We start from the raw sequence: 71763 nt of genomic DNA, 5'->3' as shown, positions 1-71763 counted from the left end.
ACGTCACCCAAAATTAAAACGTCCATAACTCACTCATTTTAAGTCGAAAAGTGGAGAAATTTCTATCAATTAGATGCCATCAAATTCTCTTTCAAGTAAAAAAATCTCATTTAAAAATTCGGTGGGATGAGAGAGTTTTGGTCCATTTTAAAAAGATTGTGTGAAACGTCACCCAAAATTAAAACTTCCCTAACTCTCTCATTTGAAGTCAAAAAGTGGTGAAATTTCTACCAATCGGAGGTCCTAAGATTCTTTTTCTTGGGAAAGAAATCTCATTTCAAATTTTGTTGGGATGAGAGAGTTGTAGTCCGTTTTATAAAGAGTGTGCGACATGTCATCCAAAATTAAAACCTGTGTAACTCTCTGACTTTAAGTTCAAAAGTGGTGAAATTTCTACCAATCTTCAAATTCTCTTTCCGGGGAAAAAATCTTGTTTTAAAAATCGTTGAGGTGAGAGAGTTGTTGTCCGTCTTAAAAAGAGTGTGCGAAACGTCACCCAAAATTAAAACCACCATAAGTCTCTCTTTTCAAGTCCAAATGTGGTGAAATTTCTAACGAATTAGTGGACTTCAAATTCTCTTTCAACGAAAAAAATCCCATTTAAAAATTCGGTAGGGCGAGAGAGTTTTGGACCATTTTATAATGAGTGTGTGAAACGTCACCCAAAATTAAAACGTCCATAACTCACTCATTTTAAGTCGAAAAGTGGAGAAATTTCTATCAATTAGATGCCTTCAAATTCTCTTTCAGGTAAAAAAATCTCATTTAAAAATTCGGTGGGATGAGAGAGTTTTGGTCCATTTTAAAAAGAGTGTGTGAAACGTCACCCAAAATTAAAACTTCCCTAACTCTCTCATTTGAAGTCAAAAAGTGGTGAAATTTCTACCAATCGGAGGTCCTAAGATTCTTTTTCTTGCGAAAGAAATCTCATTTCAAATTTTGTTGGGATGAGAGAGTTGTAGTCCGTTTTATAAAGAGTGTGCGACACGTCATCCAAAATTAAAACCTGTGTAACTCTCTGACTTTAAGTTCAAAAGTGGTGAAATTTCTACCAATCTTCAAATTCTCTTTCCGGGGAAAAAAATCTTGTTTTAAAAATCGTTGGGGTGAGAGAGTTGTTGTCCGTCTTAAAAAGAGTGTGCGAAACGTCACCCAAAATTAAAACCACCATAAGTCTCTCTTTTCAAGTCCAAATGTGGTGAAATTTCTAACAAATTAGTGGACTTCAAATTCTCTTTCAACGAAAAAAATCCCATTTAAAAATTCGGTAGGGCGAGAGAGTTTTGGACCATTTTATAATGAGTGTGTGAAACGTCACCCAAAATTAAAACGTCCATAACTCACTCATTTTAAGTCGAAAAGTGGAGAAATTTCTATCAATTAGATGCCTTCAAATTCTCTTTCACGTAAAAAAATCTCATTTAAAAATTCGGTGGGATGAGAGAGTTTTGGTCCATTTTAAAAAGAGTGTGTGAAACGTCAGCCAAAATTAAAACTTCCCTAACTCTCTCATTTGAAGTCAAAAAGTGGTGAAATTTCTACCAATCGGAGGTCCTAAGATTCTTATTCTTGGGAAAGAAATCTCATTTCAAATTTTGTTGGGATGAGAGAGTTGTAGTCCGTTTTATAAAGAGTGTGCGACACGTCATCCAAAATTAAAACCTGTGTAACTCTCTGACTTTAAGTTCAAAAGTGGTGAAATTTCTACCAATCTTCAAATTCTCTTTCCGGGGAAAAAATCTTGTTTTAAAAATCGTTGGGGTGAGAGAGTTGTTGTCCGTCCTAAAAAGAGTGTGCGAAACGTCACCCAAAATTAAAACCACCATAAGTCTCTCTTTTCAAGTCCAAATGTGGTGAAATTTCTAACAAATTAGTGGACTTCAAATTCTATTTCAACAAAAAAAATCCCATTTAAAAATTCGGTAGGGCGAGAGAGTTTTGGACCATTTTATAATGAGTGTGTGAAACGTCACCCAAAATTAAAACGTCCATAACTCACTCATTTTAAGTCGAAAAGTGGAGAAATTTCTATCAATTAGATGCCTTCAAATTCTCTTTCAAGTTAAAAAATCTCATTTAAAAATTCGGTGGGATGAGAGAGTTTTGGTCCATTTTAAAAAGAGTGTGTGAAACGTCACCCAAAATTAAAACTTCCCTAACTCTCTCATTTGAAGTCAAAAAGTGGTGAAATTTCTACCAATCGGAGGTCCTAAGATTCTTTTTCTTGGGAAAGAAATCTCATTTCAAATTTTGTTGGGATGAGAGAGTTGTAGTCCGTTTTATAAAGAGTGTGCGACACGTCATCCAAAATTAAAACCTGTGTAACTCTCTGACTTTAAGTTCAAAAGTGGTGAAATTTCTACCAATCTTCAAATTCTCTTTCCGGGGAAAAAATCTTGTTTTAAAAATCGTTGGGGTGAGAGAGTTGTTGTCCGTCTTAAAAAGAGTGTGCGAAACGTCACCCAAAATTAAAACCACCATAAGTCTCTCTTTTCAAGTCCAAATGTGGTGAAATTTCTAACAAATTAGTGGACTTCAAATTCTCTTTCAACGAAAAAAATCCCATTTAAAAATTCGGTAGGGCGAGAGAGTTTTGGACCATTTTATAATGAGTGTGTGAAACGTCACCCAAAATTAAAACGTCCATAACTCACTCATTTTAAGTCGAAAAGTGGAGAAATTTCTATCAATTAGATGCCTTCAAATTCTCTTTCAAGTTAAAAAATCTCATTTAAAAATTCGGTGGGATGAGAGAGTTTTGGTCCATTTTAAAAAGAGTGTGTGAAACGTCACCCAAAATTAAAACTTCCCTAACTCTCTCATTTGAAGTCAAAAAGTGGTGAAATTTCTACCAATCGGAGGTCCTAAGATTCTTTTTCTTGGGAAAGAAATCTCATTTCAAATTTTGTTGGGATGAGAGAGTTGTAGTCCGTTTTATAAAGAGTGTGCGACACGTCATCCAAAATTAAAACCTGTGTAACTCTCTGACTTTAAGTTCAAAAGTGGTGAAATTTCTACCAATCTTCAAATTCTCTTTCCGGGGAAAAAATCTTGTTTTAAAAATCGTTGGGGTGAGAGAGTTGTTGTCCGTCTTAAAAAGAGTGTGCGAAACGTCACCCAAAATTAAAACCACCATAAGTCTCTCTTTTCAAGTCCAAATGTGGTGAAATTTCTAACAAATTAGTGGACTTCAAATTCTCTTTCAACGAAAAAAATCCCATTTAAAAATTCGGTAGGGCGAGAGAGTTTTGGACCATTTTATAATGAGTGTGTGAAACGTCACCCAAAATTAAAACGTCCATAACTCACTCATTTTAAGTCGAAAAGTGGAGAAATTTCTATCAATTAGATGCCTTCAAATTCTCTTTCAAGTTAAAAAATCTCATTTAAAAATTCGGTGGGATGAGAGAGTTTTGGTCCATTTTAAAAAGAGTGTGTGAAACGTCACCCAAAATTAAAACTTCCCTAACTCTCTCATTTGAAGTCAAAAAGTGGTGAAATTTCTACCAATCGGAGGTCCTAAGATTCTTTTTCTTGGGAAAGAAATCTCATTTCAAATTTTGTTGGGATGAGAGAGTTGTAGTCCGTTTTATAAAGAGTGTGCGACACGTCATCCAAAATTAAAACCTGTGTAACTCTCTGACTTTAAGTTCAAAAGTGGTGAAATTTCTACCAATCTTCAAATTCTCTTTCCGGGGAAAAAATCTTGTTTTAAAAATCGTTGGGGTGAGAGAGTTGTTGTCCGTCCTAAAAAGAGTGTGCGAAACGTCACCCAAAATTAAAACCACCATAAGTCTCTCTTTTCAAGTCCAAATGTGGTGAAATTTCTAACAAATTAGTGGACTTCGAATTCTCTTTCAACGAAAAAAATCCCATTTAAAAATTCGGTAGGGCGAGAGAGTTTTGGACCATTTTATAATGAGTGTGTGAAACGTCACCCAAAATTAAAACGTCCATAACTCACTCATTTTAAGTCGAAAAGTGGAGAAATTTCTATCAATTAGATGCCATCAAATTCTCTTTCAAGTAAAAAAATCTCATTTAAAAATTCGGTGGGATGAGAGAGTTTTGGTCCATTTTAAAAAGATTGTGTGAAACGTCACCCAAAATTAAAACTTCCCTAACTCTCTCATTTGAAGTCAAAAAGTGGTGAAATTTCTACCAATCGGAGGTCCTAAGATTCTTTTTCTTGGGAAAGAAATCTCATTTCAAATTTTGTTGGGATGAGAGAGTTGTAGTCCGTTTTATAAAGAGTGTGCGACACGTCATCCAAAATTAAAACCTGTGTAACTCTCTGACTTTAAGTTCAAAAGTGGTGAAATTTCTACCAATCTTCAAATTCTCTTTCCGGGGAAAAAATCTTGTTTTAAAAATCGTTGAGGTGAGAGAGTTGTTGTCCGTCTTAAAAAGAGTGTGCGAAACGTCACCCAAAATTAAAACCACCATAAGTCTCTCTTTTCAAGTCCAAATGTGGTGAAATTTCTAACGAATTAGTGGACTTCAAATTCTCTTTCAACGAAAAAAATCCCATTTAAAAATTCGGTAGGGCGAGAGAGTTTTGGACCATTTTATAATGAGTGTGTGAAACGTCACCCAAAATTAAAACGTCCATAACTCACTCATTTTAAGTCGAAAAGTGGAGAAATTTCTATCAATTAGATGCCTTCAAATTCTCTTTCAGGTAAAAAAATCTCATTTAAAAATTCGGTGGGATGAGAGAGTTTTGGTCCATTTTAAAAAGAGTGTGTGAAACGTCACCCAAAATTAAAACTTCCCTAACTCTCTCATTTGAAGTCAAAAAGTGGTGAAATTTCTACCAATCGGAGGTCCTAAGATTCTTTTTCTTGCGAAAGAAATCTCATTTCAAATTTTGTTGGGATGAGAGAGTTGTAGTCCGTTTTATAAAGAGTGTGCGACACGTCATCCAAAATTAAAACCTGTGTAACTCTCTGACTTTAAGTTCAAAAGTGGTGAAATTTCTACCAATCTTCAAATTCTCTTTCCGGGGAAAAAAATCTTGTTTTAAAAATCGTTGGGGTGAGAGAGTTGTTGTCCGTCGTAAAAAGAGTGTGCGAAACGTCACCCAAAATTAAAACCACCATAAGTCTCTCTTTTCAAGTCCAAATGTGGTGAAATTTCTAACAAATTAGTGGACTTCAAATTCTCTTTCAACGAAAAAAATCCCATTTAAAAATTCGGTAGGGCGAGAGAGTTTTGGACCATTTTATAATGAGTGTGTGAAACGTCACCCAAAATTAAAACGTCCATAACTCACTCATTTTAAGTCGAAAAGTGGAGAAATTTCTATCAATTAGATGCCTTCAAATTCTCTTTCACGTAAAAAAATCTCATTTAAAAATTCGGTGGGATGAGAGAGTTTTGGTCCATTTTAAAAAGAGTGTGTGAAACGTCAGCCAAAATTAAAACTTCCCTAACTCTCTCATTTGAAGTCAAAAAGTGGTGAAATTTCTACCAATCGGAGGTCCTAAGATTCTTATTCTTGGGAAAGAAATCTCATTTCAAATTTTGTTGGGATGAGAGAGTTGTAGTCCGTTTTATAAAGAGTGTGCGACACGTCATCCAAAATTAAAACCTGTGTAACTCTCTGACTTTAAGTTCAAAAGTGGTGAAATTTCTACCAATCTTCAAATTCTCTTTCCGGGGAAAAAATCTTGTTTTAAAAATCGTTGGGGTGAGAGAGTTGTTGTCCGTCCTAAAAAGAGTGTGCGAAACGTCACCCAAAATTAAAACCACCATAAGTCTCTCTTTTCAAGTCCAAATGTGGTGAAATTTCTAACAAATTAGTGGACTTCAAATTCTATTTCAACAAAAAAAATCCCATTTAAAAATTCGGTAGGGCGAGAGAGTTTTGGACCATTTTATAATGAGTGTGTGAAACGTCACCCAAAATTAAAACGTCCATAACTCACTCATTTTAAGTCGAAAAGTGGAGAAATTTCTATCAATTAGATGCCTTCAAATTCTCTTTCAAGTTAAAAAATCTCATTTAAAAATTCGGTGGGATGAGAGAGTTTTGGTCCATTTTAAAAAGAGTGTGTGAAACGTCACCCAAAATTAAAACTTCCCTAACTCTCTCATTTGAAGTCAAAAAGTGGTGAAATTTCTACCAATCGGAGGTCCTAAGATTCTTTTTCTTGGGAAAGAAATCTCATTTCAAATTTTGTTGGGATGAGAGAGTTGTAGTCCGTTTTATAAAGAGTGTGCGACACGTCATCCAAAATTAAAACCTGTGTAACTCTCTGACTTTAAGTTCAAAAGTGGTGAAATTTCTACCAATCTTCAAATTCTCTTTCCGGGGAAAAAATCTTGTTTTAAAAATCGTTGGGGTGAGAGAGTTGTTGTCCGTCTTAAAAAGAGTGTGCGAAACGTCACCCAAAATTAAAACCACCATAAGTCTCTCTTTTCAAGTCCAAATGTGGTGAAATTTCTAACAAATTAGTGGACTTCAAATTCTCTTTCAACGAAAAAAATCCCATTTAAAAATTCGGTAGGGCGAGAGAGTTTTGGACCATTTTATAATGAGTGTGTGAAACGTCACCCAAAATTAAAACGTCCATAACTCACTCATTTTAAGTCGAAAAGTGGAGAAATTTCTATCAATTAGATGCCTTCAAATTCTCTTTCAAGTTAAAAAATCTCATTTAAAAATTCGGTGGGATGAGAGAGTTTTGGTCCATTTTAAAAAGAGTGTGTGAAACGTCACCCAAAATTAAAACTTCCCTAACTCTCTCATTTGAAGTCAAAAAGTGGTGAAATTTCTACCAATCGGAGGTCCTAAGATTCTTTTTCTTGGGAAAGAAATCTCATTTCAAATTTTGTTGGGATGAGAGAGTTGTAGTCCGTTTTATAAAGAGTGTGCGACACGTCATCCAAAATTAAAACCTGTGTAACTCTCTGACTTTAAGTTCAAAAGTGGTGAAATTTCTACCAATCTTCAAATTCTCTTTCCGGGGAAAAAATCTTGTTTTAAAAATCGTTGGGGTGAGAGAGTTGTTGTCCGTCCTAAAAAGAGTGTGCGAAACGTCACCCAAAATTAAAACCACCATAAGTCTCTCTTTTCAAGTCCAAATGTGGTGAAATTTCTAACAAATTAGTGGACTTCGAATTCTCTTTCAACGAAAAAAATCCCATTTAAAAATTCGGTAGGGCGAGAGAGTTTTGGACCATTTTATAATGAGTGTGTGAAACGTCACCCAAAATTAAAACGTCCATAACTCACTCATTTTAAGTCGAAAAGTGGAGAAATTTCTATCAATTAGATGCCATCAAATTCTCTTTCAAGTAAAAAAATCTCATTTAAAAATTCGGTGGGATGAGAGAGTTTTGGTCCATTTTAAAAAGAGTGTGTGAAACGTCACCCAAAATTAAAACTTCCCTAACTCTCTCATTTGAAGTCAAAAAGTGGTGAAATTTCTACCAATCGGAGGTCCTAAGATTCTTTTTCTTGGGAAAGAAATCTCATTTCAAATTTTGTTGGGATGAGAGAGTTGTAGTCCGTTTTATAAAGAGTGTGCGACATGTCATCCAAAATTAAAACCTGTGTAACTCTCTGACTTTAAGTTCAAAAGTGGTGAAATTTCTACCAATCTTCAAATTCTCTTTCCGGGGAAAAAATCTTGTTTTAAAAATCGTTGAGGTGAGAGAGTTGTTGTCCGTCTTAAAAAGAGTGTGCGAAACGTCACCCAAAATTAAAACCACCATAAGTCTCTCTTTTCAAGTCCAAATGTGGTGAAATTTCTAACGAATTAGTGGACTTCAAATTCTCTTTCAACGAAAAAAATCCCATTTAAAAATTCGGTAGGGCGAGAGAGTTTTGGACCATTTTATAATGAGTGTGTGAAACGTCACCCAAAATTAAAACGTCCATAACTCACTCATTTTAAGTCGAAAAGTGGAGAAATTTCTATCAATTAGATGCCTTCAAATTCTCTTTCAAGTAAAAAAATCTCATTTAAAAATTCGGTGGGATGAGAGAGTTTTGGTCCATTTTAAAAAGAGTGTGTGAAACGTCACCCAAAATTAAAACTTCCCTAACTCTCTCATTTGAAGTCAAAAAGTGGTGAAATTTCTACCAATCGGAGGTCCTAAGATTCTTTTTCTTGGGAAAGAAATCTCATTTCAAATTTTGTTGGGATGAGAGAGTTGTAGTCCGTTTTATAAAGAGTGTGCGACACGTCATCCAAAATTAAAACCTGTGTAACTCTCTGACTTTAAGTTCAAAAGTGGTGAAATTTCTACCAATCTTCAAATTCTCTTTCCGGGGAAAAAATCTTGTTTTAAAAATCGTTGAGGTGAGAGAGTTGTTGTCCGTCTTAAAAAGAGTGTGCGAAACGTCACCCAAAATTAAAACCACCATAAGTCTCTCTTTTCAAGTCCAAATGTGGTGAAATTTCTAACGAATTAGTGGACTTCAAATTCTCTTTCAACGAAAAAAATCCCATTTAAAAATTCGGTAGGGCGAGAGAGTTTTGGACCATTTTATAATGAGTGTGTGAAACGTCACCCAAAATTAAAACGTCCATAACTCACTCATTTTAAGTCGAAAAGTGGAGAAATTTCTATCAATTAGATGCCTTCAAATTCTCTTTCAGGTAAAAAAATCTCATTTAAAAATTCGGTGGGATGAGAGAGTTTTGGTCCATTTTAAAAAGAGTGTGTGAAACGTCACCCAAAATTAAAACTTCCCTAACTCTCTCATTTGAAGTCAAAAAGTGGTGAAATTTCTACCAATCGGAGGTCCTAAGATTCTTTTTCTTGCGAAAGAAATCTCATTTCAAATTTTGTTGGGATGAGAGAGTTGTAGTCCGTTTTATAAAGAGTGTGCGACACGTCATCCAAAATTAAAACCTGTGTAACTCTCTGACTTTAAGTTCAAAAGTGGTGAAATTTCTACCAATCTTCAAATTCTCTTTCCGGGGAAAAAAATCTTGTTTTAAAAATCGTTGGGGTGAGAGAGTTGTTGTCCGTCTTAAAAAGAGTGTGCGAAACGTCACCCAAAATTAAAACCACCATAAGTCTCTCTTTTCAAGTCCAAATGTGGTGAAATTTCTAACAAATTAGTGGACTTCAAATTCTCTTTCAACGAAAAAAATCCCATTTAAAAATTCGGTAGGGCGAGAGAGTTTTGGACCATTTTATAATGAGTGTGTGAAACGTCACCCAAAATTAAAACGTCCATAACTCACTCATTTTAAGTCGAAAAGTGGAGAAATTTCTATCAATTAGATGCCTTCAAATTCTCTTTCACGTAAAAAAATCTCATTTAAAAATTCGGTGGGATGAGAGAGTTTTGGTCCATTTTAAAAAGAGTGTGTGAAACGTCAGCCAAAATTAAAACTTCCCTAACTCTCTCATTTGAAGTCAAAAAGTGGTGAAATTTCTACCAATCGGAGGTCCTAAGATTCTTATTCTTGGGAAAGAAATCTCATTTCAAATTTTGTTGGGATGAGAGAGTTGTAGTCCGTTTTATAAAGAGTGTGCGACACGTCATCCAAAATTAAAACCTGTGTAACTCTCTGACTTTAAGTTCAAAAGTGGTGAAATTTCTACCAATCTTCAAATTCTCTTTCCGGGGAAAAAATCTTGTTTTAAAAATCGTTGGGGTGAGAGAGTTGTTGTCCGTCCTAAAAAGAGTGTGCGAAACGTCACCCAAAATTAAAACCACCATAAGTCTCTCTTTTCAAGTCCAAATGTGGTGAAATTTCTAACAAATTAGTGGACTTCAAATTCTATTTCAACAAAAAAAATCCCATTTAAAAATTCGGTAGGGCGAGAGAGTTTTGGACCATTTTATAATGAGTGTGTGAAACGTCACCCAAAATTAAAACGTCCATAACTCACTCATTTTAAGTCGAAAAGTGGAGAAATTTCTATCAATTAGATGCCTTCAAATTCTCTTTCAAGTTAAAAAATCTCATTTAAAAATTCGGTGGGATGAGAGAGTTTTGGTCCATTTTAAAAAGAGTGTGTGAAACGTCACCCAAAATTAAAACTTCCCTAACTCTCTCATTTGAAGTCAAAAAGTGGTGAAATTTCTACCAATCGGAGGTCCTAAGATTCTTTTTCTTGGGAAAGAAATCTCATTTCAAATTTTGTTGGGATGAGAGAGTTGTAGTCCGTTTTATAAAGAGTGTGCGACACGTCATCCAAAATTAAAACCTGTGTAACTCTCTGACTTTAAGTTCAAAAGTGGTGAAATTTCTACCAATCTTCAAATTCTCTTTCCGGGGAAAAAATCTTGTTTTAAAAATCGTTGGGGTGAGAGAGTTGTTGTCCGTCCTAAAAAGAGTGTGCGAAACGTCACCCAAAATTAAAACCACCATAAGTCTCTCTTTTCAAGTCCAAATGTGGTGAAATTTCTAACAAATTAGTGGACTTCAAATTCTCTTTCAACGAAAAAAATCCCATTTAAAAATTCGGTAGGGCGAGAGAGTTTTGGACCATTTTATAATGAGTGTGTGAAACGTCACCCAAAATTAAAACGTCCATAACTCACTCATTTTAAGTCGAAAAGTGGAGAAATTTTTATCAATTAGATGCCTTCAAATTCTCTATCAAGTAAAAAAATCTCATTTAAAAATTCGGTGGGATGAGAGAGTTTTGGTCCATTTTAAAAAGATTGTGTGAAACGTCACCCAAAATTAAAACTTCCCTAACTCTCTCATTTGAAGTCAAAAAGTGGTGAAATTTCTACCAATCGGAGGTCCTAAGATTCTTTTTCTTGGGAAAGAAATCTCATTTCAAATTTTGTTGGGATGAGAGAGTTGTAGTCCGTTTTATAAAGAGTGTGCGACACGTCATCCAAAATTAAAACCTGTGTAACTCTCTGACTTTAAGTTCAAAAGTGGTGAAATTTCTACCAATCTTCAAATTCTCTGTCCGGGGAAAAAATCTTGTTTTAAAAATCGTTGGGGTGAGAGAGTTGTTGTCCGTCCTAAAAAGAGTGTGCGAAACGTCACACAAAATTAAAACCACCATAAGTCTCTCTTTTCAAGTCCAAATGTGGTGAAATTTATAACAAATTAGTGGACTTCAAATTCTCTTTCAACGAAAAAAATCCCATTTAAAAATTCGGTAGGGCGAGAGAGTTTTGGACCATTTTATAATGAGTGTGTGGAACGTCACCCAAAATTAAAACATCCATAACTCACTCATTTTAAGTCGAAAAGTGGAGAAATTTCTATCAATTAGATGCCTTCAAATTCTCTTTCAAGTAAAAAAATCTCATTTAAAAATTCGGTGGGATGAGAGAGTTTTGGTCCATTTTAAAAAGATTGTGTGAAACGTCACCCAAAATTAAAACTTCCCTAACTCTCTCATTTGAAGTCAAAAAGTGGTGAAATTTCTACCAATCGGAGGTCCTAAGATTCTTTTTCTTGGGAAAGAAATCTCATTTCAAATTTTGTTGGGATGAGAGAGTTGTAGTCCGTTTTCTAAAGAGTGTGCGACACGTCATCCAAAATTAAAACCTGTGTAACTCTCTGACTTTAAGTTCAAAAGTGGTGAAATTTCTACCAATCTTCAAATTCTCTTTCCGGGGAAAAAATCTTGTTTTAAAAATCGTTGGGGTGAGAGAGTTGTTGTCCGTCCTAAAAAGAGTGTGCGAAACGTCACACAAAATTAAAACCACCATAAGTCTCTCTTTTCAAGTCCAAATGTGGTGAAATTTCTAACAAATTAGTGGACTTCAAATTCTCTTTCAACGAAAAAAATCCCATTTAAAAATTCGGTAGGGCGAGAGAGTTTTGGACCATTTTATAATGAGTGTGTGAAACGTCACCCAAAATTAAAACGTCCATAACTCACTCATTTTAAGTCGAAAAGTGGAGAAATTTTTATCAATTAGATGCCTTCAAATTCTCTATCAAGTAAAAAAATCTCATTTAAAAATTCGGTGGGATGAGAGAGTTTTGGTCCATTTTAAAAAGATTGTGTGAAACGTCACCCAAAATTAAAACTTCCCTAACTCTCTCATTTGAAGTCAAAAAGTGGTGAAATTTCTACCAATCGGAGGTCCTAAGATTCTTTTTCTTGAGAAAGAAATCTCATTTCAAATTTTGTTGGGATGAGAGAGTTGTAGTCCGTTTTATAAAGAGTGTGCGACACGTCATCCAAAATTAAAACCTGTGTAACTCTCTGACTTTAAGTTCAAAAGTGGTGAAATTTCTACCAATCTTCAAATTCTCTGTCCGGGGAAAAAATCTTGTTTTAAAAATCGTTGGGGTGAGAGAGTTGTTGTCCGTCCTAAAAAGAGTGTGCGAAACGTCACACAAAATTAAAACCACCATAAGTCTCTCTTTTCAAGTCCAAATGTGGTGAAATTTATAACAAATTAGTGGACTTCAAATTCTCTTTCAACGAAAAAAATCCCATTTAAAAATTCGGTAGGGCGAGAGAGTTTTGGACCATTTTATAATGAGTGTGTGGAACGTCACCCAAAATTAAAACATCCATAACTCACTCATTTTAAGTCGAAAAGTGGAGAAATTTCTATCAATTAGATGCCTTCAAATTCTCTTTCAAGTAAAAAAATCTCATTTAAAAATTCGGTGGGATGAGAGAGTTTTGGTCCATTTTAAAAAGATTGTGTGAAACGTCACCCAAAATTAAAACTTCCCTAACTCTCTCATTTGAAGTCAAAAAGTGGTGAAATTTCTACCAATCGGAGGTCCTAAGATTCTTTTTCTTGGGAAAGAAATCTCATTTCAAATTTTGTTGGGATGAGAGAGTTGTAGTCCGTTTTCTAAAGAGTGTGCGACACGTCATCCAAAATTAAAACCTGTGTAACTCTCTGACTTTAAGTTCAAAAGTGGTGAAATTTCTACCAATCTTCAAATTCTCTTTCCGGGGAAAAAATCTTGTTTTAAAAATCGTTGGGGTGAGAGAGTTGTTGTCCGTCCTAAAAAGAGTGTGCGAAACGTCACACAAAATTAAAACCACCATAAGTCTCTCTTTTCAAGTCCAAATGTGGTGAAATTTCTAACAAATTAGTGGACTTCAAATTCTCTTTCAACGAAAAAAATCCCATTTAAAAATTCGGTAGGGCGAGAGAGTTTTGGACCATTCTATAATGAGTGTGTGAAACGTCACCCAAAATTAAAACGTCCATAACTCACTCATTTTAAGTCGAAAAGTGGAGAAATTTCTATCAATTAGATGCCTTCAAATTCTCTTTCAAGTAAAAAAATCTCATTTAAAAATTCGGTGGGATGAGAGAGTTTTGGTCCATTTTAAAAAGATTGTGTGAAACGTCACCCAAAATTAAAACTTCCCTAACTCTCTCATTTGAAGTCAAAAAGTGGTGAAATTTCTACCAATCGGAGGTCCTAAGATTCTTTTTTTTTGGGAAAGAAATCTCATTTCAAATTTTGTTGGGATGAGAGAGTTGTAGTCCGTTTTATAAAGAGTGTTCGACACGTCATCCAAAATTAAAACCTGTGTAACTCTCTGACTTTAAGTTCAAAAGTGGTGAAATTTCTACCAATCTTCAAATTCTCTTTCCGGGGAAAAAATCTTGTTTTAAAAATCGTTGGGGTGAGAGAGTTGTTGTCCGTCTTAAAAAGAGTGTGCGAAACGTCACCCAAAATTAAAACCACCATAAGTCTCTCTTTTCAAGTCCAAATGTGGTGAAATTTCTAACAAATTAGTGGACTTCGAATTCTCTTTCAACGAAAAAAATCCCATTTAAAAATTCGGTAGGGCGAGAGAGTTTTGGACCATTTTATAATGAGTGTGTGAAACGTCACCCAAATTTAAAACGTCCATAACTCACTCATTTTAAGTCGAAAAGTGGAGAAATTTCTATCAATTAGATGCCTTCAAATTCTCTTTCAAGTAAAAAAATCTCATTTAAAAATTCGGTGGGATGAGAGAGTTTTGGTCCATTTTAAAAAGAGTGTGTGAAACGTCACCCAAAATTAAAACTTCCCTAACTCTCTCATTTGAAGTCAAAAAGTGGTGAAATTTCTACCAATCGGAGGTCCTAAGATTCTTTTTCTTGGGAAAGAAATCTCATTTCAAATTTTGTTGGGATGAGAGAGTTGTAGTCCGTTTTATAAAGAGTGTGCGACACGTCATCCAAAATTAAAACCTGTGTAACTCTCTGACTTTAAGTTCAAAAGTGGTGAAATTTCTACCAATCTTCAAATTCTCTTTCCGGGGAAAAAATCTTGTTTTAAAAATCGTTGGGGTGAGAGAGTTGTTGTCCGTCCTAAAAAGAGTGTGCGAAACGTCACACAAAATTAAAACCACCATAAGTCTCTCTTTTCAAGTCCAAATGTGGTGAAATTTCTAACAAATTAGTGGACTTCAAATTCTCTTTCAACGAAAAAAATCCCATTTAAAAATTCGGTAGGGCGAGAGAGTTTTGGACCATTCTATAATGAGTGTGTGAAACGTCACCCAAAATTAAAACGTCCATAACTCACTCATTTTAAGTCGAAAAGTGGAGAAATTTCTATCAATTAGATGCCTTCAAATTCTCTTTCAAGTAAAAAAATCTCATTTAAAAATTCGGTGGGATGAGAGAGTTTTGGTCCATTTTAAAAAGATTGTGTGAAACGTCACCCAAAATTAAAACTTCCCTAACTCTCTCATTTGAAGTCAAAAAGTGGTGAAACTTCTACCAATCGGAGGTCCTAAGATTCTTTTTTTTTGGGAAAGAAATCTCATTTCAAATTTTGTTGGGATGAGAGAGTTGTAGTCCGTTTTATAAAGAGTGTTCGACACGTCATCCAAAATTAAAACCTGTGTAACTCTCTGACTTTAAGTTCAAAAGTGGTGAAATTTCTACCAATCTTCAAATTCTCTTTCCGGGGAAAAAATCTTGTTTTAAAAATCGTTGGGGTGAGAGAGTTGTTGTCCGTCTTAAAAAGAGTGTGCGAAACGTCACCCAAAATTAAAACCACCACAAGTCTCTCTTTTCAAGTCCAAATGTGGTGAAATTTCTAACAAATTAGTGGACTTCGAATTCTCTTTCAACGAAAAAAATCCCATTTAAAAATTCGGTAGGGCGAGAGAGTTTTGGACCATTTTATAATGAGTGTGTGAAACGTCACCCAAAATTAAAACGTCCATAACTCACTCATTTTAAGTCGAAAAGTGGAGAAATTTCTATCAATTAGATGCCTTCAAATTCTCTTTCAAGTTAAAAAATCTCATTTAAAAATTCGGTGGGATGAGAGAGTTTTGGTCCATTTTAAAAAGAGTGTGTGAAACGTCACCCAAAATTAAAACTTCCCTAACTCTCTCATTTGAAGTCAAAAAGTGGTGAAATTTCTACCAATCGGAGGTCCTAAGATTCTTTTTCTTGGGAAAGAAATCTCATTTCAAATTTTGTTGGGATGAGAGAGTTGTAGTCCGTTTTATAAAGAGTGTGCGACACGTCATCCAAAATTAAAACCTGTGTAACTCTCTGACTTTAAGTTCAAAAGTGGTGAAATTTCTACCAATCTTCAAATTCTCTTTCCGGGGAAAAAATCTTGTTTTAAAAATCGTTGGGGTGAGAGAGTTGTTGTCCGTCTTAAAAAGAGTGTGCGAAACGTCACCCAAAATTAAAACCACCATAAGTCTCTCTTTTCAAGTCCAAATGTGGTGAAATTTCTAACAAATTAGTGGACTTCAAATTCTCTTTCAACGAAAAAAATCCCATTTAAAAATTCGGTAGGGCGAGAGAGTTTTGGACCATTTTATAATGAGTGTGTGAAACGTCACCCAAAATTAAAACGTCCATAACTCACTCATTTTAAGTCGAAAAGTGGAGAAATTTCTATCAATTAGATGCCTTCAAATTCTCTTTCAAGTTAAAAAATCTCATTTAAAAATTCGGTGGGATGAGAGAGTTTTGGTCCATTTTAAAAAGAGTGTGTGAAACGTCACCCAAAATTAAAACTTCCCTAACTCTCTCATTTGAAGTCAAAAAGTGGTGAAATTTCTACCAATCGGAGGTCCTAAGATTCTTTTTCTTGGGAAAGAAATCTCATTTCAAATTTTGTTGGGATGAGAGAGTTGTAGTCCGTTTTATAAAGAGTGTGCGACACGTCATCCAAAATTAAAACCTGTGTAACTCTCTGACTTTAAGTTCAAAAGTGGTGAAATTTCTACCAATCTTCAAATTCTCTTTCCGGGGAAAAAATCTTGTTTTAAAAATCGTTGGGGTGAGAGAGTTGTTGTCCGTCCTAAAAAGAGTGTGCGAAACGTCACCCAAAATTAAAACCACCATAAGTCTCTCTTTTCAAGTCCAAATGTGGTGAAATTTCTAACAAATTAGTGGACTTCAAATTCTCTTTCAACGAAAAAAATCCCATTTAAAAATTCGGTAGGGCGAGAGAGTTTTGGACCATTTTATAATGAGTGTGTGAAACGTCACCCAAAATTAAAACGTCCATAACTCACTCATTTTAAGTCGAAAAGTGGAGAAATTTCTATCAATTAGATGCCTTCAAATTCTCTTTCAAGTAAAAAAATCTCATTTAAAAATTCGGTGGGATGAGAGAGTTTTGGTCCATTTTAAAAAGATTGTGTGAAACGTCACCCAAAATTAAAACTTCCCTAACTCTCTCATTTGAAGTCAAAAAGTGGTGAAATTTCTACCAATCGGAGGTCCTAAGATTCTTTTTCTTGGGAAAGAAATCTCATTTCAAATTTTGTTGGGATGAGAGAGTTGTAGTCCGTTTTATAAAGAGTGTGCGACATGTCATCCAAAATTAAAACCTGTGTAACTCTCTGACTTTAAGTTCAAAAGTGGTGAAATTTCTACCAATCTTCAAATTCTCTTTCCGGGGAAAAAATCTTGTTTTAAAAATCGTTGAGGTGAGAGAGTTGTTGTCCGTCTTAAAAAGAGTGTGCGAAACGTCACCCAAAATTAAAACCACCATAAGTCTCTCTTTTCAAGTCCAAATGTGGTGAAATTTCTAACGAATTAGTGGACTTCAAATTCTCTTTCAACGAAAAAAATCCCATTTAAAAATTCGGTAGGGCGAGAGAGTTTTGGACCATTTTATAATGAGTGTGTGAAACGTCACCCAAAATTAAAACGTCCATAACTCACTCATTTTAAGTCGAAAAGTGGAGAAATTTCTATCAATTAGATGCCTTCAAATTCTCTTTCAGGTAAAAAAATCTCATTTAAAAATTCGGTGGGATGAGAGAGTTTTGGTCCATTTTAAAAAGAGTGTGTGAAACGTCACCCAAAATTAAAACTTCCCTAACTCTCTCATTTGAAGTCAAAAAGTGGTGAAATTTCTACCAATCGGAGGTCCTAAGATTCTTTTTCTTGCGAAAGAAATCTCATTTCAAATTTTGTTGGGATGAGAGAGTTGTAGTCCGTTTTATAAAGAGTGTGCGACACGTCATCCAAAATTAAAACCTGTGTAACTCTCTGACTTTAAGTTCAAAAGTGGTGAAATTTCTACCAATCTTCAAATTCTCTTTCCGGGGAAAAAAATCTTGTTTTAAAAATCGTTGGGGTGAGAGAGTTGTTGTCCGTCTTAAAAAGAGTGTGCGAAACGTCACCCAAAATTAAAACCACCATAAGTCTCTCTTTTCAAGTCCAAATGTGGTGAAATTTCTAACAAATTAGTGGACTTCAAATTCTCTTTCAACGAAAAAAATCCCATTTAAAAATTCGGTAGGGCGAGAGAGTTTTGGACCATTTTATAATGAGTGTGTGAAACGTCACCCAAAATTAAAACGTCCATAACTCACTCATTTTAAGTCGAAAAGTGGAGAAATTTCTATCAATTAGATGCCTTCAAATTCTCTTTCACGTAAAAAAATCTCATTTAAAAATTCGGTGGGATGAGAGAGTTTTGGTCCATTTTAAAAAGAGTGTGTGAAACGTCAGCCAAAATTAAAACTTCCCTAACTCTCTCATTTGAAGTCAAAAAGTGGTGAAATTTCTACCAATCGGAGGTCCTAAGATTCTTATTCTTGGGAAAGAAATCTCATTTCAAATTTTGTTGGGATGAGAGAGTTGTAGTCCGTTTTATAAAGAGTGTGCGACACGTCATCCAAAATTAAAACCTGTGTAACTCTCTGACTTTAAGTTCAAAAGTGGTGAAATTTCTACCAATCTTCAAATTCTCTTTCCGGGGAAAAAATCTTGTTTTAAAAATCGTTGGGGTGAGAGAGTTGTTGTCCGTCCTAAAAAGAGTGTGCGAAACGTCACCCAAAATTAAAACCACCATAAGTCTCTCTTTTCAAGTCCAAATGTGGTGAAATTTCTAACAAATTAGTGGACTTCAAATTCTATTTCAACAAAAAAAATCCCATTTAAAAATTCGGTAGGGCGAGAGAGTTTTGGACCATTTTATAATGAGTGTGTGAAACGTCACCCAAAATTAAAACGTCCATAACTCACTCATTTTAAGTCGAAAAGTGGAGAAATTTCTATCAATTAGATGCCTTCAAATTCTCTTTCAAGTTAAAAAATCTCATTTAAAAATTCGGTGGGATGAGAGAGTTTTGGTCCATTTTAAAAAGAGTGTGTGAAACGTCACCCAAAATTAAAACTTCCCTAACTCTCTCATTTGAAGTCAAAAAGTGGTGAAATTTCTACCAATCGGAGGTCCTAAGATTCTTTTTCTTGGGAAAGAAATCTCATTTCAAATTTTGTTGGGATGAGAGAGTTGTAGTCCGTTTTATAAAGAGTGTGCGACACGTCATCCAAAATTAAAACCTGTGTAACTCTCTGACTTTAAGTTCAAAAGTGGTGAAATTTCTACCAATCTTCAAATTCTCTTTCCGGGGAAAAAATCTTGTTTTAAAAATCGTTGGGGTGAGAGAGTTGTTGTCCGTCCTAAAAAGAGTGTGCGAAACGTCACCCAAAATTAAAACCACCATAAGTCTCTCTTTTCAAGTCCAAATGTGGTGAAATTTCTAACAAATTAGTGGACTTCAAATTCTCTTTCAACGAAAAAAATCCCATTTAAAAATTCGGTAGGGCGAGAGAGTTTTGGACCATTTTATAATGAGTGTGTGAAACGTCACCCAAAATTAAAACGTCCATAACTCACTCATTTTAAGTCGAAAAGTGGAGAAATTTTTATCAATTAGATGCCTTCAAATTCTCTATCAAGTAAAAAAATCTCATTTAAAAATTCGGTGGGATGAGAGAGTTTTGGTCCATTTTAAAAAGATTGTGTGAAACGTCACCCAAAATTAAAACTTCCCTAACTCTCTCATTTGAAGTCAAAAAGTGGTGAAATTTCTACCAATCGGAGGTCCTAAGATTCTTTTTCTTGGGAAAGAAATCTCATTTCAAATTTTGTTGGGATGAGAGAGTTGTAGTCCGTTTTATAAAGAGTGTGCGACACGTCATCCAAAATTAAAACCTGTGTAACTCTCTGACTTTAAGTTCAAAAGTGGTGAAATTTCTACCAATCTTCAAATTCTCTGTCCGGGGAAAAAATCTTGTTTTAAAAATCGTTGGGGTGAGAGAGTTGTTGTCCGTCCTAAAAAGAGTGTGCGAAACGTCACACAAAATTAAAACCACCATAAGTCTCTCTTTTCAAGTCCAAATGTGGTGAAATTTATAACAAATTAGTGGACTTCAAATTCTCTTTCAACGAAAAAAATCCCATTTAAAAATTCGGTAGGGCGAGAGAGTTTTGGACCATTTTATAATGAGTGTGTGGAACGTCACCCAAAATTAAAACATCCATAACTCACTCATTTTAAGTCGAAAAGTGGAGAAATTTCTATCAATTAGATGCCTTCAAATTCTCTTTCAAGTAAAAAAATCTCATTTAAAAATTCGGTGGGATGAGAGAGTTTTGGTCCATTTTAAAAAGATTGTGTGAAACGTCACCCAAAATTAAAACTTCCCTAACTCTCTCATTTGAAGTCAAAAAGTGGTGAAATTTCTACCAATCGGAGGTCCTAAGATTCTTTTTCTTGGGAAAGAAATCTCATTTCAAATTTTGTTGGGATGAGAGAGTTGTAGTCCGTTTTCTAAAGAGTGTGCGACACGTCATCCAAAATTAAAACCTGTGTAACTCTCTGACTTTAAGTTCAAAAGTGGTGAAATTTCTACCAATCTTCAAATTCTCTTTCCGGGGAAAAAATCTTGTTTTAAAAATCGTTGGGGTGAGAGAGTTGTTGTCCGTCCTAAAAAGAGTGTGCGAAACGTCACACAAAATTAAAACCACCATAAGTCTCTCTTTTCAAGTCCAAATGTGGTGAAATTTCTAACAAATTAGTGGACTTCAAATTCTCTTTCAACGAAAAAAATCCCATTTAAAAATTCGGTAGGGCGAGAGAGTTTTGGACCATTCTATAATGAGTGTGTGAAACGTCACCCAAAATTAAAACGTCCATAACTCACTCATTTTAAGTCGAAAAGTGGAGAAATTTCTATCAATTAGATGCCTTCAAATTCTCTTTCAAGTAAAAAAATCTCATTTAAAAATTCGGTGGGATGAGAGAGTTTTGGTCCATTTTAAAAAGATTGTGTGAAACGTCACCCAAAATTAAAACTTCCCTAACTCTCTCATTTGAAGTCAAAAAGTGGTGAAATTTCTACCAATCGGAGGTCCTAAGATTCTTTTTTCTTGGGAAAGAAATCTCATTTCAAATTTTGTTGGGATGAGAGAGTTGTAGTCCGTTTTATAAAGAGTGTTCGACACGTCATCCAAAATTAAAACCTGTGTAACTCTCTGACTTTAAGTTCAAAAGTGGTGAAATTTCTACCAATCTTCAAATTCTCTTTCCGGGGAAAAAATCTTGTTTTAAAAATCGTTGGGGTGAGAGAGTTGTTGTCCGTCTTAAAAAGAGTGTGCGAAACGTCACCCAAAATTAAAACCACCATAAGTCTCTCTTTTCAAGTCCAAATGTGGTGAAATTTCTAACAAATTAGTGGACTTCGAATTCTCTTTCAACGAAAAAAATCCCATTTAAAAATTCGGTAGGGCGAGAGAGTTTTGGACCATTTTATAATGAGTGTGTGAAACGTCACCCAAATTTAAAACGTCCATAACTCACTCATTTTAAGTCGAAAAGTGGAGAAATTTCTATCAATTAGATGCCTTCAAATTCTCTTTCAAGTAAAAAAATCTCATTTAAAAATTCGGTGGGATGAGAGAGTTTTGGTCCATTTTAAAAAGAGTGTGTGAAACGTCACCCAAAATTAAAACTTCCCTAACTCTCTCATTTGAAGTCAAAAAGTGGTGAAATTTCTACCAATCGGAGGTCCTAAGATTCTTTTTCTTGGGAAAGAAATCTCATTTCAAATTTTGTTGGGATGAGAGAGTTGTAGTCCGTTTTATAAAGAGTGTGCGACACGTCATCCAAAATTAAAACCTGTGTAACTCTCTGACTTTAAGTTCAAAAGTGGTGAAATTTCTACCAATCTTCAAATTCTCTTTCCGGGGAAAAAATCTTGTTTTAAAAATCGTTGGGGTGAGAGAGTTGTTGTCCGTCCTAAAAAGAGTGTGCGAAACGTCACACAAAATTAAAACCACCATAAGTCTCTCTTTTCAAGTCCAAATGTGGTGAAATTTCTAACAAATTAGTGGACTTCAAATTCTCTTTCAACGAAAAAAATCCCATTTAAAAATTCGGTAGGGCGAGAGAGTTTTGGACCATTCTATAATGAGTGTGTGAAACGTCACCCAAAATTAAAACGTCCATAACTCACTCATTTTAAGTCGAAAAGTGGAGAAATTTCTATCAATTAGATGCCTTCAAATTCTCTTTCAAGTAAAAAAATCTCATTTAAAAATTCGGTGGGATGAGAGAGTTTTGGTCCATTTTAAAAAGATTGTGTGAAACGTCACCCAAAATTAAAACTTCCCTAACTCTCTCATTTGAAGTCAAAAAGTGGTGAAATTTCTACCAATCGGAGGTCCTAAGATTCTTTTTCTTGGGAAAGAAATCTCATTTCAAATTTTGTTGGGATGAGAGAGTTGTAGTCCGTTTTATAAAGAGTGTGCGACACGTCATCCAAAATTAAAACCTGTGTAACTCTCTGACTTTAAGTTCAAAAGTGGTGAAATTTCTACCAATCTTCAAATTCTCTTTCCGGGGAAAAAATCTTGTTTTAAAAATCGTTGGGGTGAGAGAGTTGTTGTCCGTCCTAAAAAGAGTGTGCGAAACGTCACACAAAATTAAAACCACCATAAGTCTCTCTTTTCAAGTCCAAATGTGGTGAAATTTCTAACAAATTAGTGGACTTCAAATTCTCTTTCAACGAAAAAAATCCCATTTAAAAATTCGGTAGGGCGAGAGAGTTTTGGACCATTCTATAATGAGTGTGTGAAACGTCACCCAAAATTAAAACGTCCATAACTCACTCATTTTAAGTCGAAAAGTGGAGAAATTTCTATCAATTAGATGCCTTCAAATTCTCTTTCAAGTAAAAAAATCTCATTTAAAAATTCGGTGGGATGAGAGAGTTTTGGTCCATTTTAAAAAGATTGTGTGAAACGTCACCCAAAATTAAAACTTCCCTAACTCTCTCATTTGAAGTCAAAAAGTGGTGAAACTTCTACCAATCGGAGGTCCTAAGATTCTTTTTTTTTGGGAAAGAAATCTCATTTCAAATTTTGTTGGGATGAGAGAGTTGTAGTCCGTTTTATAAAGAGTGTTCGACACGTCATCCAAAATTAAAACCTGTGTAACTCTCTGACTTTAAGTTCAAAAGTGGTGAAATTTCTACCAATCTTCAAATTCTCTTTCCGGGGAAAAAATCTTGTTTTAAAAATCGTTGGGGTGAGAGAGTTGTTGTCCGTCTTAAAAAGAGTGTGCGAAACGTCACCCAAAATTAAAACCACCACAAGTCTCTCTTTTCAAGTCCAAATGTGGTGAAATTTCTAACAAATTAGTGGACTTCGAATTCTCTTTCAACGAAAAAAATCCCATTTAAAAATTCGGTAGGGCGAGAGAGTTTTGGACCATTTTATAATGAGTGTGTGAAACGTCACCCAAAATTAAAACGTCCATAACTCACTCATTTTAAGTCGAAAAGTGGAGAAATTTCTATCAATTAGATGCCTTCAAATTCTCTTTCAAGTTAAAAAATCTCATTTAAAAATTCGGTGGGATGAGAGAGTTTTGGTCCATTTTAAAAAGAGTGTGTGAAACGTCACCCAAAATTAAAACTTCCCTAACTCTCTCATTTGAAGTCAAAAAGTGGTGAAATTTCTACCAATCGGAGGTCCTAAGATTCTTTTTCTTGGGAAAGAAATCTCATTTCAAATTTTGTTGGGATGAGAGAGTTGTAGTCCGTTTTATAAAGAGTGTGCGACACGTCATCCAAAATTAAAACCTGTGTAACTCTCTGACTTTAAGTTCAAAAGTGGTGAAATTTCTACCAATCTTCAAATTCTCTTTCCGGGGAAAAAATCTTGTTTTAAAAATCGTTGGGGTGAGAGAGTTGTTGTCCGTCTTAAAAAGAGTGTGCGAAACGTCACCCAAAATTAAAACCACCATAAGTCTCTCTTTTCAAGTCCAAATGTGGTGAAATTTCTAACAAATTAGTGGACTTCAAATTCTCTTTCAACGAAAAAAATCCCATTTAAAAATTCGGTAGGGCGAGAGAGTTTTGGACCATTTTATAATGAGTGTGTGAAACGTCACCCAAAATTAAAACGTCCATAACTCACTCATTTTAAGTCGAAAAGTGGAGAAATTTCTATCAATTAGATGCCTTCAAATTCTCTTTCAAGTTAAAAAATCTCATTTAAAAATTCGGTGGGATGAGAGAGTTTTGGTCCATTTTAAAAAGAGTGTGTGAAACGTCACCCAAAATTAAAACTTCCCTAACTCTCTCATTTGAAGTCAAAAAGTGGTGAAATTTCTACCAATCGGAGGTCCTAAGATTCTTTTTCTTGGGAAAGAAATCTCATTTCAAATTTTGTTGGGATGAGAGAGTTGTAGTCCGTTTTATAAAGAGTGTGCGACACGTCATCCAAAATTAAAACCTGTGTAACTCTCTGACTTTAAGTTCAAAAGTGGTGAAATTTCTACCAATCTTCAAATTCTCTTTCCGGGGAAAAAATCTTGTTTTAAAAATCGTTGGGGTGAGAGAGTTGTTGTCCGTCCTAAAAAGAGTGTGCGAAACGTCACCCAAAATTAAAACCACCATAAGTCTCTCTTTTCAAGTCCAAATGTGGTGAAATTTCTAACAAATTAGTGGACTTCAAATTCTCTTTCAACGAAAAAAATCCCATTTAAAAATTCGGTAGGGCGAGAGAGTTTTGGACCATTTTATAATGAGTGTGTGAAACGTCACCCAAAATTAAAACGTCCATAACTCACTCATTTTAAGTCGAAAAGTGGAGAAATTTCTATCAATTAGATGCCTTCAAATTCTCTTTCAAGTAAAAAAATCTCATTTAAAAATTCGGTGGGATGAGAGAGTTTTGGTCCATTTTAAAAAGATTGTGTGAAACGTCACCCAAAATTAAAACTTCCCTAACTCTCTCATTTGAAGTCAAAAAGTGGTGAAATTTCTACCAATCGGAGGTCCTAAGATTCTTTTTCTTGGGAAAGAAATCTCATTTCAAATTTTGTTGGGATGAGAGAGTTGTAGTCCGTTTTATAAAGAGTGTGCGACATGTCATCCAAAATTAAAACCTGTGTAACTCTCTGACTTTAAGTTCAAAAGTGGTGAAATTTCTACCAATCTTCAAATTCTCTTTCCGGGGAAAAAATCTTGTTTTAAAAATCGTTGAGGTGAGAGAGTTGTTGTCCGTCTTAAAAAGAGTGTGCGAAACGTCACCCAAAATTAAAACCACCATAAGTCTCTCTTTTCAAGTCCAAATGTGGTGAAATTTCTAACGAATTAGTGGACTTCAAATTCTCTTTCAACGAAAAAAATCCCATTTAAAAATTCGGTAGGGCGAGAGAGTTTTGGACCATTTTATAATGAGTGTGTGAAACGTCACCCAAAATTAAAACGTCCATAACTCACTCATTTTAAGTCGAAAAGTGGAGAAATTTCTATCAATTAGATGCCTTCAAATTCTCTTTCAGGTAAAAAAATCTCATTTAAAAATTCGGTGGGATGAGAGAGTTTTGGTCCATTTTAAAAAGAGTGTGTGAAACGTCACCCAAAATTAAAACTTCCCTAACTCTCTCATTTGAAGTCAAAAAGTGGTGAAATTTCTACCAATCGGAGGTCCTAAGATTCTTTTTCTTGCGAAAGAAATCTCATTTCAAATTTTGTTGGGATGAGAGAGTTGTAGTCCGTTTTATAAAGAGTGTGCGACACGTCATCCAAAATTAAAACCTGTGTAACTCTCTGACTTTAAGTTCAAAAGTGGTGAAATTTCTACCAATCTTCAAATTCTCTTTCCGGGGAAAAAAATCTTGTTTTAAAAATCGTTGGGGTGAGAGAGTTGTTGTCCGTCTTAAAAAGAGTGTGCGAAACGTCACCCAAAATTAAAACCACCATAAGTCTCTCTTTTCAAGTCCAAATGTGGTGAAATTTCTAACAAATTAGTGGACTTCAAATTCTCTTTCAACGAAAAAAATCCCATTTAAAAATTCGGTAGGGCGAGAGAGTTTTGGACCATTTTATAATGAGTGTGTGAAACGTCACCCAAAATTAAAACGTCCATAACTCACTCATTTTAAGTCGAAAAGTGGAGAAATTTCTATCAATTAGATGCCTTCAAATTCTCTTTCACGTAAAAAAATCTCATTTAAAAATTCGGTGGGATGAGAGAGTTTTGGTCCATTTTAAAAAGAGTGTGTGAAACGTCAGCCAAAATTAAAACTTCCCTAACTCTCTCATTTGAAGTCAAAAAGTGGTGAAATTTCTACCAATCGGAGGTCCTAAGATTCTTATTCTTGGGAAAGAAATCTCATTTCAAATTTTGTTGGGATGAGAGAGTTGTAGTCCGTTTTATAAAGAGTGTGCGACACGTCATCCAAAATTAAAACCTGTGTAACTCTCTGACTTTAAGTTCAAAAGTGGTGAAATTTCTACCAATCTTCAAATTCTCTTTCCGGGGAAAAAATCTTGTTTTAAAAATCGTTGGGGTGAGAGAGTTGTTGTCCGTCCTAAAAAGAGTGTGCGAAACGTCACCCAAAATTAAAACCACCATAAGTCTCTCTTTTCAAGTCCAAATGTGGTGAAATTTCTAACAAATTAGTGGACTTCAAATTCTATTTCAACAAAAAAAATCCCATTTAAAAATTCGGTAGGGCGAGAGAGTTTTGGACCATTTTATAATGAGTGTGTGAAACGTCACCCAAAATTAAAACGTCCATAACTCACTCATTTTAAGTCGAAAAGTGGAGAAATTTCTATCAATTAGATGCCTTCAAATTCTCTTTCAAGTTAAAAAATCTCATTTAAAAATTCGGTGGGATGAGAGAGTTTTGGTCCATTTTAAAAAGAGTGTGTGAAACGTCACCCAAAATTAAAACTTCCCTAACTCTCTCATTTGAAGTCAAAAAGTGGTGAAATTTCTACCAATCGGAGGTCCTAAGATTCTTTTTCTTGGGAAAGAAATCTCATTTCAAATTTTGTTGGGATGAGAGAGTTGTAGTCCGTTTTATAAAGAGTGTGCGACACGTCATCCAAAATTAAAACCTGTGTAACTCTCTGACTTTAAGTTCAAAAGTGGTGAAATTTCTACCAATCTTCAAATTCTCTTTCCGGGGAAAAAATCTTGTTTTAAAAATCGTTGGGGTGAGAGAGTTGTTGTCCGTCCTAAAAAGAGTGTGCGAAACGTCACCCAAAATTAAAACCACCATAAGTCTCTCTTTTCAAGTCCAAATGTGGTGAAATTTCTAACAAATTAGTGGACTTCAAATTCTCTTTCAACGAAAAAAATCCCATTTAAAAATTCGGTAGGGCGAGAGAGTTTTGGACCATTTTATAATGAGTGTGTGAAACGTCACCCAAAATTAAAACGTCCATAACTCACTCATTTTAAGTCGAAAAGTGGAGAAATTTTTATCAATTAGATGCCTTCAAATTCTCTATCAAGTAAAAAAATCTCATTTAAAAATTCGGTGGGATGAGAGAGTTTTGGTCCATTTTAAAAAGATTGTGTGAAACGTCACCCAAAATTAAAACTTCCCTAACTCTCTCATTTGAAGTCAAAAAGTGGTGAAATTTCTACCAATCGGAGGTCCTAAGATTCTTTTTCTTGGGAAAGAAATCTCATTTCAAATTTTGTTGGGATGAGAGAGTTGTAGTCCGTTTTATAAAGAGTGTGCGACACGTCATCCAAAATTAAAACCTGTGTAACTCTCTGACTTTAAGTTCAAAAGTGGTGAAATTTCTACCAATCTTCAAATTCTCTGTCCGGGGAAAAAATCTTGTTTTAAAAATCGTTGGGGTGAGAGAGTTGTTGTCCGTCCTAAAAAGAGTGTGCGAAACGTCACACAAAATTAAAACCACCATAAGTCTCTCTTTTCAAGTCCAAATGTGGTGAAATTTATAACAAATTAGTGGACTTCAAATTCTCTTTCAACGAAAAAAATCCCATTTAAAAATTCGGTAGGGCGAGAGAGTTTTGGACCATTTTATAATGAGTGTGTGGAACGTCACCCAAAATTAAAACATCCATAACTCACTCATTTTAAGTCGAAAAGTGGAGAAATTTCTATCAATTAGATGCCTTCAAATTCTCTTTCAAGTAAAAAAATCTCATTTAAAAATTCGGTGGGATGAGAGAGTTTTGGTCCATTTTAAAAAGATTGTGTGAAACGTCACCCAAAATTAAAACTTCCCTAACTCTCTCATTTGAAGTCAAAAAGTGGTGAAATTTCTACCAATCGGAGGTCCTAAGATTCTTTTTCTTGGGAAAGAAATCTCATTTCAAATTTTGTTGGGATGAGAGAGTTGTAGTCCGTTTTCTAAAGAGTGTGCGACACGTCATCCAAAATTAAAACCTGTGTAACTCTCTGACTTTAAGTTCAAAAGTGGTGAAATTTCTACCAATCTTCAAATTCTCTTTCCGGGGAAAAAATCTTGTTTTAAAAATCGTTGGGGTGAGAGAGTTGTTGTCCGTCCTAAAAAGAGTGTGCGAAACGTCACACAAAATTAAAACCACCATAAGTCTCTCTTTTCAAGTCCAAATGTGGTGAAATTTCTAACAAATTAGTGGACTTCAAATTCTCTTTCAACGAAAAAAATCCCATTTAAAAATTCGGTAGGGCGAGAGAGTTTTGGACCATTCTATAATGAGTGTGTGAAACGTCACCCAAAATTAAAACGTCCATAACTCACTCATTTTAAGTCGAAAAGTGGAGAAATTTCTATCAATTAGATGCCTTCAAATTCTCTTTCAAGTAAAAAAATCTCATTTAAAAATTCGGTGGGATGAGAGAGTTTTGGTCCATTTTAAAAAGATTGTGTGAAACGTCACCCAAAATTAAAACTTCCCTAACTCTCTCATTTGAAGTCAAAAAGTGGTGAAATTTCTACCAATCGGAGGTCCTAAGATTCTTTTTTCTTGGGAAAGAAATCTCATTTCAAATTTTGTTGGGATGAGAGAGTTGTAGTCCGTTTTATAAAGAGTGTTCGACACGTCATCCAAAATTAAAACCTGTGTAACTCTCTGACTTTAAGTTCAAAAGTGGTGAAATTTCTACCAATCTTCAAATTCTCTTTCCGGGGAAAAAATCTTGTTTTAAAAATCGTTGGGGTGAGAGAGTTGTTGTCCGTCTTAAAAAGAGTGTGCGAAACGTCACCCAAAATTAAAACCACCATAAGTCTCTCTTTTCAAGTCCAAATGTGGTGAAATTTCTAACAAATTAGTGGACTTCGAATTCTCTTTCAACGAAAAAAATCCCATTTAAAAATTCGGTAGGGCGAGAGAGTTTTGGACCATTTTATAATGAGTGTGTGAAACGTCACCCAAATTTAAAACGTCCATAACTCACTCATTTTAAGTCGAAAAGTGGAGAAATTTCTATCAATTAGATGCCTTCAAATTCTCTTTCAAGTAAAAAAATCTCATTTAAAAATTCGGTGGGATGAGAGAGTTTTGGTCCATTTTAAAAAGAGTGTGTGAAACGTCACCCAAAATTAAAACTTCCCTAACTCTCTCATTTGAAGTCAAAAAGTGGTGAAATTTCTACCAATCGGAGGTCCTAAGATTCTTTTTCTTGGGAAAGAAATCTCATTTCAAATTTTGTTGGGATGAGAGAGTTGTACTCCGTTTTATAAAGAGTGTGCGACACGTCATCCAAAATTAAAACCTGTGTAACTCTCTGACTTTAAGTTCAAAAGTGGTGAAATTTCTACCAATCTTCAAATTCTCTTTCCGGGGAAAAAATCTTGTTTTAAAAATCGTTGGGGTGAGAGAGTTGTTGTCCGTCCTAAAAAGAGTGTGCGAAACGTCACACAAAATTAAAACCACCATAAGTCTCTCTTTTCAAGTCCAAATGTGGTGAAATTTCTAACAAATTAGTGGACTTCAAATTCTCTTTCAACGAAAAAAATCCCATTTAAAAATTCGGTAGGGCGAGAGAGTTTTGGACCATTCTATAATGAGTGTGTGAAACGTCACCCAAAATTAAAACGTCCATAACTCACTCATTTTAAGTCGAAAAGTGGAGAAATTTCTATCAATTAGATGCCTTCAAATTCTCTTTCAAGTAAAAAAATCTCATTTAAAAATTCGGTGGGATGAGAGAGTTTTGGTCCATTTTAAAAAGAGTGTGTGAAACGTCACCCAAAATTAAAACTTCCCTAACTCTCTCATTTGAAGTCAAAAAGTGGTGAAACTTCTACCAATCGGAGGTCCTAAGATTCTTTTTTTTTGGGAAAGAAATCTCATTTCAAATTTTGTTGGGATGAGAGAGTTGTAGTCCGTTTTATAAAGAGTGTTCGACACGTCATCCAAAATTAAAACCTGTGTAACTCTCTGACTTTAAGTTCAAAAGTGGTGAAATTTCTACCAATCTTCAAATTCTCTTTCCGGGGAAAAAATCTTGTTTTAAAAATCGTTGGGGTGAGAGAGTTGTTGTCCGTCTTAAAAAGAGTGTGCGAAACGTCACCCAAAATTAAAACCACCACAAGTCTCTCTTTTCAAGTCCAAATGTGGTGAAATTTCTAACAAATTAGTGGACTTCGAATTCTCTTTCAACGAAAAAAATCCCATTTAAAAATTCGGTAGGGCGAGAGAGTTTTGGACCATTTTATAATGAGTGTGTGAAACGTCACCCAAAATTAAAACGTCCATAACTCACTCATTTTAAGTCGAAAAGTGGAGAAATTTCTATCAATTAGATGCCTTCAAATTCTCTTTCAAGTAAAAAAATCTCATTTAAAAATTCGGTGGGATGAGAGAGTTTTGGTCCATTTTAAAAAGAGTGTGTGAAACGTCACCCAAAATTAAAACTTCCCTAACTCTCTCATTTGAAGTCAAAAAGTGGTGAAATTTCTACCAATCGGAGGTCCTAAGATTCTTTTTCTTGGGAAAGAAATCTCATTTCAAATTTTGTTGGGATGAGAGAGTTGTAGTCCGTTTTATAAAGAGTGTGCGACACGTCATCCAAAATTAAAACCTGTGTAACTCTCTGACTTTAAGTTCAAAAGTGGTGAAATTTCTACCAATCTTCAAATTCTCTTTCCGGGGAAAAAATCTTGTTTTAAAAATCGTTGGGGTGAGAGAGTTGTTGTCCGTCCTAAAAAGAGTGTGCGAAACGTCACCCAAAATTAAAACCAGCATAAGTCTCTCTTTTCAAGTCCAAATGTGGTGAAATTTCTAACAAATTAGTGGACTTCAAATTCTTTTTCAACGAAAAAAATCCCATTTAAAAATTCGGTAGGGCGAGAGAGTTTTGGACCATTTTATAATGAGTGTGTGAAACGTCACCCAAAATTAAAACGTCCATAACTCACTCATTTTAAGTCGAAAAGTGGAGAAATTTCTATCAATTAGATGCCTTCAAATTCTCTTTCACGTAAAAAAATCTCATTTAAAAATTCGGTGGGATGAGAGAGTTTTGGTCCATTTTAAAAAGAGTGTGTGAAACGTCAGCCAAAATTAAAACTTCCCTAACTCTCTCATTTGAAGTCAAAAAGTGGTGAAATTTCTACCAATCGGAGGTCCTAAGATTCTTTTTCTTGGGAAAGAAATCTCATTTCAAATTTTGTTGGGATGAGAGAGTTGTAGTCCGTTTTATAAAGAGTGTGCGACACGTCATCCAAAATTAAAACCTGTGTAACTCTCTGACTTTAAGTTCAAAAGTGGTGAAATTTCTACCAATCTTCAAATTCTCTTTCCGGGGAAAAAATCTTGTTTTAAAAATCGTTGGGGTGAGAGAGTTGTTGTCCGTCCTAAAAAGAGTGTGCGAAACGTCACCCAAAATTAAAACCACCATAAGTCTCTCTTTTCAAGTCCAAATGTGGTGAAATTTCTAACAAATTAGTGGACTTCAAATTCTTTTTCAACGAAAAAAATCCCATTTAAAAATTCGGTAGGGCGAGAGAGTTTTGGACCATTTTATAATGAGTGTGTGAAACGTCACCCAAAATTAAAACGTCCATAACTCACTCATTTTAAGTCGAAAAGTGGAGAAATTTCTATCAATTAGATGCCTTCAAATTCTCTTTCACGTAAAAAAATCTCATTTAAAAATTCGGTGGGATGAGAGAGTTTTGGTCCATTTTAAAAAGAGTGTGTGAAACGTCAGCCAAAATTAAAACTTCCCTAACTCTCTCATTTGAAGTCAAAAAGTGGTGAAATTTCTACCAATCGGAGGTCCTAAGATTCTTTTTCTTGGGAAAGAAATCTCATTTCAAATTTTGTTGGGATGAGAGAGTTGTAGTCCGTTTTATAAAGAGTGTGCGACACGTCATCCAAAATTAAAACCTGTGTAACTCTCTGACTTTAAGTTCAAAAGTGCTGAAATTTCTACCAATCTTCAAATTCTCTTTCCGGGGAAAAAATCTTGTTTTAAAAATCGTTGGGGTGAGAGAGTTGTTGTCCGTCCTAAAAAGAGTGTGCGAAACGTCACACAAAATTAAAACCACCATAAGTCTCTCTTTTCAAGTCCAAATGTGGTGAAATTTCTAACAAATTAGTGGACTTCAAATTCTCTTTCAACGAAAAAAATCCCATTTAAAAATTCGGTAGGGCGAGAGAGTTTTGGACCATTCTATAATGAGTGTGTGAAACGTCACCCAAAATTAAAACGTCCATAACTCACTCATTTTAAGTCGAAAAGTGGAGAAATTTCTATCAATTAGATGCCTTCAAATTCTCTTTCAAGTAAAAAAATCTCATTTAAAAATTCGGTGGGATGAGAGAGTTTTGGTCCATTTTAAAAAGATTGTGTGAAACGTCACCCAAAATTAAAACTTCCCTAACTCTCTCATTTGAAGTCAAAAAGTGGTGAAATTTCTACCAATCGGAGGTCCTAAGATTCTTTTTTTTTGGGAAAGAAATCTCATTTCAAATTTTGTTGGGATGAGAGAGTTGTAGTCCGTTTTATAAAGAGTGTTCGACACGTCATCCAAAATTAAAACCTGTGTAACTCTCTGACTTTAAGTTCAAAAGTGGTGAAATTTCTACCAATCTTCAAATTCTCTTTCCGGGGAAAAAATCTTGTTTTAAAAATCGTTGGGGTGAGAGAGTTGTTGTCCGTCTTAAAAAGAGTGTGCGAAACGTCACCCAAAATTAAAACCACCATAAGTCTCTCTTTTCAAGTCCAAATGTGGTGAAATTTCTAACAAATTAGTGGACTTCGAATTCTCTTTCAACGAAAAAAATCCCATTTAAAAATTCGGTAGGGCGAGAGAGTTTTGGACCATTTTATAATGAGTGTGTGAAACGTCACCCAAAATTAAAACGTCCATAACTCACTCATTTTAAGTCGAAAAGTGGAGAAATTTCTATCAATTAGATGCCTTCAAATTCTCTTTCAGGTAAAAAAATCTCATTTAAAAATTCGGTGGGATGAGAGAGTTTTGGTCCATTTTAAAAAGAGTGTGTTAAACGTCACCCAAAATTAAAACTTCCCTAACTCTCTCATTTGAAGTCAAAAAGTGGTGAAATTTCTACCAATCGGAGGTCCTAAGATTCTTTTTCTTGGGAAAGAAATCTCATTTCAAATTTTGTTGGGATGAGAGAGTTGTAGTCCGTTTTATAAAGAGTGTGCGACACGTCATCCAAAATTAAAACCTGTGTAACTCTCTGACTTTAAGTTCAAAAGTGGTGAAATTTCTACCAATCTTCAAATTCTCTTTCCGGGGAAAAAATCTTGTTTTAAAAATCGTTGGGGTGAGAGAGTTGTTGTCCGTCCTAAAAAGAGTGTGCGAAACGTCACCCAAAATTAAAACCACCATAAGTCTCTCTTTTCAAGTCCAAATGTGGTGAAATTTCTAACAAATTAGTGGACTTCAAATTCTCTTTCAACGAAAAAAATCCCATTTAAAAATTCGGTAGGGCGAGAGAGTTTTGGACCATTTTATAATGAGTGTGTGAAACGTCACCCAAAATTAAAACGTCCATAACTCACTCATTTTAAGTCGAAAAGTGGAGAAATTTTTATCAATTAGATGCCTTCAAATTCTCTATCAAGTAAAAAAATCTCATTTAAAAATTCGGTGGGATGAGAGAGTTTTGGTCCATTTTAAAAAGATTGTGTGAAACGTCACCCAAAATTAAAACTTCCCTAACTCTCTCATTTGAAGTCAAAAAGTGGTGAAATTTCTACCAATCGGAGGTCCTAAGATTCTTTTTCTTGGGAAAGAAATCTCATTTCAAATTTTGTTGGGATGAGAGAGTTGTAGTCCGTTTTATAAAGAGTGTGCGACACGTCATCCAAAATTAAAACCTGTGTAACTCTCTGACTTTAAGTTCAAAAGTGGTAAAATTTCTACCAATCTTCAAATTCTCTTTCCGGGGAAAAAATCTTGTTTTAAAAATCGTTGGGGTGAGAGAGTTGTTGTCCGTCCTAAAAAGAGTGTGCGAAACGTCACACAAAATTAAAACCACCATAAGTCTCTCTTTTCAAGTCCAAATGTGGTGAAATTTATAACAAATTAGTGGACTTCAAATTCTCTTTCAACGAAAAAAATCCCATTTAAAAATTCGGTAGGGCGAGAGAGTTTTGGACCATTTTATAATGAGTGTGTGGAACGTCACCCAAAATTAAAACGTCCATAACTCACTCATTTTAAGTCGAAAAGTGGAGAAATTTCTATCAATTAGATGCCTTCAAATTCTCTTTCAAGTAAAAAAATCTCATTTAAAAATTCGGTGGGATGAGAGAGTTTTGGTCCATTTTAAAAAGATTGTGTGAAACGTCACCCAAAATTAAAACTTCCCTAACTCTCTCATTTGAAGTCAAAAAGTGGTGAAATTTCTACCAATCGGAGGTCCTAAGATTCTTTTTCTTGGGAAAGAAATCTCATTTCAAATTTTGTTGGGATGAGAGAGTTGTAGTCCGTTTTATAAAGAGTGTGCGACACGTCATCCAAAATTAAAACCTGTGTAACTCTCTGACTTTAAGTTCAAAAGTGGTGAAATTTCTACCAATCTTCAAATTCTCTTTCCGGGGAAAAAATCTTGTTTTAAAAATCGTTGGGGTGAGAGAGTTGTTGTCCGTCCTAAAAAGAGTGTGCGAAACGTCACACAAAATTAAAACCACCATAAGTCTCTCTTTTCAAGTCCAAATGTGGTGAAATTTCTAACAAATTAGTGGACTTCAAATTCTCTTTCAACGAAAAAAATCCCATTTAAAAATTCGGTAGGGCGAGAGAGTTTTGGATCATTCTATAATGAGTGTGTGAAACGTCACCCAAAATTAAAACGTCCATAACTCACTCATTTTAAGTCGAAAAGTGGAGAAATTTCTATCAATTAGATGCCTTCAAATTCTCTTTCAAGTAAAAAAATCTCATTTAAAAATTCGGTAGGATGAGAGAGTTTTGGTCCATTTTAAAAAGATTGTGTGAAACGTCACTCAAAATTAAAACTTCCCTAACTCTCTCATTTGAAGTCAAAAAGTGGTGAAATTTCTACCAATCGGAGGTCCTAAGATTCTTTTTTTTTGGGAAAGAAATCTCATTTCAAATTTTGTTGGGATGAGAGAGTTGTAGTCCGTTTTATAAAGAGTGTTCGACACGTCATCCAAAATTAAAACCTGTGTAACTCTCTGACTTTAAGTTCAAAAGTGGTGAAATTTCTACCAATCTTCAAATTCTCTTTCCGGGGAAAAAATCTTGTTTTAAAAATCGTTGGGGTGAGAGAGTTGTTGTCCGTCCTAAAAAGAGTGTGCGAAACGTCACCCAAAATTAAAACCACCATAAGTCTCTCTTTTCAAGTCCAAATGTGGTGAAATTTCTAACAAATTAGTGGACTTCAAATTCTCTTTCAACGAAAAAAATCCCATTTAAAAATTCGGTAGGGCGAGGAGTTTTGGACCATTTTATAATGAGTGTGTGAAACGTCACCCAAAATTAAAACGTCCATAACTCACTCATTTTAAGTCGAAAAGTGGAGAAATTTCTATCAATTAGATGCCTTCAAATTCTCTTTCAGGTAAAAAAATCTCATTTAAAAATTCGGTGGGATGAGAGAGTTTTGGTCCATTTTAAAAAGAGTGTGTGAAACGTCACCCAAAATTAAAAATTCCCTAACTCTCTCATTTGAAGTCAAAAAGTGGTGAAATTTCTACCAATCGGAGGTCCTAAGATTCTTTTTCTTGGGAAAGAAAGCTCATTTCAAATTTTGTTGGGATGAGAGAGTTGTAGTCCGTTTTATAAAGAGTGTGCGACACGTCATCCAAAATTAAAACCTGTGTAACTCTCTGACTTTAAGTTCAAAAGTGGTGAAATTTCTACCAATCTTCAAATTCTCTTTCCGGGGAAAAAATCTTGTTTTAAAAATCGTTGGGGTGAGAGAGTTGTTGTCCGTCCTAAAAAGAGTGTGCGAAACGTCACCCAAAATTAAAACCACCATAAGTCTCTCTTTTCAAGTCCAAATGTGGTGAAATTTCTAACAAATTAGTGGACTTCAAATTCTCTTTCAACGAAAAAAATCCCATTTAAAAATTCGGTAGGGCGAGAGAGTTTTGGACCATTTTATAATGAGTGTGTGAAACGTCACCCAAAATTAAAACGCCCATAACTCACTCATTTTAAGTCGAAAAGTGGAGAAATTTCTATCAATTAGATGCCTTCAAATTCTCTTTCAAGTAAAAAAATCTCATTTAAAAATTCGGTGGGATGAGAGAGTTTTGGTCCATTTTAAAAAGAGTGTGTGAAACGTCACCCAAAATTAAAACTTCCCTAACTCTCTCATTTGAAGTCAAAAAGTGGTGAAATTTCTACCAATCGGAGGTCCTAAGATTCTTTTTCTTGGGAAAGAAATCTCATTTCAAATTTTGTTGGGATGAGAGAGTTGTAGTCCGTTTTATAAAGAGTGTGCGACACGTCATCCAAAATTAAAACCTGTGTAACTCTCTGACTTTAAGTTCAAAAGTGGTGAAATTTCTACCAATCTTCAAATTCTCTTTCCGGGGAAAAAATCTTGTTTTAAAAATCGTTGGGGTGAGAGAGTTGTTGTCCGTCCTAAAAAGAGTGTGCGAAACGTCACCCAAAATTAAAACCACCATAAGTCTCTCTTTTCAAGTCCAAATGTGGTGAAATTTCTAACAAATTAGTGGACTTCAAATTCTCTTTCAACGAAAAAAATCCCATTTAAAAATTCGGTAGGGCGAGAGAGTTTTGGACCATTTTATAATGAGTGTGTGAAACGTCACCCAAAATTAAAACGTCCATAACTCACTCATTTTAAGTCGAAAAGTGGAGAAATTTTTATCAATTAGATGCCTTCAAATTCTCTATCAAGTAAAAAAATCTCATTTAAAAATTCGGTGGGATGAGAGAGTTTTGGTCCATTTTAAAAAGATTGTGTGAAACGTCACCCAAAATTAAAACTTCCCTAACTCTCTCATTTGAAGTCAAAAAGTGGTGAAATTTCTACCAATCGGAGGTCCTAAGATTCTTTTTCTTGGGAAAGAAATCTCATTTCAAATTTTGTTGGGATGAGAGAGTTGTAGTCCGTTTTATAAAGAGTGTGCGACACGTCATCCAAAATTAAAACCTGTGTAACTCTCTGACTTTAAGTTCAAAAGTGGTGAAATTTCTACCAATCTTCAAATTCTCTTTCCGGGGAAAAAATCTTGTTTTAAAAATCGTTGGGGTGAGAGAGTTGTTGTCCGTCCTAAAAAGAGTGTGCGAAACGTCACACAAAATTAAAACCACCATAAGTCTCTCTTTTCAAGTCCAAATGTGGTGAAATTTATAACAAATTAGTAGACTTCAAATTCTCTTTCAACGAAAAAAATCCCATTTAAAAATTCGGTAGGGCGAGAGAGTTTTGGACCATTTTATAATGAGTGTGTGGAACGTCACCCAAAATTAAAACGTCCATAACTCACTCATTTTAAGTCGAAAAGTGGAGAAATTTCTATCAATTAGATGCCTTCAAATTCTCTTTCAAGTAAAAAAATCTCATTTAAAAATTCGGTGGGATGAGAGAGTTTTGGTCCATTTTAAAAAGATTGTGTGAAACGTCACCCAAAATTAAAACTTCCCTAACTCTCTCATTTGAAGTCAAAAAGTGGTGAAATTTCTACCAATCGGAGGTCCTAAGATTCTTTTTCTTGGGAAAGAAATCTCATTTCAAATTTTGTTGGGATGAGAGAGTTGTAGTCCGTTTTATAAAGAGTGTGCGACACGTCATCCAAAATTAAAACCTGTGTAACTCTCTGACTTTAAGTTCAAAAGTGGTGAAATTTCTACCAATCTTCAAATTCTCTTTCCGGGGAAAAAATCTTGTTTTAAAAATCGTTGGGGTGAGAGAGTTGTTGTCCGTCCTAAAAAGAGTGTGCGAAACGTCACACAAAATTAAAACCACCATAAGTCTCTCTTTTCAAGTCCAAATGTGGTGAAATTTCTAACAAATTAGTGGACTTCAAATTCTCTTTCAACGAAAAAAATCCCATTTAAAAATTCGGTAGGGCGAGAGAGTTTTGGATCATTCTATAATGAGTGTGTGAAACGTCACCCAAAATTAAAACGTCCATAACTCACTCATTTTAAGTCGAAAAGTGGAGAAATTTCTATCAATTAGATGCCTTCAAATTCTCTTTCAAGTAAAAAAATCTCATTTAAAAATTCGGTGGGATGAGAGAGTTTTGGTCCATTTTAAAAAGATTGTGTGAAACGTCACTCAAAATTAAAACTTCCCTAACTCTCTCATTTGAAGTCAAAAAGTGGTGAAATTTCTACCAATCGGAGGTCCTAAGATTCTTTTTTTTTGGGAAAGAAATCTCATTTCAAATTTTGTTGGGATGAGAGAGTTGTAGTCCGTTTTATAAAGAGTGTTCGACACGTCATCCAAAATTAAAACCTGTGTAACTCTCTGACTTTAAGTTCAAAAGTGGTGAAATTTCTACCAATCTTCAAATTCTCTTTCCGGGGAAAAAATCTTGTTTTAAAAATCGTTGGGGTGAGAGAGTTGTTGTCCGTCCTAAAAAGAGTGTGCGAAACGTCACCCAAAATTAAAACCACCATAAGTCTCTCTTTTCAAGTCCAAATGTGGTGAAATTTCTAACAAATTAGTGGACTTCGAATTCTCTTTCAACGAAAAAAATCCCATTTAAAAATTCGGTAGGGCGAGAGAGTTTTGGACCATTTTATAATGAGTGTGTGAAACGTCACCCAAAATTAAAACGTCCATAACTCACTCATTTTAAGTCGAAAAGTGGAGAAATTTCTATCAATTAGATGCCTTCAAATTCTCTTTCAGGTAAAAAAATCTCATTTAAAAATTCGGTGGGATGAGAGAGTTTTGGTCCATTTTAAAAAGAGTGTGTGAAACGTCACCCAAAATTAAAAATTCCCTAACTCTCTCATTTGAAGTCAAAAAGTGGTGAAATTTCTACCAATCGGAGGTCCTAAGATTCTTTTTCTTGGGAAAGAAAGCTCATTTCAAATTTTGTTGGGATGAGAGAGTTGTAGTCCGTTTTATAAAGAGTGTGCGACACGTCATCCAAAATTAAAACCTGTGTAACTCTCTGACTTTAAGTTCAAAAGTGGTGAAATTTCTACCAATCTTCAAATTCTCTTTCCGGGGAAAAAATCTTGTTTTAAAAATCGTTGGGGTGAGAGAGTTGTTGTCCGTCCTAAAAAGAGTGTGCGAAACGTCACCCAAAATTAAAACCACCATAAGTCTCTCTTTTCAAGTCCAAATGTGGTGAAATTTCTAACAAATTAGTGGACTTCAAATTCTCTTTCAACGAAAAAAATCCCATTTAAAAATTCGGTAGGGCGAGAGAGTTTTGGACCATTTTATAATGAGTGTGTGAAACGTCACCCAAAATTAAAACGCCCATAACTCACTCATTTTAAGTCGAAAAGTGGAGAAATTTCTATCAATTAGATGCCTTCAAATTCTCTTTCAAGTAAAAAAATCTCATTTAAAAATTCGGTGGGATGAGAGAGTTTTGGTCCATTTTAAAAAGAGTGTGTGAAACGTCACCCAAAATTAAAACTTCCCTAACTCTCTCATTTGAAGTCAAAAAGTGGTGAAATTTCTACCAATCGGAGGTCCTAAGATTCTTTTTCTTGGGAAAGAAATCTCATTTCAAATTTTGTTGGGATGAGAGAGTTGTAGTCCGTTTTATAAAGAGTGTGCGACACGTCATCCAAAATTAAAACCTGTGTAACTCTCTGACTTTAAGTTCAAAAGTGGTGAAATTTCTACCAATCTTCAAATTCTCTTTCCGGGGAAAAAATCTTGTTTTAAAAATCGTTGGGGTGAGAGAGTTGTTGTCCGTCCTAAAAAGAGTGTGCGAAACGTCACCCAAAATTAAAACCACCATAAGTCTCTCTTTTCAAGTCCAAATGTGGTGAAATTTCTAACAAATTAGTGGACTTCAAATTCTCTTTCAACGAAAAAAATCCCATTTAAAAATTCGGTAGGGCGAGAGAGTTTTGGACCATTTTATAATGAGTGTGTGAAACGTCACCCAAAATTAAAACGTCCATAACTCACTCATTTTAAGTCGAAAAGTGGAGAAATTTCTATCAATTAGATGCCTTCAAATTCTCTTTCAAGTAAAAAAATCTCATTTAAAAATTCGGTGGGATGAGAGAGTTTTGGTCCATTTTAAAAAGAGTGTGTGAAACGTCACCCAAAATTAAAACTTCCCTAACTCTCTCATTTGAAGTCAAAAAGTGGTGAAATTTCTACCAATCGGAGGTCCTAAGACTCTTTTTCTTGGGAAAGAAATCTCATTTCAAATTTTGTTGGGATGAGAGAGTTGTAGTCCGTTTTATAAAGAGTGTGCGACACGTCATCCAAAATTAAAACCTGTGTAACTCTCTGACTTTAAGTTCAAAAGTGGTGAAATTTCTACCAATCTTCAAATTCTCTTTCCGGGGAAAAAATCTTGTTTTAAAAATCGTTGGGGTGAGAGAGTTGTTGTCCGTCCTAAAAAGAGTGTGCGAAACGTCACCCAAAATTAAAACCACCATAAGTCTCTCTTTTCAAGTCCAAATGTGGTGAAATTTCTAACAAATTAGTGGACTTCAAATTCTCTTTCAACGAAAAAAATCCCATTTAAAAATTCGGTAGGGCGAGAGAGTTTTGGACCATTTTATAATGAGTGTGTGAAACGTCACCCAAAATTAAAACGTCCATAACTCACTCATTTTAAGTCGAAAAGTGGAGAAATTTCTATCAATTAGATGCCTTCAAATTCTCTTTCAAGTAAAAAAATCTCATTTAAAAATTCGGTGGGATGAGAGAGTTTTGGTCCATTTTAAAAAGAGTGTGTGAAACGTCACCCAAAATTAAAACTTCCCTAACTCTCTCATTTGAAGTCAAAAAGTGGTGAAATTTCTACCAATCGGAGGTCCTAAGACTCTTTTTCTTGGGAAAGAAATCTCATTTCAAATTTTGTTGGGATGAGAGAGTTGTAGTCCGTTTTATAAAGAGTGTGCGACACGTCATCCAAAATTAAAACCTGTGTAACTCTCTGACTTTAAGTTCAAAAGTGGTGAAATTTCTACCAATCTTCAAATTCTCTTTCCGGGGAAAAAATCTTGTTTTAAAAATCGTTGGGGTGAGAGAGTTGTTGTCCGTCCTAAAAAGAGTGTGCGAAACGTCACCCAAAATTAAAACCACCATAAGTCTCTCTTTTCAAGTCCAAATGTGGTGAAATTTCTAACAAATTAGTGGACTTCAAATTCTTTTTCAACGAAAAAAATCCCATTTAAAAATTCGGTAGGGCGAGAGAGTTTTGGACCATTTTATAATGAGTGTGTGAAACGTCACCCAAAATTAAAACGTCCATAACTCACTCATTTTAAGTCGAAAAGTGGAGAAATTTCTATCAATTAGATGCCTTCAAATTCTCTTTCAGGTAAAAAAATCTCATTTAAAAATTCGGTGGGATGAGAGAGTTTTGGTCCATTTTAAAAAGAGTGTGTGAAACGTCACCCAAAATTAAAACTTCCCTAACTCTCTCATTTGAAGTCAAAAAGTGGTGAAATTTCTACCAATCGGAGGTCCTAAGATTCTTTTTCTTGGGAAAGAAATCTCATTTCAAATTTTGTTGGGATGAGAGAGTTGTAGTCCGTTTTATAAAGAGTGTGCGACACGTCATCCAAAATTAAAACCTGTGTAACTCTCTGACTTTAAGTTCAAAAGTGGTGAAATTTCTACCAATCTTCAAATTCTCTTTCCGGGGAAAAAATCTTGTTTTAAAAATCGTTGAGGTGAGAGAGTTGTTGTCCGTCTTAAAAAGAGTGTGCGAAACGTCACCCAAAATTAAAACCACCATAAGTTTCTCTTCTCAAGTCCAAATGTGGTGAAATTTCTAACAAATTAGTGGACTTCAAATTCTCTTTCAACGAAAAAAATCCCATTTAAAAATTCGGTAGGGCGAGAGAGTTTTGGACCATTTTATAATGAGTGTGTGAAACGTCACCCAAAATTAAAACGTCCATAACTCACTCATTTTAAGTCGAAAAGTGGAGAAATTTTTATCAATTAGATGCCTTCAAATTCTCTATCAAGTAAAAAAATCTCATTTAAAAATTCGGTGGGATGAGAGAGTTTTGGTCCATTTTAAAAAGATTGTGTGAAACGTCACCCAAAATTAAAACTTCCCTAACTCTCTCATTTGAAGTCAAAAAGTGGTGAAATTTCTACCAATCGGAGGTCCTAAGATTCTTTTTCTTGGGAAAGAAATCTCATTTCAAATTTTGTTGGGATGAGAGAGTTGTAGTCCGTTTTATAAAGAGTGTGCGACACGTCATCCAAAATTAAAACCTGTGTAACTCTCTGACTTTAAGTTCAAAAGTGGTGAAATTTCTACCAATCTTCAAATTCTCTTTCCGGGGAAAAAATCTTGTTTTAAAAATCGTTGGGGTGAGAGAGTTGTTGTCCGTCCTAAAAAGAGTGTGCGAAACGTCACACAAAATTAAAACCACCATAAGTCTCTCTTTTCAAGTCCAAATGTGGTGAAATTTATAACAAATTAGTGGACTTCAAATTCTCTTTCAACGAAAAAAATCCCATTTAAAAATTCGGTAGGGCGAGAGAGTTTTGGACCATTTTATAATGAGTGTGTGGAACGTCACCCAAAATTAAAACGTCCATAACTCACTCATTTTAAGTCGAAAAGTGGAGAAATTTCTATCAATTAGATGCCTTCAAATTCTCTTTCAAGTAAAAAAATCTCATTTAAAAATTCGGTGGGATGAGAGAGTTTTGGTCCATTTTAAAAAGATTGTGTGAAACGTCACCCAAAATTAAAACTTCCCTAACTCTCTCATTTGAAGTCAAAAAGTGGTGAAATTTCTACCAATCGGAGGTCCTAAGATTCTTTTTCTTGGGAAAGAAATCTCATTTCAAATTTTGTTGGGATGAGAGAGTTGTAGTCCGTTTTATAAAGAGTGTGCGACACGTCATCCAAAATTAAAACCTGTGTAACTCTCTGACTTTAAGTTCAAAAGTGGTGAAATTTCTACCAATCTTCAAATTCTCTTTCCGGGGAAAAAATCTTGTTTTAAAAATCGTTGGGGTGAGAGAGTTGTTGTCCGTCCTAAAAAGAGTGTGCGAAACGTCACACAAAATTAAAACCACCATAAGTCTCTCTTTTCAAGTCCAAATGTGGTGAAATTTCTAACAAATTAGTGGACTTCAAATTCTCTTTCAACGAAAAAAATCCCATTTAAAAATTCGGTAGGGCGAGAGAGTTTTGGATCATTCTATAATGAGTGTGTGAAACGTCACCCAAAATTAAAACGTCCATAACTCACTCATTTTAAGTCGAAAAGTGGAGAAATTTCTATCAATTAGATGCCTTCAAATTCTCTTTCAAGTAAAAAAATCTCATTTAAAAATTCGGTGGGATGAGAGAGTTTTGGTCCATTTTAAAAAGATTGTGTGAAACGTCACCCAAAATTAAAACTTCCCTAACTCTCTCATTTGAAGTCAAAAAGTGGTGAAATTTCTACCAATCGGAGGTCCTAAGATTCTTTTTTTTTGGGAAAGAAATCTCATTTCAAATTTTGTTGGGATGAGAGAGTTGTAGTCCGTTTTATAAAGAGTGTTCGACACGTCATCCAAAATTAAAACCTGTGTAACTCTCTGACTTTAAGTTCAAAAGTGGTGAAATTTCTACCAATCTTCAAATTCTCTTTCCGGGGAAAAAATCTTGTTTTAAAAATTGTTGGGGTGAGAGAGTTGTTGTCCGTCTTAAAAAGAGTGTGCGAAACGTCACCCAAAATTAAAACCACCATAAGTCTCTCTTTTCAAGTCCAAATGTGGTGAAATTTCTAACAAATTAGTGGACTTCGAATTCTCTTTCAACGAAAAAAATCCCATTTAAAAATTCGGTAGGGCGAGAGAGTTTTGGACCATTTTATAATGAGTGTGTGAAACGTCACCCAAAATTAAAACGTCCATAACTCACTCATTTTAAGTCGAAAAGTGGAGAAATTTCTATCAATTAGATGCCTTCAAATTCTCTTTCAAGTAAAAAAATCTCATTTAAAAATTCGGTGGGATGAGAGAGTTTTGGTCCATTTTAAAAAGAGTGTGTGAAACGTCACCCAAAATTAAAACTTCCCTAACTCTCTCATTTGAAGTCAAAAAGTGGTGAAATTTCTACCAATCGGAGGTCCTAAGACTCTTTTTCTTGGGAAAGAAATCTCATTTCAAATTTTGTTGGGATGAGAGAGTTGTAGTCCGTTTTATAAAGAGTGTGCGACACGTCATCCAAAATTAAAACCTGTGTAACTCTCTGACTTTAAGTTCAAAAGTGGTGAAATTTCTACCAATCTTCAAATTCTCTTTCCGGGGAAAAAATCTTGTTTTAAAAATCGTTGGGGTGAGAGAGTTGTTGTCCGTCCTAAAAAGAGTGTGCGAAACGTCACCCAAAATTAAAACCACCATAAGTCTCTCTTTTCAAGTCCAAATGTGGTGAAATTTCTAACAAATTAGTGGACTTCAAATTCTTTTTCAACGAAAAAAATCCCATTTAAAAATTCGGTAGGGCGAGAGAGTTTTGGACCATTTTATAATGAGTGTGTGAAACGTCACCCAAAATTAAAACGTCCATAACTCACTCATTTTAAGTCGAAAAGTGGAGAAATTTCTATCAATTAGATGCCTTCAAATTCTCTTTCAGGTAAAAAAATCTCATTTAAAAATTCGGTGGGATGAGAGAGTTTTGGTCCATTTTAAAAAGAGTGTGTGAAACGTCGCCAAAATTAAAACTTCCCTAACTCTCTCATTTGAAGTCAAAAAGTGGTGAAATTTCTACCAATCGGAGGTCCTAAGATTCTTTTTCTTGGGAAAGAAATCTCATTTCAAATTTTGTTGGGATGAGAGAGTTGTAGTCCGTTTTATAAAGAGTGTGCGACACGTCATCCAAAATTAAAACCTGTGTAACTCTATGACTTTAAGTTCAAAAGTGGTGAAATTTCTACCAATCTTCAAATTCTCTTTCCGGGGAAAAAATCTTGTTTTAAAAATCGTTGAGGTGAGAGAGTTGTTGTCCGTCTTAAAAAGAGTGTGCGAAACGTCACCCAAAATTAAAACCACCATAAGTTTCTCTTTTCAAGTCCAAATGTGGTGAAATTTCTAACAAATTAGTGGACTTCAAATTCTCTTTCAACAAAAAAAATCCCATTTGAAAATTCGGTAGGGCGAGAGAGTTTTGGACCATTTTATAATGAGTGTGTGAAACGTCACCCAAAATTAAAACGTCCATAACTCACTCATTTTAAGTCGAAAAGTGGAGAAATTTCTATCAATTAGATGCCTTCAAATTCTCTTTCAGGTAAAAAAATCTCATTTAAAAATTCGGTGGGATGAGAGAGTTTCGGTCCATTTTAAAAAGAGTGTGTGAAACGTCACCCAAAATTAAAACTTCCCTAACTCTCTCATTTGAAGTCAAAAAGTGGTGAAATTTCTACCAATCGGAGGTCCTAAGATTCTTTTTCTTGGGAAAGAAATCTCATTTAAAATTTTGTTGGGATGAGAGAGTTGTAGTCCGTTTTATAAAGAGTGTGCGACATGTCATCCAAAATTAAAACCTGTGTAACTCTCTGACTTTAAGTTCAAAAGTGGTGAAATTTCTACCAATCTTCAAATTCTCTTTCCGGGGAAAAAATCTTGTTTTAAAAATCGTTGCGGTGAGAGAGTTGTTGTCCGTCTTAAAAAGAGTGTGCGAAACGTCACCCAAAATTAAAACCACCATAAGTCTCTCTTTTCAAGTCCAAATGTGGTGAAATTTCTAACGAATTAGTGGACTTCAAATTCTCTTTCAACGAAAAAAATCCCATTTAAAAATTCGGTAGGGCGAGAGAGTTTTGGACCATTTTATAATGAGTGTGTGAAACGTCACCCAAAATTAAAACGTCCATAACTCACTCATTTTAAGTCGAAAAGTGGAGAAATTTCTATCAATTAGATGCCTTCAAATTCTCTTTCAGGTAAAAAAATCTCATTTAAAAATTCGGTGGGATGAGAGAGTTTCGGTCCATTTTAAAAAGAGTGTGTGAAACGTCACCCAAAATTAAAACTTCCCTAACTCTCTCATTTGAAGTCAAAAAGTGGTGAAATTTCTACCAATCGGAGGTCCTAAGATTCTTTTTCTTGGGAAAGAAATCTCATTTCAAATTTTGTTGGGATGAGAGAGTTGTAGTCCGTTTTATAAAGAGTGTGCGACATGTCATCCAAAATTAAAACCTGTGTAACTCTCTGACTTTAAGTTCAAAAGTGGTGAAATTTCTACCAATCTTCAAATTCTCTTTCCGGGGAAAAAATCTTGTTTTAAAAATCGTTGAGGTGAGAGAGTTGTTGTCCGTCTTAAAAAGAGTGTGCGAAACGTCACCCAAAATTAAAACCACCATAAGTCTCTCTTTTCAAGTCCAAATGTGGTGAAATTTCTAACGAATTAGTGGACTTCAAATTCTCTTTCAACGAAAAAAATCCCATTTAAAAATTCGGTAGGGCGAGAGAGTTTTGGACCATTTTATAATGAGTGTGTGAAACGTCACCCAAAATTAAAACGTCCATAACTCACTCATTTTAAGTCGAAAAGTGGAGAAATTTCTATCAATTAGATGCCTTCAAATTCTCTTTCAGGTAAAAAAATCTCATTTAAAAATTCGGTGGGATGAGAGAGTTTTGGTCCATTTTAAAAAGAGTGTGTGAAACGTCACCCAAAATTAAAACTTCCCTAACTCTCTCATTAGAAGTCAAAAAGTGGTGAAATTTCTACCAATCGGAAGTCCTAAGATTCTTTTTCTTGCGAAAGAAATCTCATTTCAAATTTTGTTGAGATGAGAGAGTTGTAGTCCGTTTTATAAAGAGTGTGCGACACGTCATCCAAAATTAAAACCTGTGTAACTCTCTGACTTTAAGTTCAAAAGTGGTGAAATTTCTACCAATCTTCAAATTCTCTTTCCGGGGAAAAAAATCTTGTTTTAAAAATCGTTGGGGTGAGAGAGTTGTTGTCCGTCTTAAAAAGAGTGTGCGAAACGTCACCCAAAATTAAAACCACCATAAGTCTCTCTTTTCAAGTCCAAATGTGGTGAAATTTCTAACAAATTAGTGGACTTCAAATTCTCTTTCAACGAAAAAAATCCCATTTAAAAATTCGGTAGGGTGAGAGAGTTTTGGACCATTTTATAATGAGTGTGTGAAACGTCACCCAAAATTAAAACGTCCATAACTCACTCATTTTAAGTCGAAAAGTGGAGAAATTTCTATCAATTAGATGCCTTCAAATTCTCTTTCACGTAAAAAAATCTCATTTAAAAATTCGGTGGGATGAGAGAGTTTTGGTCCATTTTAAAAAGAGTGTGTGAAACGTCAGCCAAAATTAAAACTTCCCTAACTCTCTCATTTGAAGTCAAAAAGTGGTGAAATTTCTACCAATCGGAGGTCCTAAGATTCTTTTTGTTGGGAAAGAAATCTCATTTCAAATTTTCTTGGGATGAGAGAGTTGTAGTCCGTTTTATAAAGAGTGTGCGACACGTCATCCAAAATTAAAACCTGTGTAACTCTCTGACTTTAAGTTTAAAAGTGGTGAAATTTCTACCAATCTTCAAATTCTCTTTCTGGGGAAAAAATCTTGTTTTAAAAATCGTTGGGGTGAGAGAGTTGTTGTCCGTCCTAAAAAGAGTGTGCGAAACGTCACCCAAAATTAAAACCACCATAAGTCTCTCTTTTCAAGTCCAAATGTGGTGAAATTTCTAACAAATTAGTGGACTTCAAATTCTATTTCAACAAAAAAAATCCCATTTAAAAATTCGGTAGGGGGAGAGAGTTTTGGACCATTTTATAATGAGTGTGTGAAACGTCACCCAAAATTAAAACGTCCATAACTCACTCATTTTAAGTCGAAAAGTGGAGAAATTTCTATCAATTAGATGCCTTCAAATTCTCTTTCAAGTTAAAAAATCTCATTTAAAAATTCGGTGGGATGAGAGAGTTTTGGTCCATTTTAAAAAGAGTGTGTGAAACGTCACCCAAAATTAAAACTTCCCTAACTCTCTCATTTGAAGTCAAAAAGTGGTGAAATTTCTAGCAATCGGAGGTCCTAAGATTCTTTTTCTTGGGAAAGAAATCTCATTTCAAATTTTGTTGGGATGAGAGAGTTGTAGTCCGTTTTATAAAGAGTGTGCGACACGTCATCCAAAATTAAAACCTGTGTAACTCTCTGACTTTAAGTTCAAAAGTGGTGAAATTTCTACCAATCTTCAAATTCTCTTTCCGGGGAAAAAATCTTGTTTTAAAAATCGTTGGGGTGAGAGAGTTGTTGTCCGTCCTAAAAAGAGTGTGCGAAACGTCACCCAAAATTAAAACCACCATAAGTCTCTCTTTTCAAGTCCAAATGTGGTGAAATTTCTAACAAATTAGTGGACTTCAAATTATCTTTCAACGAAAAAAATCCCATTTAAAAATTCGGTAGGGCGAGAGAGTTTTGGACCATTTTATAATGAGTGTGTGGAACGTCACCCAAAATTAAAACGTCCATAACTCACTCATTTTAAGTCGAAAAGTGGAGAAATTTCTATCAATTAGATGCCTTCAAATTCTCTTTCAAGTAAAAAAATCTCATTTAAAAATTCGGTGGGATGAGAGAGTTTTGGTCCATTTTAAAAAGATTGTGTGAAACGTCACCCAAAATTAAAACTTCCCTAACTCTCTCATTTGAAGTCAAAAAGTGGTGAAATTTCTACCAATCGGAGGTCCTAAGATTCTTTTTCTTGGGAAAGAAATCTCATTTCAAATTTTGTTGGGATGAGAGAGTTGTAGTCCGTTTTATAAAGAGTGTGCGACACGTCATCCAAAATTAAAACCTGTGTAACTCTCTGACTTTAAGTTCAAAAGTGGTGAAATTTCTACCAATCTTCAAATTCTCTTTCCGGGGAAAAAATCTTGTTTTAAAAATCGTTGGGGTGAGAGAGTTGTTGTCCGTCCTAAAAAGAGTGTGCGAAACGTCACCCAAAATTAAAACCACCATAAGTCTCTCTTTTCAAGTCCAAATGTGGTGAAATTTCTAACAAATTAGTGGACTTCAAATTCTCTTTCAACGAAAAAAATCCCATTTAAAAATTCGGTAGGGCGAGAGAGTAATCTCATTTCAAATTTTGTTGGGATGAGAGAGTTGTAGTCCGTTTTATAAAGAGTGTGCGACACGTCATCCAAAATTAAAACCTGTGTAACTCTCTGACTTTAAGTTCAAAAGTGGTGAAATTTCTACCAATCTTCAAATTCTCTTTCCGGGGAAAAAATCTTGTTTTAAAAATCGTTGGGGTGAGAGAGTTGTTGTCCGTCCTAAAAAGAGTGTGCGAAACGTCACCCAAAATTAAAACCACCATAAGTCTCTCTTTTCAAGTCCAAATGTGGTGAAATTTCTAACAAATTAGTGGACTTCAAATTCTCTTTCAACGAAAAAAATCCCATTTAAAAATTCGGTAGGGCGAGAGAGTTTTGGACCATTTTATAATGAGTGTGTGAAACGTCACCCAAAATTAAAACGTCCATAACTCACTCATTTTAAGTCGAAAAGTGGAGAAATTTCTATCAATTAGATGCCTTCAAATTCTCTTTCAGGTAAAAAAATCTCATTTAAAAATTCGGTGGGATGAGAGAGTTTTGGTCCATTTTAAAAAGAGTGTGTGAAACGTCACCCAAAATTAAAACTTCCCTAACTCTCTCATTTGAAGTCAAAAAGTGGTGAAATTTCTACCAATCGGAGGTCCTAAGATTCTTTTTCTTGGGAAAGAAATCTCATTTCAAATTTTGTTGGGATGAGAGAGTTGTAGTCCGTTTTATAAAGAGTGTGCGACACGTCATCCAAAATTAAAACCTGTGTAACTCTCTGACTTTAAGTTCAAAAGTGGTGAAATTTCTACCAATCTTCAAATTCTCTTTCCGGGGAAAAAATCTTGTTTTAAAAATCGTTGGGGTGAGAGAGTTGTTGTCCGTCCTAAAAAGAGTGTGCGAAACGTCACCCAAAATTAAAACCACCATAAGTCTCTCTTTTCAAGTCCAAATGTGGTGAAATTTCTAACAAATTAGTGGACTTCAAATTCTCTTTCAACGAAAAAAATCCAATTTAAAAATTCGGTAGGGCGAGAGAGTTTTGGACCATTTTATAATGAGTGTGTGAAACGTCACCCAAAATTAAAACGTCCATAACTCACTCATTTTAAGTCGAAAAGTGGAGAAATTTCTATCAATTAGATGCCTTCAAATTCTCTTTCACGTAAAAAAATCTCATTTAAAAATTCGGTGGGATGAGAGAGTTTTGGTCCATTTTAAAAAGAGTGTGTGAAACGTCACCCAAAATTAAAACTTCCCTAACTCTCTCATTTGAAGTCAAAAAGTGGTGAAATTTCTACCAATCGGAGGTCCTAAGATTCTTTTTCTTGGGAAAGAAATCTCATTTCAAATTTTGTTGGGATGAGAGAGTTGTAGTCCGTTTTATAAAGAGTGTGCGACACGTCATCCAAAATTAAAACCTGTGTAACTCTCTGACTTTAAGTTCAAAAGTGGTGAAATTTCTACCAATCTTCAAATTCTCTTTCCGGGGAAAAAATCTTGTTTTAAAAATCGTTGGGGTGAGAGAGTTGTTGTCCGTCCTAAAAAGAGTGTGCGAAACGTCACCCAAAATTAAAACCACCATAAGTCTCTCTTTTCAAGTCCAAATGTGGTGAAATTTCTAACAAATTAGTGGACTTCAAATTCTCTTTCAACGAAAAAAATCCAATTTAAAAATTCGGTAGGGCGAGAGAGTTTTGGACCATTTTATAATGAGTGTGTGAAACGTCACCCAAAATTAAAACGTCCATAACTCACTCATTTTAAGTCGAAAAGTGGAGAAATTTCTATCAATTAGATGCCTTCAAATTCTCTTTCACGTAAAAAAATCTCATTTAAAAATTCGGTGGGATGAGAGAGTTTTGGTCCATTTTAAAAAGAGTGTGTGAAACGTCACCCAAAATTAAAACTTCCCTAACTCTCTCATTTGAAGTCAAAAAGTGGTGAAATTTCTACCAATCGGAGGTCCTAAGATTCTTTTTCTTGGGAAAGAAATCTCATTTCAAATTTTGTTGGGATGAGAGAGTTGTAGTCCGTTTTATAAAGAGTGTGCGACACGTCATCCAAAATTAAAACCTGTGTAACTCTCTGACTTTAAGTTCAAAAGTGGTGAAATTTCTACCAATCTTCAAATTCTCTTTCCGGGGAAAAAATCTTGTTTTAAAAATCGTTGGGGTGAGAGAGTTGTTGTCCGTCCTAAAAAGAGTGTGCGAAACGTCACCCAAAATTAAAACCACCATAAGTCTCTCTTTTCAAGTCCAAATGTGGTGAAATTTCTAACAAATTAGTGGACTTCAAATTCTCTTTCAACGAAAAAAATCCAATTTAAAAATTCGGTAGGGCGAGAGAGTTTTGGACCATTTTATAATGAGTGTGTGAAACGTCACCCAAAATTAAAACGTCCATAACTCACTCATTTTAAGTCGAAAAGTGGAGAAATTTCTATCAATTAGATGCCTTCAAATTCTCTTTCACGTAAAAAAATCTCATTTAAAAATTCGGTGGGATGAGAGAGTTTTGGTCCATTTTAAAAAGAGTGTGTGAAACGTCACCCAAAATTAAAACTTCCCTAACTCTCTCATTTGAAGTCAAAAAGTGGTGAAATTTCTACCAATCGGAGGTCCTAAGATTCTTTTTCTTGGGAAAGAAATCTCATTTCAAATTTTGTTGGGATGAGAGAGTTGTAGTCCGTTTTATAAAGAGTGTGCGACACGTCATCCAAAATTAAAACCTGTGTAACTCTCTGACTTTAAGTTCAAAAGTGGTGAAATTTCTACCAATCTTCAAATTCTCTTTCCGGGGAAAAAATCTTGTTTTAAAAATCGTTGGGGTGAGAGAGTTGTTGTCCGTCCTAAAAAGAGTGTGCGAAACGTCACCCAAAATTAAAACCACCATAAGTCTCTCTTTTCAAGTCCAAATGTGGTGAAATTTCTAACAAATTAGTGGACTTCAAATTCTCTTTCAACGAAAAAAATCCAATTTAAAAATTCGGTAGGGCGAGAGAGTTTTGGACCATTTTATAATGAGTGTGTGAAACGTCACCCAAAATTAAAACGTCCATAACTCACTCATTTTAAGTCGAAAAGTGGAGAAATTTCTATCAATTAGATGCCTTCAAATTCTCTTTCACGTAAAAAAATCTCATTTAAAAATTCGGTGGGATGAGAGAGTTTTGGTCCATTTTAAAAAGAGTGTGTGAAACGTCACCCAAAATTAAAACTTCCCTAACTCTCTCATTTGAAGTCAAAAAGTGGTGAAATTTCTACCAATCGGAGGTCCTAAGATTCTTTTTCTTGGGAAAGAAATCTCATTTCAAATTTTGTTGGGATGAGAGAGTTGTAGTCCGTTTTATAAAGAGTGTGCGACACGTCATCCAAAATTAAAACCTGTGTAACTCTCTGACTTTAAGTTCAAAAGTGGTGAAATTTCTACCAATCTTCAAATTCTCTTTCCGGGGAAAAAATCTTGTTTTAAAAATTGTTGGGGTGAGAGAGTTGTTGTCCGTCCTAAAAAGAGTGTGCGAAACGTCACACAAAATTAAAACCACCATAAGTCTCTCTTTTCAAGTCCAAATGTGGTGAAATTTCTAACAAATTAGTGGACTTCAAATTCTCTTTCAACGAAAAAAATCCCATTTAAAAATTCGGTAGGGCGAGAGAGTTTTGGACCATTTTATAATGAGTGTGTGAAACGTCACCCAAAATTAAAACGTCCATAACTCACTCATTTTAAGTCGAAAAGTGGAGAAATTTCTATCAATTAGATGCCTTCAAATTCTCTTTCAGGTAAAAAAATCTCATTTAAAAATTCGGTGGGATGAGAGAGTTTTGGTCCATTTTAAAAAGAGTGTGAAACGTCAGCCAAAATTAAAACTTCCCTAACTCTCTCATTTGAAGTCAAAAAGTGGTGAAATTTCTACCAATCGGAGGTCCTAAGATTCTTTTTCTTGGGAAAGAAATCTCATTTCAAATTTTGTTGGGATGAGAGAGTTGTAGTCCGTTTTATAAAGAGTGTGCGACACGTCATCCAAAATTAAAACCTGTGTAACTCTCTGACTTTAAGTTCAAAAGTGGTGAAATTTCTACCAATCTTCAAATTCTCTTTCCGGGGAAAAAATCTTGTTTTAAAAATTGTTGGGGTGAGAGAGTTGTTGTCCGTCCTAAAAAGAGTGTGCGAAACGTCACACAAAATTAAAACCACCATAAGTCTCTCTTTTCAAGTCCAAATGTGGTGAAATTTCTAACAAATTAGTGGACTTCAAATTCTCTTTCAACGAAAAAAATCCCATTTAAAAATTCGGTAGGGCGAGAGAGTTTTGGACCATTTTATAATGAGTGTGTGAAACGTCACCCAAAATTAAAACGTCCATAACTCACTCATTTTAAGTCGAAAAGTGGAGAAATTTCTATCAATTAGATGCCTTCAAATTCTCTTTCAGGTAAAAAAATCTCATTTAAAAATTCGGTGGGATGAGAGAGTTTTGGTCCATTTTAAAAAGAGTGTGTGAAACGTCAGCCAAAATTAAAACTTCCCTAACTCTCTCATTTGAAGTCAAAAAGTGGTGAAATTTCTACCAATCGGAGGTCCTAAGATTCTTTTTCTTGGGAAAGAAATCTCATTTCAAATTTTGTTGGGATGAGAGAGTTGTAGTCCGTTTTATAAAGAGTGTGCGACACGTCATCCAAAATTAAAACCTGTGTAACTCTCTGACTTTAAGTTCAAAAGTGGTGAAATTTCTACCAATCTTCAAATTCTCTTTCCGGGGAAAAAATCTTGTTTTAAAAATCGTTGGGGTGAGAGAGTTGTTGTCCGTCCTAAAAAGAGTGTGCGAAACGTCACCCAAAATTAAAACCACCATAAGTCTCTCTTTTCAAGTCCAAATGTGGTGAAATTTCTAACAAATTAGTGGACTTCAAATTCTCTTTCAACGAAAAAAATCCAATTTAAAAATTTGGTAAGGCGAGAGAGTTTTGGACCATTTTATAATGAGTGTGTGAAACGTCACCCAAAATTAAAACGTCCATAACTCACTCATTTTAAGTCGAAAAGTGGAGAAATTTCTATCAATTAGATGCCTTCAAATTCTCTTTCACGTAAAAAAATCTCATTTAAAAATTCGGTGGGATGAGAGAGTTTTGGTCCATTTTAAAAAGAGTGTGTGAAACGTCACCCAAAATTAAAACTTCCCTAACTCTCTCATTTGAAGTCAAAAAGTGGTGAAATTTCTACCAATCGGAGGTCCTAAGATTCTTTTTCTTGGGAAAGAAATCTCATTTCAAATTTTGTTGGGATGAGAGAGTTGTAGTCCGTTTTATAAAGAGTGTGCGACACGTCATCCAAAATTAAAACCTGTGTAACTCTCTGACTTTAAGTTCAAAAGTGGTGAAATTTCTACCAATCTTCAAATTCTCTTTTCGGGGAAAAAATCTTGTTTTAAAAATCGTTGGGGTGAGAGAGTTGTTGTCCGTCCTAAAAAGAGTGTGCGAAACGTCACCCAAAATTAAAACCACCATAAGTCTCTCTTTTCAAGTCCAAATGTGGTGAAATTTCTAACAAATTAGTGGACTTCAAATTCTCTTTCAACGAAAAAAATCCCATTTAAAAATTCGGTAGGGCGAGAGAGTTTTGGACCATTTTATAATGAGTGTGTGAAACGTCACCCAAAATTAAAACGTCCATAACTCACTCATTTTAAGTCGAAAAGTGGAGAAATTTCTATCAATTAGATGCCTTCAAATTCTCTTTCAAGTTAAAAAATCTCATTTAAAAATTCGGTGGGATGAGAGAGTTTTGGTCCATTTTAAAAAGAGTGTGTGAAACGTCACCCAAAATTAAAACTTCCCTAACTCTCTCATTTGAAGTCAAAAAGTGGTGAAATTTCTACCAATCGGAGGTCCTAAGATTCTTTTTCTTGGGAAAGAAATCTCATTTCAAATTTTGTTGGGATGAGAGAGTTGTAGTCCGTTTTATAAAGAGTGTGCGACACGTCATCCAAAATTAAAACCTGTGTAACTCTCTGACTTTAAGTTCAAAAGTGGTGAAATTTCTACCAATCTTCAAATTCTCTTTCCGGGGAAAAAATCTTGTTTTAAAAATTGTTGGGGTGAGAGAGTTGTTGTCCGTCCTAAAAAGAGTGTGCGAAACGTCACACAAAATTAAAACCACCATAAGTCTCTCTTTTCAAGTCCAAATGTGGTGAAATTTCTAACAAATTAGTGGACTTCAAATTCTCTTTCAACGGAAAAAATCCCATTTAAAAATTCGGTAGGGCGAGAGAGTTTTGGACCATTTTATAATGAGTGTGTGAAACGTCACCCAAAATTAAAACGTCCATAACTCACTCATTTTAAGTCGAAAAGTGGAGAAATTTCTATCAATTAGATGCCTTCAAATTCTCTTTCAGGTAAAAAAATCTCATTTAAAAATTCGGTGGGATGAGAGAGTTTTGGTCCATTTTAAAAAGAGTGTGTGAAACGTCAGCCAAAATTAAAACTTCCCTAACTCTCTCATTTGAAGTCAAAAAGTGGTGAAATTTCTACCAATCGGAGGTCCTAAGATTCTTTTTCTTGGGAAAGAAATCTCATTTCAAATTTTGTTGGGATGAGAGAGTTGTAGTCCGTTTTATAAAGAGTGTGCGACACGTCATCCAAAATTAAAACCTGTGTAACTCTCTGACTTTAAGTTCAAAAGTGGTGAAATTTCTACCAATCTTCAAATTCTCTTTCCGGGGAAAAAATCTTGTTTTAAAAATCGTTGGGGTGAGAGAGTTGTTGTCCGTCCTAAAAAGAGTGTGCGAAACGTCACCCAAAATTAAAACCACCATAAGTCTCTCTTTTCAAGTCCAAATGTGGTGAAATTTCTAACAAATTAGTGGACTTCAAATTCTCTTTCAACGAAAAAAATCCCATTTAAAAATTCGGTAGGGCGAGAGAGTTTTGGACCATTTTATAATGAGTGTGTGAAACGTCACCCAAAATTAAAACGTCCATAACTCACTCATTTTAAGTCGAAAAGTGGAGAAATTTCTATTAATTAGATGCCTTCAAATTCTCTTTCAAGTAAAAAAATCTCATTTAAAAATTCGGTGGGATGAGAGAGTTTTGGTCCATTTTAAAAAGAGTGTGTGAAACGTCACCCAAAATTAAAACTTCCCTAACTCTCTCATTTGAAGTCAAAAAGTGGTGAAATTTCTACCAATCGGAGGTCCTAAGATTCTTTTTCTTGCGAAAGAAATCTCATTTCAAATTTTGTTGGGATGAGAGAGTTGTAGTCCGTTTTATAAAGAGTGTGCGACACGTCATCCAAAATTAAAACCTGTGTAACTGTCTGACTTTAAGTTCAAAAGTGGTGAAATTTCTACCAATCTTCAAATTCTCTTTCCGGGGAAAAAAATCTTGTTTTAAAAATCGTTGGGGTGAGAGAGTTGTTGTCCGTCTTAAAAAGAGTGTGTGAAACGTCACCCAAAATTAAAACCACCATAAGTCTCTCTTTTCAAGTCCAAATGTGGTGAAATTTCTAACAAATTAGTGGACTTCAAATTCTCTTTCAACGAAAAAAATCCAATTTAAAAATTTGGTAAGGCGAGAGAGTTTTGGACCATTTTATAATGAGTGTGTGAAACGTCACCCAAAATTAAAACGTCCATAACTCACTCATTTTAAGTCGAAAAGTGGAGAAATTTCTATCAATTAGATGCCTTCAAATTCTCTTTCAGGTAAAAAAATCTCATTTAAAAATTCGGTGGGATGAGAGAGTTTTGGTCCATTTTAAAAAGAGTGTGTGAAACGTCACCCAAAATTAAAACTTCCCTAACTCTCTCATTTGAAGTCAAAAAGTGGTGAAATTTCTACCAATCGGAGGTCCTAAGATTCTTTTTCTTGGGAAAGAAATCTCGTTTCAAATTTTGTTGGGATGAGAGAGTTGTAGTCCGTTTTATAAAGAGTGTGCGACACGTCATCCAAAATTAAAACCTGTGTAACTCTCTGACTTTAAGTTCAAAAGTGGTGAAATTTCTACCAATCTTCAAATTCTCTTTCCGGGGAAAAAATCTTGTTTTAAAAATCGTTGAGGTGAGAGAGTTGTTGTCCGTCTTAAAAAGAGTGTGCGAAACGTCACCCAAAATTAAAACCACCATAAGTCTCTCTTTTCAAGTCCAAATGTGGTGAAATTTCTATCAAATTAGTGGACTTCAAATTCTCTTTCAACGAAAAAAATCCCATTTAAAAATTCGGTAGGGCGAGAGAGTTTTGGACCATTTTATAATGAGTGTGTGAAACGTCACCCAAAATTAAAACGTCCATAACTCACTCATTTTAAGTCGAAAAGTGGAGAAATTTCTATCAATTAGATGCCTTCAAATTCTCTTTCAGGTAAAAAAATCTCATTTAAAAATTCGGTGGGACGAGAGAGTTTTGGTCCATTTTAAAAAGAGTGTGTGAAACGTCACCCAAAATTAAAACTTCCCTAACTCTCTCATTTGAAGTCAAAAAGTGGTGAAATTTCTACCAATCGGAGGTTCTAAGATTCTTTTTCTTGGGAAAGAAATCTCATTTCAAATTTTGTTGGGATGAGAGAGTTGTAGTCCGTTTTATAAAGAGTGTGCGACACGTCATCCAAAATTAAAACCTGTGTAACTCTCTGACTTTAAGTTCAAAAGTGGTGAAATTTCTACCAATCTTCAAATTCTCTTTCCGGGGAAAAAATCTTGTTTTAAAAATCGTTGGGGTGAGAGAGTTGTTGTCCGTCCTAAAAAGAGTGTGCGAAACGTCACACAAAATTAAAACCACCATAAGTCTCTCTTTTCAAGTCCAAATGTGGTGAAATTTCTAACAAATTAGTGGACTTCAAATTCTCTTTCAACGAAAAAAATCCCATTTAAAAATTCGGTAGGGCGAGAGAGTTTTGGACCATTTTATAATGAGTGTGTGAAACGTCACCCAAAATTAAAACGTCCATAACTCACTCATTTTAAGTCGAAAAGTGGAGAAATTTCTATCAATTAGATGCCTTCAAATTCTCTTTCAGGTAAAAAAATCTCATTTAAAAATTCGGTGGGATGAGAGAGTTTTGGTCCATTTTAAAAAGTGTGTGTGAAACGTCAGCCAAAATTAAAACTTCCCTAACTCTCTCATTTGAAGTCAAAAAGTGGTGAAATTTCTACCAATCGGAGGTCCTAAGATTCTTTTTCTTGGGAAAGAAATCTCATTTCAAATTTTGTTGGGATGAGAGAGTTGTAGTCCGTTTTATAAAGAGTGTGCGACACGTCATCCAAAATTAAAACCTGTGTAACTCTCTGACTTTAAGTTCAAAAGTGGTGAAATTTCTACCAATCTTCAAATTCTCTTTCCGGGGAAAAAATCTTGTTGTAAAAATCGTTGGGGTGAGAGAGTTGTTGTCCGTCCTAAAAAGAGTGTGCGAAACGTCACCCAAAATTAAAACCACCATAAGTATCTCTTTTCAAGTCCAAATGTGGTGAAATTTCTAACAAATTAGTGGACTTCAAATTCTCTTTCAACGAAAAAAATCCCATTTAAAAATTCGGTAGGGCGAGAGAGTTTTGGACCATTTTATAATGAGTGTGTGAAACGTCACCCAAAATTAAAACGTCCATAACTCACTCATTTTAAGTCGAAAAGTGGAGAAATTTCTATCAATTAGATGCCTTCAAATTCTCTTTCAGGTAAAAAAATCTCATTTAAAAATTCGGTGGGATGAGAGAGTTTTGGTCCATTTTAAAAAGTGTGTGTGAAACGTCAGCCAAAATTAAAACTTCCCTAACTCTCTCATTTGAAGTCAAAAAGTGGTGAAATTTCTACCAATCGGAGGTCCTAAGATTCTTTTTCTTGGGAAAGAAATCTCATTTCAAATTTTGTTGGGATGAGAGAGTTGTAGTCCGTTTTATAAAGAGTGTGCGACACGTCATCCAAAATTAAAACCTGTGTAACTCTCTGACTTTAAGTTCAAAAGTGGTGAAATTTCTACCAATCTTCAAATTCTCTTTCCGGGGAAAAAATCTTGTTGTAAAAATCGTTGGGGTGAGAGAGTTGTTGTCCGTCCTAAAAAGAGTGTGCGAAACGTCACCCAAAATTAAAACCACCATAAGTATCTCTTTTCAAGTCCAAATGTGGTGAAATTTCTAACAAATTAGTGGACTTCAAATTCTCTTTCAACGAAAAAAATCCCATTTAAAAATTCGGTAGGGCGAGAGAGTTTTGGACCATTTTATAATGAGTCTGTGAAACGTCACCCAAAATTAAAACGTCCATAACTCACTCATTTTAAGTCGAAAAGTGGAGAAATTTCTATCAATTAGATGCCTTCAAATTCTCTTTCAGGTAAAAAAATCTCATTTAAAAATTCGGTGGGATGAGAGAGTTTTGGTCCATTTTAAAAAGAGTGTGTGAAACGTCACCCAAAATTAAAACTTCCCTAACTCTCTCATTTGAAGTCAAAAAGTGGTGAAATTTCTACCAATCGGAGGTCCTAAGATTCTTTTTCTTGGGAAAGAAATCTCGTTTCAAATTTTGTTGGGATGAGAGAGTTATAGTCCGTTTTATAAAGAGTGTGGGACACGTCATCCAAAATTAAAACCTGTGTAACTCTCTGACTTTAAGTTCAAAAGTGGTGAAATTTCTACCAATCTTCAAATTCTCTTTCCGGGGAAAAAATCTTGTTTTAAAAATCGTTGAGGTGAGAGAGTTGTTGTCCGTCTTAAAAAGAGTGTGCGAAACGTCACCCAAAATTAAAACCACCATAAGTCTCTCTTTTCAAGTCCAAATGTGGTGAAATTTCTAACAAATTAGTGGACTTCAAATTCTCTTTCAACGAAAAAAATCCCATTTAAAAATTCGGTAGGGCGAGAGAGTTTTGGACCATTTTATAATGAGTGTGTGAAACGTCACCCAAAATTAAAACGTCCATAACTCACTCATTTTAAGTCGAAAAGTGGAGAAATTTCTATCAATTAGATGCCTTCAAATTCTCTTTCAGGTAAAAAAATCTCATTTAAAAATTCGGTGGGATGAGAGAGTTTTGGTCCATTTTAAAAAGAGTGTGTGAAACGTCACCCAAAATTAAAACTTCCCTAACTCTCTCATTTGAAGTCAAAAAGTGGTGAAATTTCTACCAATCGGAGGTCCTAAGATTCTTTTTCTTGGGAAAGAAATCTCATTTCAAATTTTGTTGGGATGAGAGAGTTGTAGTCCGTTTTATAAAGAGTGTGCGACACGTCATCCAAAATTAAAACCTGTGTAACTCTCTGACTTTAAGTTCAAAAGTGGTGAAATTTCTACCAATCTTCAAATTCTCTTTCCGGGGAAAAAATCTTGTTTTAAAAATCGTTGGGGTGAGAGAGTTGTTGTCCGTCCTAAAAAGAGTGTGCGAAACGTCACACAAAATTAAAACCACCATAAGTCTCTCTTTTCAAGTCCAAATGTGGTGAAATTTCTAACAAATTAGTGGACTTCAAATTCTCTTTCAACGAAAAAAATCCCATTTAAAAATTCGGTAGGGCGAGAGAGTTTTGGACCATTTTATAATGAGTGTGTGAAACGTCACCCAAAATTAAAACGTCCATAACTCACTCATTTTAAGTCGAAAAGTGGAGAAATTTCTATCAATTAGATGCCTTCAAATTCTCTTTCAGGTAAAAAAATCTCATTTAAAAATTCGGTGGGATGAGAGAGCTTTGGTCCATTTTAAAAAGAGTGTGTGAAACGTCAGCCAAAATTAAAACTTCCCTAACTCTCTCATTTGAAGTCAAAAAGTGGTGAAATTTCTACCAATCGGAGGTCCTAAGATTCTTTTTCTTGGGCAAGAAATCTCATTTCAAATTTTGTTGGGATGAGAGAGTTGTAGTCCATTTTATAAAGAGTGTGCGACACGTCATCCAAAATTAAAACCTGTGTAACTCTCTGACTTTAAGTTCAAAAGTGGTGAAATTTCTACCAATCTTCAAATTCTCTTTCCGGGGAAAAAATCTTGTTTTAAAAATCGTTGGGGTGAGAGAGTTGTTGTCCGTCATAAAAAGAGTGTGCGAAACGTCACCCAAAATTAAAACCACCATAAGTCTCTCTTTTCAAGTCCAAATGTGGTGAAATTTCTAACAAATTAGTGGACTTCAAATTCTCTTTCAACGAAAAAAATCCCATTTAAAAATTCGGTCGGGCGAGAGAGTTTTGGACCATTTTATAATGAGTGTGTGAAACGTCACCCAAAATTAAAACGTCCATAACTCACTCATTTTAAGTCGAAAAGTGGAGAAATTTCTATTAATTAGATGCCTTCAAATTTTCTTTCAAGTAAAAAAATCTCATTTAAAAATTCGGTGGGATGAGAGAGTTTTGGTCCATTTTAAAAAGAGTGTGTGAAACGTCACCCAAAATTAAAACTTCCGTAACTCTCTCATTTGAAGTCAAAAAGTGGTGAAATTTCTACCAATCGGAGGTCCTAAGATTCTTTTTCTTGCGAAAGAAATCTCATTTCAAATTTTGTTGGGATGAGAGAGTTGTAGTCCGTTTTATAAAGAGTGTGCGACACGTCATCCAAAATTAAAACCTGTGTAACTGTCTGACTTTAAGTTCAAAAGTGGTGAAATTTCTACCAATCTTCAAATTCTCTTTCCGGGGAAAAAATCTTGTTTTAAAAATCGTTGGGGTGAGAGAGTTGTTGTCCGTGTTAAAAAGAGTGTGTGAAACGTCACCCAAAATTAAAACCACCATAAGTCTCTCTTTTCAAGTCCAAATGTGGTGAAATTTCTAACAAATTAGTGGACTTCAAATTCTCTTTCAACGAAAAAAATCCCATTTAAAAATTCGGTAGGGCGAGAGAGTTTTGGACCATTTTATAATGAGTGTGTGAAACGTCACCCAAAATTAAAACGTCCATAACTCACTCATTTTAAGTCGAAAAGTGGAGAAATTTCTATTAATTAGATGCCTTCAAATTCTCTTTCAAGTAAAAAAATCTCATTTAAAAATTCGCTGGGATGAGAGAGTTTTGGTCCATTTTAAAAAGAGTGTGTGAAACGTCACCCAAAATTAAAACTTCCCTAACTCTCTCATTTGAAGTCAAAAAGTGGTGAAATTTCTACCAATCGGAGGTCCTAAGATTCTTTTTCTTGCGAAAGAAATCTCATTTCAAATTTTGTTGGGATGAGAGAGTTGTAGTCCGTTTTATAAAGAGTGTGCGACACGTCATCCAAAATTAAAACCTGTGTAACTGTCTGACTTTAAGTTCAAAAGTGGTGAAATTTCTACCAATCTTCAAATTCTCTTTCCGGGGAAAAAATCTTGTTTTAAAAATCGTTGGGGTGAGAGAGTTGTTGTCCGTCCTAAAAAGAGTGTGTGAAACGTCACCCAAAATTAAAACCACCATAAGTCTCTCTTTTCAAGTCCAAATGTGGTGAAATTTCTAACAAATTAGTGGACTTCAAATTCTCTTTCAACGAAAAAAATCCCATTTAAAAATTCGGTAGGGCGAGAGAGTTTTGGACCATTTTATAATGAGTGTGTGAAACGTCACCCAAAATTAAAACGTCCATAACTCACTCATTTTAAGTCGAAAAGTGGAGAAATTTCTATCAATTAGATGCCTTCAAATTCTCTTTCAGGTAAAAAAATCTCATTTAAAAATTCGGTGGGATGAGAGAGTTTTGGTCCATTTTAAAAAGATTGTGTGAAACGTCACCCAAAATTAAAACTTCCCTAACTCTCTCATTTGGAGTCAAAAAGTGGTGAAATTTCTACCAATCGGAGGTCCTAAGATTCTTTTTCTTGGGAAAGAAATCTCATTTCAAATTTTGTTGGGATGAGAGAGTTGTAGTCCGTTTTATAAAGAGTGTGCGACACGTCATCCAAAATTAAAACCTGTGTAACTCTCTGACTTTAAGTTCAAAAGTGGTGAAATTTCTACCAATCTTCAAATTCTCTTTCCGGGGAAAAAATCTTGTTTTAAAAATCGTTGGGGTGAGAGAGTTGTTGTCCGTCCTAAAAAGAGTGTGCGAAACGTCACCCAAAATTAAAACCACCATAAGTCTCTCTTTTCAAGTCCAAATGTGGTGAAATTTCTAACAAATTAGTGGACTTCAAATTCTATTTCAACAAAAAAAATCCCATTTAAAAATTCGGTAGGGCGAGAGAGTTTTGGACCATTTTATAATGAGTGTGTGAAACGTCACCCAAAATTAAAACGTCCATAACTCACTCATTTTAAGTCGAAAAGTGGAGAAATTTCTATCAATTAGATGCCTTCAAATTCTCTTTCAAGTAAAAAAATCTCATTTAAAAATTCGCTGGGATGAGAGAGTTTTGGTCCATTTTAAAAAGATTGTGTGAAACGTCACCCAAAATTAAAACTTCCCTAACTCTCTCATTTGAAGTCAAAAAGTGGTGAAATTTCTACCAATCGGAGGTCCTAAGATTCTTTTTCTTGGGAAAGAAATCTCATTTCAAATTTTGTTGGGATGAGAGAGTTGTAGTCCGTTTTATAAAGAGTGTGCGACACGTCATCCAAAATAAAAACCTGTGTAACTCTCTGACTTTAAGTTCAAAAGTGGTGAAATTTCTACCAATCTTCAAATTCTCTTTCCGGGGAAAAAATCTTGTTTTAAAAATCGTTGGGGTGAGAGAGTTGTTGTCCGTCCTAAAAAGAGTGTGTGAAACGTCACCCAAAATTAAAACCACCATAAGTCTCTCTTTTCAAGTCCAAATGTGGTGAAATTTCTAACAAATTAGTGGACTTCAAATTCTCTTTCAACGAAAAAAATCCCATTTAAAAATTCGGTAGGGCGAGAGAGTTTTGGACCATTTTATAATGAGTGTGTGAAACGTCACCCAAAATTAAAACGTCCATAACTCACTCATTTTAAGTCGAAAAGTGGAGAAATTTCTATCAATTAGATGCCTTCAAATTCTCTTTCAGGTAAAAAAATCTCATTTAAAAATTCGGTGGGATGAGAGAGTTTTGGTCCATTTTAAAAAGAGTGTGTGAAACGTCACCCAAAATTAAAACTTCCCTAACTCTCTCATTTGGAGTCAAAAAGTGGTGAAATTTCTACCAATCGGAGGTCCTAAGATTCTTTTTCTTGGGAAAGAAATCTCATTTCAAATTTTGTTGGGATGAGAGAGTTGTAGTCCGTTTTATAAAGAGTGTGCGACACGTCATCCAAAATTAAAACCTGTGTAACTCTCTGACTTTAAGTTCAAAAGTGGTGAAATTTCTACCAATCTTCAAATTCTCTTTCCGGGGAAAAAATCTTGTTTTAAAAATCGTTGGGGTGAGAGAGTTGTTGTCCGTCCTAAAAAGAGTGTGCGAAACGTCACCCAAAATTAAAACCACCATAAGTCTCTCTTTTCAAGTCCACATGTGGTGAAATTTCTAACAAATTAGTGGACTTCAAATTCTCTTTCAACGAAAAAAATCCCATTTAAAAATTCGGTAGGGCGAGAGAGTTTTGAACCATTTTATAATGAGTGTGTGAAACGTCACCCAAAATTAAAACGTCCATAACTCACTCATTTTAAGTCGAAAAGTGGAGAAATTTCTATTAATTAGATGCCTTCAAATTCTCTTTCACGTAAAAAAATCTCATTTAAAAATTCGCTGGGATGAGAGAGTTTTGGTCCATTTTAAAAAGAGTGTGTGAAACGTCACCCAAAATTAAAACTTCCCTAACTCTCTCATTTGAAGTCAAAAAGTGGTGAAATTTCTACCAATCGGAGGTCCTAAGATTCTTTTTCTTGGGAAAGAAATCTCATTTCAAATTTTGTTGGGATGAGAGAGTTGTAGTCCGTTTTATAAAGAGTGTGCGACACGTCATCCAAAATTAAAACCTGTGTAACTGTCTGACTTTAAGTTCAAAAGTGGTGAAATTTCTACCAATCTTCAAATTCTCTTTCCGGGGAAAAAATCTTGTTTTAAAAATCGTTGGGGTGAGAGAGTTGTTGTCCGTCCTAAAAAGAGTGTGCGAAACGTCACACAAAATTAAAACCACCATAAGTCTCTCTTTTCAAGTCCAAATGTGGTGAAATTTCTAACAAATTAGTGGACTTCAAATTCTCTTTCAACGAAAAAAATCCCATTTAAAAATTCGGTAGGGCGAGAGAGTTTTGGACCATTTTATAATGAGTGTGTGAAACGTCACCCAAAATTAAAACGTCCATAACTCACTCATTTTAAGTCGAAAAGTGGAGAAATTTCTATCAATTAGATGCCTTCAAATTCTCTTTCAAGTAAAAAAATCTCATTTAAAAATTCGGTGGGATGAGAGAGTTTTGGTCCATTTTAAAAAGATTGTGTGAAACGTCACCCAAAATTAAAACTTCCCTAACTCTCTCATTTGAAGTCAAAAAGTGGTGAAATTTCTACCAATCGGAGGTCCTAAGATTCTTTTTCTTGGGAAAGAAATCTCATTTCAAATTTTGTTGGGATGAGAGAGTTGTAGTCCGTTTTATAAAGAGTGTGCGACACGTCATTCCAAAATTAAAACCTGTGTAACTCTCTGACTTTAAGTTCAAAAGTGGTGAAATTTCTACCAATCTTCAAATTCTCTTTCCGGGGAAAAAATCTTGTTTTAAAAATCGTTGGGGTGAGAGAGTTGTTGTCCGTCCTAAAAAGAGTGTGCGAAACGTCACACAAAATTAAAACCACCATAAGTCTCTCTTTTCAAGTCCAAATGTGGTGAAATTTCTAACAAATTAGTGGACTTCAAATTCTCTTTCAACGAAAAAAATCCCATTTAAAAATTCGGTAGGGCGAGAGAGTTTTGGACCATTTTATAATGAGTGTGTGAAACGTCACCCAAAATTAAAACGTCCATAACTCACTCATTTTAAGTCGAAAAGTGGAGAAATTTCTATCAATTAGATGCCTTCAAATTCTCTTTCAAGTAAAAAAATCTCATTTAAAAATTCGGTGGGATGAGAGAGTTTTGGTCCATTTTAAAAAGATTGTGTGAAACGTCACCCAAAATTAAAACTTCCCTAACTCTCTCATTTGAAGTCAAAAAGTGGTGAAATTTCTACCAATCGGAGGTCCTAAGATTCTTTTTCTTGGGAAAGAAATCTCATTTCAAATTTTGTTGGGATGAGAGAGTTGTAGTCCGTTTTATAAAGAGTGTGCGACACGTCATCCAAAATTAAAACCTGTGTAACTCTCTGACTTTAAGTTCAAAAGTGGTGAAATTTCTACCAATCTTCAAATTCTCTTTCCGGGGAAAAAATCTTGTTTTAAAAATCGTTGGGGTGAGAGAGTTGTTGTCCGTCCTAAAAAGAGTGTGCGAAACGTCACACAAAATTAAAACCACCATAAGTCTCTCTTTTCAAGTCCAAATGTGGTGAAATTTCTAACAAATTAGTGGACTTCAAATTCTCTTTCAACGAAAAAAATCCCATTTAAAAATTCGGTAGGGCGAGAGAGTTTTGGACCATTTTATAATGAGTGTGTGAAACGTCACCCAAAATTAAAACGTCCATAACTCACTCATTTTAAGTCGAAAAGTGGAGAAATTTCTATCAATTAGATGCCTTCAAATTCTCTTTCAAGTAAAAAAATCTCATTTAAAAATTCGGTGGGATGAGAGAGTTTTGGTCCATTTTAAAAAGATTGTGTGAAACGTCACCCAAAATTAAAACTTCCCTAACTCTCTCATTTGAAGTCAAAAAGTGGTGAAATTTCTACCAATCGGAGGTCCTAAGATTCTTTTTCTTGGGAAAGAAATCTCATTTCAAATTTTGTTGGAATGAGAGAGTTGTAGTCCGTTTTATAAAGAGTGTGCGACACGTCATTCCAAAATTAAAACCTGTGTAACTCTCTGACTTTAAGTTCAAAAGTGGTGAAATTTCTACCAATCTTCAAATTCTCTTTCCGGGGAAAAAATCTTGTTTTAAAAATCGTTGGGGTGAGAGAGTTGTTGTCCGTCCTAAAAAGAGTGTGCGAAACGTCACACAAAATTAAAACCACCATAAGTCTCTCTTTTCAAGTCCAAATGTGGTGAAATTTCTAACAAATTAGTGGACTTCAAATTCTCTTTCAACGAAAAAAATCCCATTTAAAAATTCGGTAGGGCGAGAGAGTTTTGGACCATTTTATAATGAGTGTGTGAAACGTCACCCAAAATTAAAACGTCCATAACTCACTCATTTTAAGTCGAAAAGTGGAGAAATTTCTATCAATTAGATGCCTTCAAATTCTCTTTCAGGTAAAAAAATCTCATTTAAAAATTCGGTGGGATGAGAGAGTTTTGGTCCATTTTAAAAAGATTGTGTGAAACGTCACCCAAAATTAAAACTTCCCTAACTCTCTCATTTGAAGTCAAAAAGTGGTGAAATTTCTACCAATCGGAGGTCCTAAGATTCTTTTTCTTGGGAAAGAAATCTCATTTCAAATTTTGTTGGGATGAGAGAGTTGTAGTCCGTTTTATAAAGAGTGTGCGACACGTCATTCCAAAATTAAAACCTGTGTAACTCTCTGACTTTAAGTTCAAAAGTGGTGAAATTTCTACCAATCTTCAAATTCTCTTTCCGGGGAAAAAATCTTGTTTTAAAAATCGTTGGGGTGAGAGAGTTGTTGTCCGTCCTAAAAAGAGTGTGCGAAACGTCACACAAAATTAAAACCACCATAAGTCTCTCTTTTCAAGTCCAAATGTGGTGAAATTTCTAACAAATTAGTGGACTTCAAATTCTCTTTCAACGAAAAAAATCCCATTTAAAAATTCGGTAGGGCGAGAGAGTTTTGGACCATTTTATAATGAGTGTGTGAAACGTCACCCAAAATTAAAACGTCCATAACTCACTCATTTTAAGTCGAAAAGTGGAGAAATTTCTATCAATTAGATGCCTTCAAATTCTCTTTCAGGTAAAAAAATCTCATTTAAAAATTCGGTGGGATGAGAGAGTTTTGGTCCATTTTAAAAAGAGTGTGTGAAACGTCACCCAAAATTAAAACTTCCCTAACTCTCTCATTTGAAGTCAAAAAGTGGTGAAATTTCTACCAATCGGAGGTCCTAAGATTCTTTTTCTTGGGAAAGAAATCTCATTTCAAATTTTGTTGGGATGAGAGAGTTGTAGTCCGTTTTATAAAGAGTGTGCGACACGTCATCCAAAATTAAAACCTGTGTAACTCTCTGACTTTAAGTTCAAAAGTGGTGAAATTTCTACCAATCTTCAAATTCTCTTTCCGGGGAAAAAATCTTGTTTTAAAAATCGTTGGGGTGAGAGAGTTGTTGTCCGTCCTAAAAAGAGTGTGTGAAACGTCACCCAAAATTAAAACCACCATAAGTCTCTCTTTTCAAGTCCAAATGTGGTGAAATTTCTAACAAATTAGTGGACTTCAAATTCTCTTTCAACGAAAAAAATCCCATTTAAAAATTCGGTAGGGCGAGAGAGTTTTGGACCATTTTATAATGAGTGTGTGAAACGTCACCCAAAATTAAAACGTCCATAACTCACTCATTTTAAGTCGAAAAGTGGAGAAATTTCTATCAATTAGATGCCTTCAAATTCTCTTTCAAGTTAAAAAATCTCATTTAAAAATTCGGTGGGATGAGAGAGTTTTGGTCCATTTTAAAAAGAGTGTGTGAAACGTCACCCAAAATTAAAACTTCCCTAACTCTCTCATTTGAAGTCAAAAAGTGGTGAAATTTCTACCAATCGGAGGTCCTAAGATTCTTTTTCTTGCGAAAGAAATCTCATTTCAAATTTTGTTGGGATGAGAGAGTTGTAGTCCGTTTTATAAAGAGTGTGCGACACGTCATCCAAAATTAAAACCTGTGTAACTGTCTGACTTTAAGTTCAAAAGTGGTGAAATTTCTACCAATCTTCAAATTCTCTTTCCGGGGAAAAAAATCTTGTTTTAAAAATCGTTGGGGTGAGAGAGTTGTTGTCCGTCTTAAAAAGAGTGTGTGAAATGTCACCCAAAATTAAAATCACCATAAGTCTCTCTTTTCAAGTCCAAATGTGGTGAAATTTCTAACAAATTAGTGGACTTCAAATTCTCTTTCAACGAAAAAAATCCAATTTAAAAATTTGGTAAGGCGAGAGAGTTTTGGACCATTTTATAATGAGTGTGTGAAACGTCACCCAAAATTAAAACGTCCATAACTCACTCATTTTAAGTCGAAAAGTGGAGAAATTTCTTTCAATTAGATGCCTTCAAATTCTCTTTCACGTAAAAAAATCTCATTTAAAAATTCGGTGGGATGAGAGAGTTTTGGTCCATTTTAAAAAGAGTGTGTGAAACGTCACCCAAAATTAAAACTTCCCTAACTCTCTCATTTGAAGTCAAAAAGTGGTGAAATTTCTACCAATCGGAGGTCCTAAGATTCTTTTTCTTGGGAAAGAAATCTCATTTCAAATTTTGTTGGGATGAGAGAGTTGTAGTCCGTTTTATAAAGAGTGTGCGACACGTCATCCAAAATTAAAACCTGTGTAACTCTCTGACTTTAAGTTCAAAAGTGGTGAAATTTCTACCAATCTTCAAATTCTCTTTTCGGGGAAAAAATCTTGTTTTAAAAATCGTTGGGGTGAGAGAGTTGTTGTCCGTCCTAAAAAGAGTGTGCGAAACGTCACCCAAAATTAAAACCACCATAAGTCTCTCTTTTCAAGTCCAAATGTGGTGAAATTTCTAACAAATTAGTGGACTTCAAATTCTCTTTCAACGAAAAAAATCCCATTTAAAAATTCGGTAGGGCGAGAGAGTTTTGGACCATTTTATAATGAGTGTGTGAAACGTCACCCAAAATTAAAACGTCCATAACTCACTCATTTTAAGTCGAAAAGTGGAGAAATTTCTATCAATTAGATGCCTTCAAATTCTCTTTCAAGTTAAAAAATCTCATTTAAAAATTCGGTGGGATGAGAGAGTTTTGGTCCATTTTAAAAAGAGTGTGTGAAACGTCACCCAAAATTAAAACTTCCCTAACTCTCTCATTTGAAGTCAAAAAGTGGTGAAATTTCTACCAATCGGAGGTCCTAAGATTCTTTTTCTTGGGAAAGAAATCTCATTTCAAATTTTGTTGGGATGAGAGAGTTGTAGTCCGTTTTATAAAGAGTGTGCGACACGTCATCCAAAATTAAAACCTGTGTAACTCTCTGACTTTAAGTTCAAAAGTGGTGAAATTTCTACCAATCTTCAAATTCTCTTTCCGGGGAAAAAATCTTGTTTTAAAAATCGTTGGGGTGAGAGAGTTGTTGTCCGTCCTAAAAAGAGTGTGCGAAACGTCACACAAAATTAAAACCACCATAAGTCTCTCTTTTCAAGTCCAAATGTGGTGAAATTTCTAACAAATTAGTGGACTTCAAATTCTCTTTCAACGAAAAAAATCCCATTTAAAAATTCGGTAGGGCGAGAGAGTTTTGGACCATTTTATAATGAGTGTGTGAAACGTCACCCAAAATTAAAACGTCCATAACTCACTCATTTTAAGTCGAAAAGTGGAGAAATTTCTATCAATTAGATGCCTTCAAATTCTCTTTCAAGTAAAAAAATCTCATTTAAAAATTCGGTGGGATGAGAGAGTTTTGGTCCATTTTAAAAAGATTGTGTGAAACGTCACCCAAAATTAAAACTTCCCTAACTCTCTCATTTGAAGTCAAAAAGTGGTGAAATTTCTACCAATCGGAGGTCCTAAGATTCTTTTTCTTGGGAAAGAAATCTCATTTCAAATTTTGTTGGAATGAGAGAGTTGTAGTCCGTTTTATAAAGAGTGTGCGACACGTCATTCCAAAATTAAAACCTGTGTAACTCTCTGACTTTAAGTTCAAAAGTGGTGAAATTTCTACCAATCTTCAAATTCTCTTTCCGGGGAAAAAATCTTGTTTTAAAAATCGTTGGGGTGAGAGAGTTGTTGTCCGTCCTAAAAAGAGTGTGCGAAACGTCACACAAAATTAAAACCACCATAAGTCTCTCTTTTCAAGTCCAAATGTGGTGAAATTTCTAACAAATTAGTGGACTTCAAATTCTCTTTCAACGAAAAAAATCCCATTTAAAAATTCGGTAGGGCGAGAGAGTTTTTGACCATTTTATAATGAGTGTGTGAAACGTCACCCAAAATTAAAACGTCCATAACTCACTCATTTTAAGTCGAAAAGTGGAGAAATTTCTATCAATTAGATGCCTTCAAATTCTCTTTCAGGTAAAAAAATCTCATTTAAAAATTCGGTGGGATGAGAGAGTTTTGGTCCATTTTAAAAAGAGTGTGTGAAACGTCAGCCAAAATTAACACTTCCCTAACTCTCTCATTTGAAGTCAAAAAGTGGTGAAATTTCTACCAATCGGAGGTCCTAAGATTCTTTTTCTTGGGAAAGAAATCTCATTTCAAATTTTGTTGGGATGAGAGAGTTGTAGTCCGTTTTATAAAGAGTGTGCGACACGTCATCCAAAATTAAAACCTGTGTAACTCTCTGACTTTAAGTTCAAAAGTGGTGAAATTTCTACCAATCTTCAAATTCTCTTTCCGGGGAAAAAATCTTGTTTTAAAAATCGTTGGGGTGAGAGAGTTGTTGTCCGTCCTAAAAAGAGTGTGTGAAACGTCACCCAAAATTAAAACCACCATAAGTCTCTCTTTTCAAGTCCAAATGTGGTGAAATTTCTAACAAATTAGTGGACTTCAAATTCTCTTTCAACGAAAAAAATCCCATTTATAAATTCGGTAGGGCGAGAGAGTTTTGGACCATTTTATAATGAG

This window comes from Tasmannia lanceolata, unplaced genomic scaffold, assembly GCF_043159265.1.
Source record: "Tasmannia lanceolata isolate RefF3 unplaced genomic scaffold, GAP_Taslan_0.1 ptg000036l, whole genome shotgun sequence".
NCBI lineage: Eukaryota > Viridiplantae > Streptophyta > Magnoliopsida > Canellales > Winteraceae > Tasmannia > Tasmannia lanceolata.
This window is presented reverse-complemented; position numbering follows the sequence as displayed.